This window comes from Chiloscyllium punctatum, chromosome 24 (genome assembly GCF_047496795.1).
Source record: "Chiloscyllium punctatum isolate Juve2018m chromosome 24, sChiPun1.3, whole genome shotgun sequence".
In the NCBI taxonomy this organism is placed as follows: Eukaryota; Metazoa; Chordata; class Chondrichthyes; order Orectolobiformes; family Hemiscylliidae; genus Chiloscyllium; species Chiloscyllium punctatum.
This window is the reverse complement of record NC_092762.1, coordinates 42,460,640-42,532,478: the sequence shown is the minus strand read 5'-3', so window position 1 is coordinate 42,532,478 and position 71,839 is coordinate 42,460,640. Positions and strand designations below refer to the sequence as shown.

The window sequence follows — 71,839 nt, the reverse complement described above, 5'->3', positions numbered from 1 at the left end:
AGGACTGTGTTTTCATTTGTTTTGTTTTCAGTGCTGGGATATTCCATCCAATTTCTTTTTGAGACTTCCTTCTGACTGATACAACTGCATGGCTTAATAACCCAGTTCAGTGGGCAAGTTGAGTCAACCACATTTGAATCTGGAACCACATGTAGGCCAGACTACAACTATGGCAGATTTTCTGTCATGAAGGACATTAGTGTGTCAGAGGGCTTTTAAAACCATCATTAGGCACTTAACCTCTTGAATATAAAAATGCTCCTAACTGCCACGTCATTCTGACCCAGGTAAACTACTGCTAACCCAATTCCTCAGCTCACATTGACAGAAACAGAAATTGCTGGAAAAGCTCAGCAGCTCTGTGGAGAGAAATGAGAGTTAACATTACAGGTCGAACAGCCCTCCCTCATGTCTACATTCTACTCCAACTGCCTGTCACTCCTGCCGCCGGTTTGTTTCTGCGCCATTTTCCTCAGGCCCTGAGCCTCAGGTGGGGCCCACAATGACGGAGTGAGGTCAGCACCGGCGAATACACCCTTTTCTCCCAGGTCGGTGTGGGGGCAGCCCTACCCACACAGTTCGCGGGCCGGCACGGCGTATACGCGCTGACCGCCCACTCCAGGGGTCCGCCCGGTGCGGGGCATACTCTGCGCCTGCGCGGTGACCACCCGGTGCGGGGCATGCTCTGCGCCTGCGCGCTGACCGCCCGGTCCAGGGGTCCACCCGGTGCGGGGCATGCTCTGCGCCTGCGCGCTGACCGCCCAGTCCAGGTGTCCGCCCAACACATGCGGACTGTCCTCCCGGTGCGGGGCCTGCTCTGCGCCTGCGCGCTGGCCGCCCGGTGCCGGGCCTGCTCTGCGCCTGCGCGCTGACCGCCCGGTGCGGGGCCTGCCCGGTGCTTTCGTAGCGGCGTTGAGGCTCATGTAGAGTCGGTCTCGGTCTCTCCTATGTGAGCGCGGTCACCGCTACGCAGCATGTCGGTGCTGAGCCCGGTGCAGATTAAAGAGGCGAACGCACACTTGGCGGCCGTGCACCGCCGAGTGACGGAGCTGGAGCGGCGGCTCGAGGCAGCTGAGCGGACCGTGCGGGAACAGGCCGAGCGGCTCATGAGCAAAGACCGCGAGCTGCAGGCCGCCATCCGGGAGCTCACCCTGCGCAAGGACCGGTCAGCGGGCACAGTCACTGCGGGGACGCGCCAGGGCAATGGGGACGCGCACCAGTTCCCCAGGCCGCGCCGTGGCGGGTGGTCTAAAAGAGGCGCAAGTCACAGTGTCGGAGAGGCTTTATAGCGAGGAGAGAGCCCACTGTGTCACCGCTCATCAAACATCCAGCTGTTTAGTTTCGTATTAAGGCATTTTTAAGGTGTCTCCCGCTTCCCTGATGTAGATTTTCACGGAAGTAGCAGCTCCCACTTCACGTTTTTTACTCACTCAGGATATGGAAGTCGCTGGCATTCATTGCCCATCCCTAGCTGCCCTTGTAGGTGATGGTGATCTGCCTTCTTAAACTGCTGCAGGTACACCCACAATGCCCCTAAGGAAGGAATTACAGGATTTTGACCCAGCATCAGTGAAGGAATATAGTGACTCTGCCACATCTGCTCCCAGGATGAGGGCTTCCACTGCAGACCATCCCAGATGACCTACTTTAAAGACTATAATTTCACTTCCCGTGATTAATAACACACTCAACCACATCTCCTTTTTTTCCTGGACCTCAGCCCTCAAACCCTCCATCTCAATCTCAATCAATATAAAGGCCCCCTGGTCCTCTCATAGCACCCCACCAAACTCAAAACCCAACACAGCATCCTTTGCCATTTTCGCCACCTGCAGTCAGATCACCAAACAGATATTTCCTTCCCACCCTGTCTGCTTTCCACAGGGAACCATTTACTCTGCGGCTTCCTGAGTTGTTCCACACTCCCCTCCAACCCATCCTCCACACCTAGCACCTTTCCCTGCAACTGCAGGAAATGCAATACTCTCCCCTACACCTTCCCTCTCTCTTCCATCCAAGGCCCCAAACAATCATTCCAAACCTGGCAGAGATTCACATGCACATCCTCCATTCTGGTCCACTGTATCCGTTGCTCCCAATGTGGTATCTTCTACATGGAGAGACAAAGCACAGACTCTGGGACTAGGTCACGAAGCATCTGCACTCTGTACACTCCAATCAATACCATCTTCTGGTTGCCAGTCACTTAAACTCTTCCTCCCACTCCCTTGGCGACATGTCCATCCTCCTCCAATGCCAAAATAAGGCCACATACAAACTGGAGGGACAACACCTCAAATTCTGCCTTGGGAGCTTACAGCCCAATGACCTTAACATGGAGTTCACCAGGTTCAAAATCTCCCCACCCCCATCCTCATCCCATGTCCAGTCTGTCCTTTCCTCCCTGCTTTCTTGACCGGACTTAAACCTGTTCATCCTCTCCTCACTTATCCACTCCACACTTCCCACTCAACAATCACAATAACCCCCTACCTGCATCCACCCCACCTACCTTTCCTCCAACCCCCTCCATCTCTTTATTTCTCAGCTCCCTTCTCCCTCCACAGTCCAAATCAAGGATCCTGACCCGAAACATCGACTGTCCTGCTTCTCTGATGCTGCCTAACCTGCTCTGCCTTTCCAGCTCACCTAACCTGCTCTGGCAGCTGCTATGGTTGTATGGCTAGTCCAGTTCTGTTTCTGGTCAGTGATAACCCTAGGATATTGATTAGTGGGGAGTTCGGTGACAGTAAAATGAGGGACGACGAGATTCTCTCTTATTGGAGATGGTCATTACGTGGCATTAGTATAGTGTGAATGTTACTTGTGATTTATCAGCCCAAGCCTGAATGTAATCCAAGTGCATTTGAACATCAACTGCTTCAGTGTCTGAGGAGTTGTAAATGGTGCTCAACATTAAGCAATCGTCAACGACCCCACTCGGACCTTGTGATGGAGGGAAGGTGATTGAAGTAGCTAAAGATGATTGGGCTTGGGACACTACCCTGAGGAACTAAAATGGACAATAGTAGTGTCCCTGCCTCTGAGCCAGGAGGCTTGGGTTGAAGTACTACATGCACCAGAAGTATATTATAACATCTCTAAGCAAAGAGATCAAAAATATTCTGAAGAACTGCTGCAGAGTTGATCTGGATTTGAGATGAATGTGGGCAGTACAGTAGCTCAGTGGTTAACACTGCTGCCTCAGTGCTGTTCCACCCTTGTGACTGTCTGTGTGGGGTTTGCACATTCTCCCTGTGTCTGTGTAGGTTTCTACCAGGTAGTCCCAGTTTCCTCCCACATTCCAAATATATCCAGGTCCAGTAGTTCGGTCATGTTAAATTGCCCGTAGTGTCCAGGGCTGTACAAGCTGGGTGGATTAGTCATGGGAAATGGAATGTTACAGAGATAAAGTAGGTGGTTGGGTCTACATGGGATATTCTTTTGGAGAGTCGGTGTGGACTTGATGGGCGAAATGGCCTGCTTCCACAATTGTAGGGACTCCATAATTCTATAACTGCCAATAATCACAACTATCTTCCTGTGTGCCAGGAGAAAGTTTTTCCGCTCAATCACTTTGTTCTAGTTTTGCTCAGGATCCTTGATGCCACACTCAGTCAAATGCAGACTTGATGTCAAGGCCATTCATTCTCCCCTCCCTTCTGTTTGAGTTAAGGCTGTAATGAAGTCAGGAGTTGCGTGACTCTGGCAAACCCAATCTGGGTGTCATTCAGTAGGTTACTAAACAAGTGCTGCATGGTAGCATCTTAAATCATGTTACTGTTACTGATAGGACTTTAATTGGGGTCAGGTTAGATTTGTTCTGTTTTTGTGTACAACTGGGCAAGTTTCCACATTGCTGGGTAGATGCCAGTGTTGTAGCTGTACTGGAACAACTTGGCTATGGAACTTAGTCTTGCTGGAATGTTGTCAGTGTCCATGGCCTTTTCGGTATGCAGTGTCTCCAACCGATTTCTGATATCCTAAAGAGTGAATTGAATTTGCTGAAGGCTGGGGACCTTTGGAAGAGGTCAGGATTAATTATCCACTTGGCACTTTTGCCAAATGTTTCAGCCTTGTCTTATGCACTGATGTACTGGGCTCCTACGTCATTGAAGATTGGGATGTTTGTGGAACCTCCTGCTCCAGTGAGTTGTTCACCACCATCACGACTGGATGTGGCAAGACTACAGAGCTTAGATCTGACCCATTGGATGTGGGATTGCTTAATCCTGTCTAATTTGCTGCTGTTTGACATGCAAGAGTCCTGCCAATTGTTAGCTTCCCCAGGTTGACATCTCATTTTTAGGTATGCCTGATGCTGCTTCTGGCATGCCCTCCAGCATGCTTTATTGAACTAGGCTTAATTGCCTATATTGATAGTGGGGGATGTGCTAGCCATGAAGTTGCAGATTGTTTTTAAGTACTGTTCTGCTGCAGCTGATGCCCATTGTGCCTCAAGTGTTGCGTTTTTAGATCTGTTTGAAATCTGTCTCATGTGGCACAGAAATAATGTTGCACAATATGATGGAGGGTGTTATCAGTTTGAAGATGGGAACTCATCTCCACAAGGACTATATGGTGGTCATTCCTAACAATTCCATCATGGCCAGATGCACATGTGGCAGGAAGGTTGATAAGGAAGAGGTAAAGTATGTTTATGCTCTGGTTCTCTCACCATCTTCTGCAGATCCAATCTAGCAGCAGTATCCTTTTAGGACTTAACCAACTCACTAAGTAGTTTTGTACCAAGCCATTCATAGTGGTGGACATTGAAATCCTCCACCCAGAGAACATTCTGCACTCATACCACCCTCCATGTTTCCTCCAAGTGTTGTTTAACATGGAGGAGTACTGATTTATTAGCTGAAGGAAGACAGCACATGGTAATCAGCAGATGAATTTCTTACCTGTGTTTGACCTAATGACGTGAGACATCAGTGTTGAGGATTCCCAGGGCAATTCCTTTCTGACTGTTTACCATTGAGCTGCTACCTCTGCTGGGCCTGTCATGCTGGTGAGAAGGACATATCCATGGATGGCAGTGGTGGTGATTGAGATTTTGTAATGTATGATTCCATGAATATGATTATATCAGGCTTTTGCTTCGCGAGTGTGAGACAGCTCTTCCAATTTTGGTCCCCAAGTGTTAGAAAAGAGGAAAGCAGGGTTGTTTTTGCCATTGTCATTTCCACTTCCAGAGTCAATGCTAGGTGGTCAGTCTGTTTCCATTCATATTTTCCTTTCAAGCAGTTGATATAACTGAATGGCATGCTGGGCCATTTCACAGGACAGGTAAGAATCAACTATACCATTTGATGTCTGGAGTCACATGCAGGTCAAACCAATTTCTTTCCCTCAAGGATATTAGTGAACCTTAACTAGATTCTTGTCTTATTAAAATTGGCCTTTCCCCAGTTCTGAACCTTTAGAACAGCAGGTCTATCTTTGTTCTTATTCATAATTTCCTTAAATCTTAGTAAATTATATCCACTATCACTGAAGTGCTCCCCAGTGCCACATCCACCACTTGCTCAGCTTCATCCCGTAAAATTAGGTCCAGCACACCCTTTCTGTTGTTGGACTTTCTACTTACTGGTTTCATAAGCTCTCCTGGACACATTAAGAATTTCACCCCCTCTAAACCTTTCAAGAGGGCAAGGACAGTGGGATTTGTGTGGAAAGAATGGGTGAGGGCAAATGGATTAGGGAATGAAGCAGGAAGGAATGAGTATGGGATGAGCAAGGGAAAGGAGTAAGGTTTAGGGGAGAGAAGAGGGGGAGAATTGGGGACCATGAGAAGTGGCCTTGAGGAAGGGAAGGAAAGGGTGAATGAAGGAAGAAAGGGGGAATGCGAAAGGGACTGTGTGTGTGACTGGTAGCTGAACTGAAATGTCTCTATTGCTGTTCCTCTGCAGGGAGATGGTGAACGTGCAGGAGAAATTGCAGGATTGCGAGGGCACCGTACAGAGGCTGCAGACAGTGATGAAGGAGAAGGACAATGTGATCGCCCAGCTCAGACACCGCAGTCAGCTGCTGGATAAAATCACCCGCAGCCGGCCCCTGCTCGACAACTTGCTGTCATACATGGCTGAGGCTGAGCGTTCACAGAGTGACCACCTCCCAAACCTTGACACTCAGCCTGGCTTTCTTGATGACCATGCACACTCCCTCCTCTCAGGAATCAATGGGTTAATGAACATAAGTCCCAGTGACCAACACTTCTCGGTTAGTGAGGATGATATGGAGGAACCAGGTCAAGATGATGCAATCTTTGGGACCACAGTTTAAAGCTGTGCATTCAGAGGTTTGACCCTCCTGTTGAGAGATGTTAGGAAGAATCCACAAGTGCCTGTTGTTTCTGCAGAAATGAACATCCCCATACCAACACCTCTGAACATCAAACCTTCCATTCACTGTAAGAAGTGAAAACCAGAGCATTTCTAAAGTGTGCAGTCCGATTTCTGGACGTCCTAACACTGTATTCCAAAGATTCTGGAATTTTTCATCCTCTAACTTTCCTCTGAATGTAAAAGAACAGTGTGAAATGCTTAATGATGATAGCGTGTTATCAACAATGGTGATGGGGTATCTTTGGGTTTACCTAAATGATTTTTTTTGTCTAAATATTTGAGAGAAGGCGGCAGGAGTAAGCAAGTACTGACCTTGTAAGTTCAACACGAAGAGGTACCTTAAGCCGCCTCTTTTTCTCAGTTCCTCCCAACCTCTAGAGTTAACGAAAAATCATGTCATCATTGTAATGAAATTTGAGGTTGTTCCCAAAGCTTTTTGACTTCAGACAGGTGTATTGAGTGCCTAGAAGGGTAGAAGTTATATTTGTTACAGATATTTTTATGTTTTACAGCCTGGCCATTTAAAAGGTACACAAGTCTGTTACTGCTAATGAAGGGAGTTTAGCTGCTGGAGTGGTTATGGTGTGATGTCTTATCTGTGGGGTCTGACTTTAAATGCAGCCTGGAATGGAGAAGCACTTGCTCTATGGGGTATTAGCAGCGATGTTGCTTAAATATTATCCTTGAGCCTGGTAAACAGAACATACCCACTTAAAGAGCTGTCCGAATTGTTATAGTTTTTGTGTGCACAAAAAGTCTGTGTATTCCTACTAGTTACCTAGCCTGACATTACAACCTGAGTCTGTCAATGTATGAGCCAGGACCTGCAAATGTAGACTCTGGTATCATCACGGGGATGTATTTTCAGGGTTCTTCACCTGAGTTTCTGAATTCTGCCCTCACCCTCATAATAGTCTCAGCAACGCTGGCTGTAATGGATTCAATCCCTGACTGAACCCGTCCGTTGATTGGATGCTGAACCCACTTTCAAAACTTAAAACTTCTGTGTTCTTTGTCCAGCGGTAACTGTTAAGATTATATTTTATTGTCACATGTACCTGAGTCCAGTAAAAGTGTAGAGTTGCCACACTCCAACGCCATTTCAGAATACAGTAGTTAGAATTAAAACTATAGAATTTAAAACCAAGAGCTGAAATTAAAGAGACAGAAACAAAAGGAAAAGAAAATGGCCAGATCACCCTCAGCACCATGAGTCCTGAGTCAGGTTCATCAGTGCTGCCTACCTTTTTGCTTGAGGTGCACCTGATGCTGATGTTTGGAAGTTTGAACAGAGCTACCCACAGAACTGTGAGGAGCAGGGGAAGTGATTTCTAGCCAGTGAGCTGGCTCTACACTAACAATCTGGTCTGAGAACTGGGGACACTGCATACATTCAAAGAATATTCCCTTTGATCTGTCCGAAACAGATGTGATGTCTTGTGCACCACATGATAATAACAGGGTGAGGAAATTTTGTTATAAAGTTCCTACAGTGTTGTACCCTGCTTCAACTATATCCATAACCCAGAATAATGTCCAATATTTGGATAGTCCAATTGTTTTTTTTTCTACATTGGTTTTTTTGGTCATACTGGCTGTCCCTGGCCATTGCAAGCACACTATCTGCACATAAACTAAAAGCTAAATACCCCAAAGAGTATAACCAGTGAACCGTCCAGGGGATGAGACACGGTCAGTGGAAAAAAAATGGGTCTGCCCTGGGAGCCTTGTTCTGCATGAGGAGGGCACTTGGAAAAAAATCTGCCCTGGAAACATAGTGATTTGGAACCACCGTCCTGGAAGCAGGGTGATTGGGAACAAGCCTACTTTGAGAATAGATCATTTGGCAGTGAATGAGTGAACCTGTCCTGGAAGTGCAGTAGTGGATGATCTAATATTCAGTCTACAGAATATTCATAATTTAGTGATGTTTTTCAACATCTTTTACCCAGTTATGGTGACATTAGTATTTCTGGAAAGCTGTGTATTGGCCGTCACAGTTCCTGTGTTAGAACAGTAATTATATTTTAAAAAGTACTACTTTAGTTTTATAGCATATTGATACATTCTGAAGATGTCAGAGATACTATGGAAACACAAGTTACTGGGAGACTTGGGTCAGGAACCTGGTGGTCTGGCAACTATATTCCTCCTCTGATTGTGGACTGCCCAAAATGCCTTTTGCTCACACTGAGTAATTGCAAATTAAGTTTCCCAACAGTATATTTTGCACTTTATTCCACTGGGATTGCACAGCAGTAACCTGAAGTCTGGCCGGACTTGCAGTTACCTTCCTTTATAGGGCATTTAGTGACTCATAGTGAGTTATTGAGGTTGAGTTAAAAATTATAAATCGTTGGTGCAAGTTTTGGAGTTTAATTGTCATTGGGTCCAGAGCTATGCAATTGCTTAGCTGAGAGCACTTTCAGTTCATTGCATCCATCTATCCCTATCTGGTGTACTTTGGGTCTCAACATGGCTCTCAGTTGAAACTTTATCGATTTGTGTTAGCACTTCATGTGTAAACATAAATGTCAAACTAATACAATTGTATCTTTAAGTGAAATTAATGTGTTAATAGCAGCCTTACTCAGGAAAGAGTCTGCTGTGTGTGCACACATAATCTGTCACTAAGCTGATTTTTAAAATTCTATTCAGTTTGAACAGTTGCCGTCTGATCAACTCATAAATCCCAAATCCCAACAGTGAGGAAGACTCCTGTATGTCCTTGGAGAAAGATGGGGGTTTGCAGGCCAGGCCACGCCACACTCAACATCCAATGCTTTTGATGGTGTCTAATTTCTGATAAAGTAGAGCTGACATCAGACACCGGTTGATGAGTCCTATCAGAGCCGCAATGTTGAAGGGAAGAGGAGGATCTTAATCTTTTCTACCAGTCACAATCTTCTGTTGTGCTGTGCAAACCCCCTGAACAAACTTGTAATTATTCCCTGTATTTTTATTTTTAAAAATCCATTGCTATATCATTTCATTTGCAATTGAGTCACTCTTGCATAACCACATTGCCTTATCTAATCATTTTCTGATCTCCATCTTTAAGTGTAGCTACTTGCTAATATTCATTATTCTGTGTAATTCCCTCTGATATATTCATTATTGTCTGTATAAGTCACTTATTGTCTGTATAAGTCATTATACATTATAAATCCCACTTCATTATTCTGTGTGGATCACTGATATTCATTATTCTCTAAAAGCTAGTATGATATTCATTATTCTGTGTAGATTGCTGATATTTATTATTTTCTCTAAATCACTGGTATTCATTACTCTGATATTACTGTGTAAAACACTATTCATTATTCTCCATACAAATCCCTCAGATATTCATTATTCTCTTATGTAAATTACTGTGATAACCTCTATGGAATCACCTACTTTGTGAGAGGTCCTCTGGATGGCAATTATTTTCTAACATCTATAAGGATTATCAATAGTCACTGTGTACGCCAATCTCAATATAATCACTCAAGCTAATATTCATCTCGACACTTCTAAGCCATTATTTTCCATTAGTTTCTAATTTTTCATATAATTTGTGAAAAGCCTATGTCCATTATGCTGAAATTACAATTATTATGTTGAATCTGCTGGAAATCTGTTCATCAGTTTTAGTTTTTTTTAATTTGTTACAAAATACATGGATATTTGTTGCAAAATACATGGATGGAAGTTACGAGGCAATTGATCACCTTGACTCGGGTTTAAGCAACAGTGAGCGTTCAGAAAAAGTTAATTTGGAATTGATGTGGTAAATTTGTTGAACTCTGAGGTTGGGTGACTGATCTCACTGTGGGGAGATTGTTACAATGCATCGTTGCCCTTTTTACGTTCAATGTTTCTGATTTAGTTTTATAATTGCAATATATATTACCTGACAGCAACAACACACTAAATAACATGAGTTAGAACATGTAGAAAACCAGTCAGCATAAATAGAAAATAACACTTGGCTTTGAGGAGAAAGCAGTCTTGAGGATGCTTGTAGATTACAGGTATATGCTCAGTACTAGCTTGTTCATGTTCCCTTACAATGTAATCTTTTGTTTCAAGGGTTTTGGGGCTTTGGTGTGATGTTCCTTGTTTGAAAGTTACTGGGTGAATGTATCACAACTTGCTCAGGGCTAATGTTTCACATATGTGCAGTTTCTGATCAACATTTGTAGACACCAATCTGATAAACTGGTGCCTTTTATAAAACAGTGCAATAACTTCAGAAGTAGTTTGTGTTTAATCTGTTTACTATACAAGGGAAACATTTTTGTTGCTGGCTCAAGTAATGATTATAGCTGGCAATTCAAAGTGGGAACTTTGGAGCCTGAGGCTGAGCCTGCCACCACCTGACTTTGTGTGCGGAATTTCTCAAGATCCAGTGAATGTTCAATCTTCCATCTTGAAATCATGCACTCTGAAGCCAAATATTCCAAACAAACCAAGAACAATTAAAAGCAACGAATTATTCTAACCTGTTGTAAAGCATGTGTCTGCCAGACATCACTGCTAGTGAGTGAGGAACTGAAGGAAACTTTTCATGTAATGGCAGGAGGTAACAGCAACAGCAATGTCACAGGCATGGATGGATTGTTTGGTTGCCTGCCAATTCTTTGGAGAAGCCATTCTAACAGTCCTACTGGTATTTCTGCATTGCCCAAAAAACTTATTTTTCTAGTATCTATCCAATTCCCTTTTAAAAATTATTGAGTCTGTGCTCACCACCCTCCCAAGCTGTGAATTTCTGCTCCTAATATCTCTAGTTGTTTTCAAGTTTATTTTGCTGCCAGAAAAGTAGTCCCAATTTCTCAATATAACTAAAGCCCCACTTCCCTGATATCAATCTCATAAATCTCCCCTGCAGTGTCTCCATGGTCAAGGTCTCTTTCTCTTCATGAATCTTTGAAGTTGAAATGATTTCAAGCCTCTGATAGGCTAGTGGTTATATTTGGAGTCTGGTGCCACATTTGAATCAGAAAGTAGCAGGTTCAACCCCCTTTCTGATGCCTGAGTAGACAGTCCAACATTAAAGTTTAAATCAGTGGTTCTCAACCAGCGATAGGAAGGTCATCTATGTGGGACCTCAAGAACTGCCATACTTGTCAGTGAAATGTAGCCATAGGCTTCCTACTAATGATAAATCATAATTTTGTATTTCATTTTATAATTTACTAATAAAACTTATTCTCAGCAGAACCAATACAATACTCAATGCACGCAAATATACTCTTTGGAAAAGGTGGGGTCTTGTTTTCAGTGTGGTGAGACCAAGTTTTGTTTTGACAAAATGTGAAATAACTGCACAGGCTGATAACCCAAGACCAAGTCACCCTTTATTTACTTGTGCACAGTCAGTCGCCTGAACTGAGGAGATTCTGATCTCCTGGTTATTTTTGTTATTTATAGTTACACAAAATACAATATAACAATAAACAGGAGAAATAGGAACACAACTATAAGGTGCCCAAAATTTCACAAAACAAACTGCATAAAACACATGCAGAATTTTCACAGAAGTCACTGTCCTCTCAAAGGTGCCACAATGACAGAAATCCAGAAAGAGTCCATTTCAGCCCCTAAGGATAAAGTTTACAGCAGGCTGAAGCCACAATGTACAATTGCAAACACTTTACACATCATCTGTACCAGGCACAAAGGAAGCAGTCTACAAAACACATCTAGCTAAAAGCAATATTCATAAATAAAACCACTTATTACATAATTCAACTCCTACTGACACCTTCCTATCCCTGGGTACTTACACATCTAACACCGGTCCATGCTGCGTACTGATCAGACTGTCCTTGGCTCACCTTTCTGCAGGACAGTCTTCGGCCTTCCAGTCTTTGGATGCCCTGCATACTGACTGACCCTCCCCAGGCCTGCTTTCCTCCAAGCTGCTTGTCGACCACCCAGTTCCCAGCCACCCCATCCAGGTCGCTTTCTTCCGAACAGGTTGTCAGCCTTCTGGTCTTCAGCCGCCCTGAATACTGACTGACCCTCTCCGGGCCTGCTTATCTCCTCGCTTTATGTATATATATTTTTCTTTGTTCTTTGTGTGCAGGTGTAGGACACAGTGAAGAACAATGAGTGCATAAAACTTCATTTATATTCCACCACCAGGAAGAAAGAAAACACTCGAATGGCCAGTGACAAGCAGTGCCCTTCTCAACATAAGGCACTGCTGAGTGATCACAAAAGTGAAAGGGAGGGCTGGGATTAAATCAAAATAGAATTGGAGGAGGAAATAAATCACTCCAAGCTCTGTGGTACTCATCTCTCCCTGAAAACCTTGAGGGTGTTGGTTGACATGGCATGCTCCTTCTCCAGGGACACCCGGGCACGGGCGTAACCACAAATCAGCCATAACGACCCCTTCCATGACCTGCTGCCTGGACCTGTTTATAGCCAGTTTGGCCAAGCCCAGGAGCAGATCCACGAGGAGATCCTATGACCTACCCTCCCCAATCTGCACCGGATGCCCAAAGATCAGAAGCGTGGGGCTGAAGTGTAACCAAAAAAAAAAGGCTCTTGGGGAAAACGAAAAGGGAGTGCAGACACCCACACCCCATATATACATGGTCCAAAGTCTGCACAGCACCACAAAACAAGCAGTCAGGCTGGGAGTCCAAGAACCACTGCAATCTGTGGTTGGAGGGAACTCCAGCATGCAACACCCTCCACCCCAGATTCCTGAGAGATAGGGAGAGGACTCCCACGTAGAGAGCCCTCCACTGGGGATCCCAGGGCCCGCTGGCAAATCGGTACGCCAAGGTGTGTCCGGCGGTGGATAAGGGAGAAGAGGCGGACGGTGTGCAGCAATCGAAACAGGGCCTTCTGTTTTACATTCTCTAAAGGGGACAAATCTAAAATTCCGGTGGTGGCTCAGGTTGTGGGGCACAGGCTCCCGTGGGAGATACGGGATCTTGGGGCCAATGTGAAACTCAGGGTTAGGCACGGGGAGGGATTCCACTGCACACCTGAGCATCCTCCAACTGGTGCACTATGTTAGGTCCAAGCAACGCTGTTTTAAGGTGTCAAATGGTGATCGCGAACCAGATGTCTACCGCTGCCCTGCTTACCAAATCCTGCAGCACCATCCAGTCCAGGCCACTAGTGCCCAGCATGTCCCCAACCCTGGTCACCCTCACTGCCACAGCCCCCCTCCAACAGCCACTCGAACTTGTGTGTATGGAGATGCAGATTCCTGAGCAACGGCTCCCTGATAACAGCCATTAGTCCAGCTGGAGGGTAGGCATGGTGCGAATGGACAATGTTCTATGTCCTGAGGTCTGTGTCGTAGTTGAGATTGCACACCAGGTGGAAAAAATACATCGCCAGGGCACACCACCTAGGAGGAGGCTGCAAGGTATCAATGCAAGACCTGAAGGCAGGAAGTCGCCACCTAAATGTGAACGCACACAAGTGACTGACCACCCTCCTCAACAGGGAGACTCAGGATCTGCGCAGCGACCCAGTGCATCTTTTTGTCCCAAAAGAAGTGAACCAATGTTCTCTGGATGTCAGTGACAAAACCAGGAGGAGGGACCAAAGGGACTAGCCGGTAGCACAGCATGGCAGCCACCAGCTGGTTTATGACCAGCACTCGACTCCTGTAAGATAGCACTCGGAGCAGTCCTGTCCAGCGGACTAGGCGAGCTGAGACTTTGACCTCCAGCTCCTGCCAGTTTGCTCGCCAGGATTCCTCAGCCAGGCTGAGGTAGACCCCCAGGTAGAGGAGACGGGTGGTGGTCCAACTGAACCCTCCCTGTAACTCCTCCTGCAGAGAGTCCACCCGCCACGGACCAACCAGTATCTGGAACACTTGGCCCAGTGGATCCTCGTGGAAGACACCGAGTACACCGCCTGGCACTTGCACATCCTCTCCAGGTCAGTGAAAATGAGGAGCACATGGTCAGCATAAGCCAAGAGGACCACCCCTGTGTCTGTGCTACACAGAACCAGCCCTGATAACCTCCTCCACAAGAGGCACAGGAAAGGCTCCACACATGGGGAATACAGCTGGCCAGACAGGGGGCAGCCTTGATGCTCTCCTCTCCCAAAGTGAAAGGGCACCGTCAGGGACCCGTTAACTTTAACCAGGCACTCTGCGGCGGTGTAGGAAAGTCAGATCCAGGTAACAAACTGCATCCCGAACCCGAATGCCTAGAGTCCCGAACAGATACTCATGATCGACCCTGTCTAACACCTTCTCCTGATCAAGGAACAGGAAGGCGCTTGGCAGACCAGCCCGTTGACAGAAATGGATCAGGTCCTGAACCAGATGAACTTTGTCGTGAATTCTCCAGCCTGGGACCATGTAGGTCTGGTCAGGGTGGATCATGTGAGCCAGTACAGAAGGCAGGCAAGAAGCCAACGTCCTGGCAAAGATTTTGTAATCCATGCTGAGGAGGGAGACTGGGTGCCAGTTCCACGAGGAACAAAGGTCCCCTTTCTTTGGCAGCAGGACAATGGCTGCCCTGCACCAAGAAAGGGGCAGCTCTCTCGCAATAAGATACTTCCACAGGACGTGCACATAGTTAACAACCCCAATCAATGATCTTATAATCAATGAGGTCAACCTGGTTCCAATCACCACAAAATGGTTGGTGGCACAAAGATGCAAAAGGTAATTTTGTGTTTTTCACTGTGTCTCACACCTGCACACGCACAACATGGGAAAAAAAAGCACTACCGCAGTTAGGCGGTAGTGTGGGGGTAAAAAAAACAGGAGTATCAGACATCCTGTTCACTCTGAGAGCTGGCTCTGTGGGAGCTGGACCAGTTTAAAAAAAAAGATGCACAAGGTTGCTGTTTTAGAGTGTTACTAGGACAGTACTTTTTGATAAGGAGTGAGTGTTCCTAATGTTTCAGCCATTCCATGAATCTAAAAAAAAGAGATTTCTGGTATTCTAGTCAACATACCTTGCTCCATTGCCATTCATAGGTGGTTCATTAATCATTCATTTCATTGCAGTTCAAAGTCTGGTCAATCACTGGTATCCATTGGAGTCTGTGACTCCGTTTTTTCCTTCTCGAACTGAGGGAAATCAACTTCCATATCTATTCTAGGGTAGTGGAAATTCCCATATGTTCCCTGTATCTTAAGTATAAAGATTCATTTCATCTCTTAGATGGTGGATTACGTTAAATACAGGAAGTCATGAAACTCTGCAGTGGTCTATTCAAGGAACATAGATAGACCACTGCAAAGTTCCATGACTTCCTGTAATCGTTCCCTAACCAGTTACCTCTCCTCTGTAGGTTGATGTTGCTCAAGTTTATCATGTCTGTGTCTGTTTTTTTTAAATGCCCATCCCATCGCCTACAAAGCATTGTAGGTGATGGGATAGTCAATAAGCAGGAAAATCAACATTACAATATGAATATCACTGGAAAGAGATGTTGAACTAGTACCCATTCATTGTGGGTAGATTTTTGGCCGCAGCTGGGGTGGGTTCACATCTGAGCACTATAATATAAGGAAGGTTTGGACTTTATGCAGAAGAGGTTTCCTAAAATGGTTCCAAGGTTGTGGGATACACTGGACAAGCTTGCTTTCCTTTGGACAGAGATGACTGAGAGATTTGATAGAGGTGTTTAACTCATGAAGTGATTCGATCAAATAAAGAGAAACGTTCTATCTAGTGGATGATGGATCAGTGACCAACGGCCACAGATTTAAATTGATTATCAAAAAACCTAAAGTGATAGAAGAAAAAAAAATTATTCAAGTGTACAAAAAGCCAACTGCATCCAGTATTCTCACCCAATACCAACCTGGCCTGACTTCACAGTGCAGATGAGATTGGGCATTTTTTAAAACAATTGGATTTACTCAACATTAAACATCTGATCACTCCTTTGCACCAGCCAGCTGTCCCATTACCAGCTTTTAGCCACAGAATTTAAAATCATTACTAAAGATATCAACAACAATGAACACATCAGGTGAAAGTGAGGACTGCAGATACTGGAGCTTAGAGTCAAGACTGTGGTGCTGGAAAAGCACAGCAGATTAGACAGCATCTGAGGAGCAGGGAAATCGACATTTCAGGCAAAAGCCTCTCATCAGGAAACTCCTGATGAAGGGCTTTTGCCCGAAACATCGATTTTCCTCCTCCTTGGATGTTGCCTGATCTGCTATGCTTTTTCAGCACCACACTCTTGACAGTATTACAGATTAATACTTTCATCAGCTTCAGATATTAAAATTCAGAAAACTTAATGTCTGTCATGGGCAGTGTTAGAATTGATCTTGTAAAAGATTGCAACTGCACATTTAGAAAAACCAAAGGGAAATCATGTTTAACCTATTTTAGAGTGCTTTGAAGGAGTCATGTGTAGATAAAGGAGAACTTGTGAACGTGCTGTATTTTGGATTTCTAGAAGGCATTTGATTAGTTAGTATATGAAAGATTGCAAAAAATAAAAGGCACAAAGGGTAACACGTTAGCACAGATAGAAACGTGGCTGGCTAGCAGAAAAGACGAATGCATAAACCAATCTTTGGAAGGATATGATTGAATAGGTGTTCTGCAGGTGTCTGTATTGGTGTCTCAACATTTTACAATTTACTTCGATGAGGAGAATGAAGACATGGTGGTTAAACTTATGGATAACACCCAGATAGCTAGAATAGTTTTTTGTGAAAAAGACAAGGAAGTTGCACATGGATATACATAGGTTGTGAGTGGACAAGAAACTGGCAGATGGAGTATAACGTAGAAAAATATGAAGGTTGCTTTCACAGGAGAATAAGTGTTCCATGCTTCCAGTCACAAAAACCCCTTTGACCATCACCCTTTATTTCTTGCCACTCAGCCAATTTTGTATCTGATTTGCCAAATTTCTTTGGATCCCATGGCCCTTTGTTATCAGTCTCCCAATCAGGGTCTTATCAAAAGCCTTGCTGAAGTTGAAGTAAACTGTCAAATGCATTGCCCTCATGTGGCACCGTTTTGAAAATTAAATCAACACGATCACTTCTCAATAAAATCTCTGCCTCTCCAATTGCAGATGAATTCTGTCCCACAGAATTGTTTCCAGTAGTTTTCCCACCGCTGGGGGGTTAGACCGACTGGCCTACAATTTTCTGGTTTATCCTTTGCTTCCTTCTTGGATAACGGTACTGCACTGGTTGTGCTCCAATCATCTGAAATCTCTCCTAGAATCATAGAATCCCTAGAGTGCATAAGCAGTCCATTCAACCCATCGAGTCCACACCAACCCTCTGAAAAGCATCCCACCCAGACCCACCCTGCATCGTAGGCCTGTAACACTACATCTCCCATGGCTAATCCAATTAGCCTGCAGATCCCTGAACACTATAGGCAATTTAGTGTGGCCAATCCACTTAGCCTTTATATCTTTAGACTGTGGGAGGAAACCAGAGGAAATCCATGCAGATATGGAATTGAACCTGGGTCCCCGGTGCTGTGAGGCAGCAGTGCTAACCACTGAACTATTGTGCCACCCTCCCCTGTCACCAGAGAGGAACTGAAAATTAATGCCAACACCCTTGCAAGTTCCTCCCTTGCCTCACTCTACTTTTAAGCCTGCCATACCCTTCAGAACGTCCTTTCTTTAGCTCATTTCTTTCTTCCTGATTTTGATAGACACATCTTTCTCCTCACTTGTGAACACCCACACAAAGTATTTATTAAAAACCCTACCAACATCCTCTGGCTCCGTGCACAAATTACCACTGTAGTCCTTAATTGGACCTATTCTTTTCCTAGTTATGCATTTACCATTAACGTACTTGTAAAATAATTTAGGGTTGTCCTTTACCTGCCATTAGTCTTTCATATCTCCCTCCTTGGTCTATTAATTTCCTTTTGAAGTTTCCATTTGCACATTCTGTACTAGACCATAAGACATAGATGCAGAAATTAGGCCATTCAATCATGGCTAATAAGTTTCTTAACCCCATTCTCCTGCTTTCTCCCCATAACCCTTGATACTCAAGAACCTATCTATCTCAGTCTTAAATATATTCAATGGCCTGGCCTCCATAGCCTTCTGTGGCAATGATTTCCATAGATTCACCACTCTCTGATGAAGTTCCTTCATATCTCCATTCTAAAAGGTTTCCCCTTTACTCTAAGTCTATGCCCTTGGGTCCTATCTTCCCAACATCTACTCTGTCCAGGCCATTCAGTATATTCTGTATGTTTCAATTAGATCACCCCTCATTCCTCTAAACTCCAATGAGTACAGACCCAAAGTCCTCAAACTGTCCTCTTATGTTAAGTTTTTCATTCCTGGGACCATTCTTGTGAACCTCTTCTGAACACGCTCCAGGGCCATTACATCCTTCCTGAGATATGGGGCCCAAAACTGTGTACAATACTCCAAATATGGTCTGACCAGAGCCTTATAGAGCCTCAGAAGTACACCCCTGCTTTTATATTCAAGTCCTCTCAAAATAAATGCCATCATTGCACTTGCTGTCCTAACTTCTGACTCAACCTGCAAGTTTACCTTGAGAGAATCCTGGACTAGAACTCCCAAGTCTCTTTCCATGTCATCTTCTGAATTTTCTTCCCATTTAGAAAATAGACCATGCCTCAATTCTTCCTACCAAAGTGTATGACCTCACACTTTCCCATGTTGTATTCCATCTGCCACTTCTCTGCCCATTGTATAAATCCTTCTCAGCCTCCCTGCCTCCTTAATGCTACCTGTCCCCCATCTATCTTTGTATCGTCTGCAAACTTACCCATAATGTCCTCAGTACCTTCATCTAGATTGTTAATGTATAAAGTGCAAAGTTGTGGTTCCAACACTGAGCCTTGCGGAACACCACTTAGATTACATTACATTACATTACATTACAGTGTGGAAACAGGCCCTTCGGCCCAACAAGTCCACACCGCCCCGCCGAAGCGCAACCCACCCATTCCCCTACATTTACCCCTTACCTAACACTACGGGCAATTTAGCATGGTCAATTCACCCTGACCTGCACATCTTTGGACTGTGGGAGGAAACTGGAGCACCCAGAGGAAACCCACGCAGACACGGGGAGAATGTGCAAACTCCACACAGTCAGTCACCTGAGTCGGGAATTGAACCCAGGTCCCTGGCGCTGTGAGGCAGCAGTGCTAACCACTGTGCCACCGTGCCGCTCCCTCCTGAGAAGACCCTTTTATGGAAGAAAGTGAGGGCTGCAGATGCTAGAGATCAGAGTTGGGGCTGTGGTGCTGGAAAAGCACAGCAGGTCAGGCAGCATCCGAGGAGCAGGAAAATCAACATGTTGGGCATAAGGCCTTCATCAGGAGTCCTTTTCCACACCACACTCTCAACAAGGATCCTTTTATCCCTACTGTCTGCCACACAGTCAACCTTCTATCCATGCTACCATTTTACCTCTAACACGATTATCCCTCATCTTACTCAGTAGCCTCCTGTGCAGCACCTTGTCAAGGGTCTTCTTGAAGTCCAGGTAGATAACATCTATTGACTCTCTTTGGTCTAACCTGCTCGTTATTTCTTCAAAGAATTCCAGCAGATTTGTCAGGCTTGACCTCCCCTTGGTGAAACCATGCTGATTTTGCTCTATTTTACCCTGCACTTCCAAGTACTCAGAAACCTCATCCTTCACAATGGATTCCAGGATCTTATCGACAATTAGTGTTATTTTCCATCCTTTGCCTTACTCACTTCTTAAACAGGTGTGTCACGTTAGCAATTTTCCCAGTCCTCTGGGACCCTCCCTCCCTCACTCTAGTAATTCCTGAAAGATCACCATTAACACCTCCATTATCTCTTCAGCTAGCTCCCTTAGAATGCTGGGTTGTAGTCCATCTGGTCCAGGTGATTTATCCACCTTCAGGCCATTCAGTTTTTCTAGCACCTTCTCCTTGGTGATGGCCACCATACTCAGCTCTGCCCCCACACTCTCTTGAAATTTTGGGATATTACTCGTTTCTTCTACCATGAAGATTGACGTGAAGTAATTATTCAGTTCCTCGGCCATTTTCTTATTCCCCACTACTATCTCAACAGTATCATTTTCCAGTGGCCCAATGTCCACTTTTGCCTATTTTGCGCTTTATATATCTAAAGAAACTCTTTTACTGGCTCCCATATTTAATCTCCACCCTTATTTCTTTTTTTGTCGCCCTCTGTTGGTCTTTGTAAGTTTCCCAATTCTCTGGTTTCCCACTGCCCTTCACCACTTTACATTCTTTCTCTTTTGCTTTTATGCTATCCCTGACTTTCTTAGTCAGCCACAGTTACCTCATTCTCCCTGTACCATACTGCTTTTTTCTCAGGGTGGACCCCTGCAGTGTCTCCTGAATTACTCCCAGAAACTCCTGCCATTGCTGTTCCACTGTCTTTCCTGCTAGGCTCCTCTCCCAGTCAATTCTACCCAGATCCTCCCTCATGTCTCTGTAGTTATCTTTATTCAGCTGTAATACTATTACCCCGGATTCTATCTTCTCCCTCTCAAGCTGCAGAGTAAATTCAATCGTACTATGATACTGTCCCCAAGGGTTCCTTCACTTTAAGCTCCCTTATCAAGTCTGCCACATAGCACAACACTAAATCCAGAATTGCCTGTTCCTTGTGGGCTCCACCACAAGCTGCTCCAAAAAGCCATCTCACAGACACTCCACAAATTATTTTTCTTGCAATCCATTCCCAACTTTATTTTCCCAGCCCATCTGTACATTGAAATCTTCCATGATTACTGTAACTTTGCCTTTCCTATGCATCTTTTCTATCTCCTGACTACTGTTTACAGGCCTCTACATCACTCCAACTATGTTTTTTTTTTACCTTTGTGGTTCCTCAACTCTACCCACACAGATTCTACACCATCTGACCCTACTTCATTTCTGACTATTGATATAATTTAATTTCTTACTAAGAAGGCAACTTCACCCCCTCTGCCCACCCCCATATCTTTTCGATAGGATGCATATCCTTGAATATTCAGCTCCCATTCCTGATCCCCTTGCAGTCACGTCTCCATGATGCACACCACATCATACCTGCGAATTTCGATCTGCGCCCCAAGCTCATTTACCTTATTCCTTATACTCCTCTACAGCTTCTCTGTTTTGAGCCCTCAATGTTTGTCACAAGCCTCCCTATTTTTGTCTAGTCACTCCTTTTTATCCTTTGACCTGCAGAGTTCACAATATTTGTTGATCCCACCCTTTACTCTTTATTGGAATGTGTTGGCCCTGTACACTCCATATTTCTTCCTTGAAATTGTCTGACACAGGTTTACCTGAACATATAAGCTCCCAGTCAACTCTGGCCAAATCATATCTGATCTTATTAAAATCAGCCTTCCCATAGTTTAGAACTTTGATTTCAGACCCATCCTTTTTTCCTTTTCCGTGGCAATTTTAACAGTTCTGATCACTGTCTGCAAAATGCTCCCCAACTGATTCTTCAATCACTTAACCAGCAGAAGGACCTATTAGAGACCAAGATGGCAATTTGTGCCAGAAGCTGGAGGACATTGGGAGATTGTTAAATGAATACTTCACATCAGTGTTTACTCAGAAGGAAGATGCAAGTACAGAATTTGAGAACATGGAATGCGAAGTTCTTGAGCAGACTTAGAATCATACTGTCATAGAGATGTACAGCATGGAAACAGACCCTTTGGTCCAACCTGTCCATGCCGACCAGATATCCCAACCCAATCTAGTCCCACCTGCCAGCACCCGGCCCATTCCCCTCCAAACCCTTCCTATTCATATACCCATCCAAATGCCTCTTAAATGTTGCAATTGTATCAGCTTCCACCACATCCTCTGGCAGCTCATTCCATACACGTACCACCCTCTGTGTGAAAAAGTTGGCCCGTAGGTCTCTTTTATATCTTTCCCTTTTCACCCTAAACCTATGCCCTCTAGTTCTGGACTCCCCCACCCAAGGGAAAAGACTTTGCCTATTTAGCCTATCTATGCCCCTCATAATTTTGTAAACCTCTATCACCCCTCAGTTTTCGACGCTGCAGGGAAAACAGCCCCAGCCTATTCAGCTTCTCCCTATAGCTCAAATCCTCCAACCCTGGCAACATCCTTGTGAATCTTTTCTGAACCCTTTCAAGTTTCACAACATCTTTCCTTATGTAAGAAGTTAGGAGGTATTCCAGGTTTTGGCCGATTTAAAAGTGGATAAATCCCCAGGTCCATGAGAGTTGTATCCCAGGCTGCAGTGGGAGACAAGGTAGGAAATTGCAGGAGCCCTGACCCAAATTTCTGAATAATCTCTGGCCACAGGGGAGATGCCGGAGGACAAAAGTTATAGATGAGGTGAATGGCATTCATTAGAATGGGGGATTTCAAGACTAGGGGGTATATTTTAAGGTGAGGTGAGAGGAAAAAGATTTTTAAAAGACATGGGGGCAACATTTTTATACAGTGAGTGGTTCATGTGGAATGAACTTCTAGAGAAAGTGTTGGATGCGGTTATAGTTACAACTTTTAAAAGACATTTGGATAAGTACATGAATAAGAAATGTTTGGAGGGATATGGGCTAAGTGCAGGCAAGTGGACTAGTTTAGTTGGGATTTTTTTTTAAGATTAGATTACTTACAGTGTGGAAACAGGCCCTTCGGCCCAACAAGTCCACATCGCCCCACCGAAGCGCAACCCACCCATACCCCTAACCTAACACTACGGGCAATTTAGCATGGCCAATTTCACCTGACCTGCACATCTTTGGACTGTGGGAGGAAACCGGAGCACCCGGAGGAAACCCACGCAGACACGGGGAGAATGTGCAAACTCCACACAGTCAACCAATGTAGTGTACAAAGTCCCATGCAAGGACTGCACAAAACACTACATAGGACAAACAGGAAGACAGCTAACGATCCGCATCCATGAACACCAACTAGCCACGAAACGACACGACCAGCTATCCTTAGTAGCCACACACGCAGATGACAAGCAACATGAATTTGACTGGGACAACACTACTATTATAGGACAAGCCAAACAGAGAACAGCCAGGGAATTCCTAGAGGCATGGCACTCATCCACAGATTCAATCAATAGGCACATCGATCTGGACCCAATATACCGGCCACTGCAACGGACAGCTGGAACTGACAACCAGAAGCGACAGATTCAAACCACTACAAATGCCGGAGAAAAGACCACAGAAGCGCTTCACAGGAGGATCCCAAGCACCGAGGATGTCATCTAGACAGGGGACGAAACGTCTGCAACACAAATTCCCAGCTCGGCGAACAGAACCACAACAACGAGCACCCGAGCTACAAATCTTCTCACAAAATGTGAAGAGGCTCTTGGGGTTCATTTTGTTATGTATGTAGTTGTATTTATCAGACATACTCATGGTATCACAGGATGTGACCTGAGTATAAAGGTCTCAGACTCCATCTTAACTGGGATGATTTGAAACATGAAATGATTATGGAAACATGTTACTGTTTGTAAACAAACAGCTTAATGCTCGTTTAGACAGATTAGGTACAAATACCCTGCTGGAGGCAATAACCCATAACATGATGGCAGATCAGACTGAAGAAAGAGTTTGTATCTATTCAGAGCTTCTCAGGATGGATCAGATGGGAGATTTGTGAATGTACCTGCACTGAAACTCCTGGGGTTTAGTTGGACCTTGTGCTAGAAAGTGGTTTGCATTTCACAAGCTGGTGCTCAGTGACATGAAGTTCACATTGAGATACACTTACAGGCTGTTGGTTTCAAGGGAGATGAAAGTGCGTTGAAAGTATTTGAGGCGCCCAGTACACAGGGTCGCCAGTCACCCCACTGAATTAACTTTTTCCCCACTACGAATGACATCAGTGTGATCCCCTTCCTCATACCTCTGGGGATGGTACCCACTCCAACAACTGATCCAGGTTTTGACCCACTCCAGGGAGAAACTTTCACCACCATTCCCAGGTATTCCCAAGGGTAAAGGTGTCCCATTCCCTGACAGCAGTTATTTCCCAAACCAGATATTCCCCAGTCACTGATGTTCTTGCAAATCCCTGTCAATGACACCCCCAACTCGATATCCCCCAGTCACTGAGTCACCCCTGATATAACCTGAATGATAATCCCCAAGTTCTATCCATCATCACTGATGGACCCCCAATAATCCCCATCATTTATACCCCCCAATATCCCCCAGACACTGACCCCTCCCTCTGATATCCCCCAGACACTGACCCTTCCCTCTGATATCCCCCAGACACTGACCCCTCCCTCTGATATCCCCCAGACACTGACCCATTCCTCAGATAGCCCCCAGACACTGACTCCTTCCCCCGATATACTCCAGTTACTAACTCCCCCCGACTGATATCCATGAGTCACTGACTCACTCCCACTGATATCTCCCAGACACTGGCCTCACCCCCGACACCCCCAGTTACTAACCCCACCCCCCACAACACCAGTTACTAACCCCCGTCACTAATGCTCACCCAGTTACTGCCACTTATACCCTCTCCCCAGTCACTGACTCCTCCCCCGATATCCCCCAGACACTGACCCCCCCCCATAGGCCCCAGACACTGACTCCCCCCATAGTCCCCAGACACTGACCCTCCCCATAGTCCCCAGACACTGACCCCCCCCCATAGTCCCCAGACACTGACCCCCCCATAGTACCCAGACACTGACTCCCCCCATAGTCCCCAGACACTGACTCCCCCCATAGTCCCCAGACACTGACTCCTTCCCCGATATCCCCCAGACACTGACCCCCCCCATAGTCCCCAGACACTGACTCCCCCCATAGTCCCCAGACACTGACCCTCCCCATAGTCCCCAGACACTGACCCCCCCCCATAGTCCCCAGACACTGACCCCCCCCATAGTACCCAGACACTGACTCCCCCCATAGTCCCCAGACACTGACTCCCCCCATAGTCCCCAGTCACTGACTCCTTCCCCGATATCCCCCAGACACTGACCCCCCCCATAGTCCCCAGACACTGACTCCCCCCATAGTCCCCAGACACTGACCCCCCCCATAGTACCCAGACACTGACTCCCCCCATAGTCCCCAGACACTGACTCCCCCCATAGTCCCCAGTCACTGACTCCTTCCCCGATATCCCCCAGACACTGACCCCCCCCATAGTCCCCAGACACTGACTCCCCCCATAGTCCCCAGACACTGACCCCCCCCATAGTCCCCAGACACTGACCCCCCCCATAGTACCCAGACACTGACTCCCCCCCCATAGTACCCAGACACTGACTCCCCCCCATAGTCCCCAGACACTGACTCCCCCCCATAGTCCCCAGACACTGACCCCCCCATAGTCCCCAGACACTGACACCCCCCCATGGTCCCCAGACACTGACTCCCCCCCATAGTCCCCAGACACTGACTCCCCCCCATAGTCCCCCAGACACTGACCCCCCCATAGTCCCCAGACACTGACCCCCCCCCAGAGTCCCCAGACACTGACCCCCCCCATAGTCCCCAGACACTGACCCCCCCCATATCCCCCAGACACTGACCCCCCCCATATCCCCCAGACACTGACCCTCCCCCCATATCCCCCAGACACTGACCCCCCCCCCATATCCCCCAGACACTGACCCCCCCCCATATCCCCCAGACACTGACCCCCCCCATATCCCCCAGACACTGACCCCCCCCATATCCCCCAGACACTGACCCTCCCCCCATATCCCCCAGACACTGACCCTCCCCCCATATCCCCCAGACACTGACCCCCCCATATCCCCCAGACACTGACCCCCCCCATATCCCCCAGACACTGACCCTCCCCCCATATCCCCCAGACACTGACCCCCCCATAGTCCCCAGACACTGACACCCCAATAGTCCCCAGACACTGACCCCCACCCATATCCCCCAGACACTGACCCCCCCCATATCCCCCAGACACTGACCCCCCCCCATATCCCCCAGACACTGCCCCCCCCATATCCCCCAGACACTGCCCCCCCCATATCCCCCAGACACTGCCCCCCCCATATCCCCCAGACACTGCCCCCCCCATATCCCCCAGACACTGACCCCCCCCATATCCCCCAGACACTGACCCCCCCCCATATCCCCCAGACACTGACCCCCCCATAGTCCCCAGACACTGACCCCTCTCCTCAGTATTGATTCCCCTCCAATATCCCGCAAACACTGCACCTTGACCCCAGTCGTTGACCTCCTGAGACACTGACCCCTGACCCTAATGAAGATGCAGTGACCCGGATGTGGGTCCTACACACAGCGCCAGGTGCATTCTGGGAGCATGATGGCGGCGCTCACGGTGAGACACATTCCCCGGGTCAGACACAGGCACCTTCACTCACACACACCGGGGGGGCGCGGACGGGGACAATATCTGAGCGAGGCGAGAGACATGTGGGGAGGAGAGACATCTGAGGGGAAGGGGAAAGAGATGGAGAGACCAGAAGTGAAGGGTCGGTGAAGGGTAGAGGGGAGGTCTGTGGGGCTAGTAGGGGAAGGGATGTCTGTGAGGGGCGGGGGAGGGGGGCGTGCTCTGTGAATAGAAGGGAGAGAATTGTGTGAGTGGCTGAGAGAGGAGACTATGAGGGAGAGTGAGTTCAGGGGTGGGGAGGGATATGTGAGGGGGGAGGTGGAAGTCTGGTATGTGAAGGGAGAGTAGTCTGTGAGGGGGGGAGGGGGGAGGGGGGAGTCTGAGACAGTGGTAAGTGGCCTACAAGGAGGAAGATGCAGAGCAAGGGGGTCTGTGAGAGGGAGGGAGGGAGGGAGGGAGGGAGTGGGATCTGACAGGGAAAGGTGATGAGTGAGGATGAGAGGGAAAGAGAGGAAGGGGCCTCTGAGGGGAGGCAGGGTGGACTGTTGGGGGGCGTCAGGTTAATGGAGTTGAGGTTGTAGAGAGCCCTGTGAGGGAGGTGTAGCTGTCAGTGAAGGGCTGTGGGGAGCGAGAGGGATCTGTGAGATGGAGGGAGTGGGATCTAAGAGGGGTTCAGATAGCAAAGGTAACCACCTTTGAGGGGGAGAGAGAGGAAAGGGCATATGAGGGGGAGGCAGGGGGAACTGGTGGGGAGGTAATGGGGTTGGGGAGGGAGAGAGCTCTGTGCGCGGGTGTAGGAGTCTGTGGGGAGGGAGAGGGGTCTGTGAGGGGAAAGGAAAGGATGTTGGGGATAGAGAGATGTCTGGTTTGTCAGGAGGGAGAAGAGAGATGGGGAGAAGAGGAGGGACAGAGGTTGTGAGGTGGAGGGGGTATGAGGGAAAGATGTGGTGGCTCGGAGGAGGGGGATGGAACGGGGTCGGGGAGGGAGAGGGGCCTGTGAGGTGGTAGAAAAGAGGGCTCTGTGAGGGGATAAGGAGTCTGTCAGAGAAATCTGGGGTCTCTAAGTGGAGGGGGAAGGGAGTGAGTTGAGGGGATGCAGTTTGTGTGGGATGGAGAGGATTGTGTAAGTTGGGAGAGTGGGTGAAGGAGAGGCGTTTGTGACAGGGGTCTCTGAGAAGGCAGGGAGGGAGAGTGGACTGAGAGGTTGTGGTCTTAGTAAGGGGGAGGAGAGGGTTCTGAGGGGGTGGATTTTGAGAGACAAAATGAAGGAGAAGGGTCTGTGAGGAGGGAGGATGGTCTCTGAGGTAGACTGGAATCTGGGGGTTGGGTGCTCTGTGAGGGGATAGGAGAGAGCTATGTTGGGGAAAGGTCTGTGAGCAGGTGATGTGCAGGAGGGAGTGCTCTGTGAGGGGCAGGAAAGGGCTGTGAAGGCAGGGGCAGAGGGTGGGAAAGGTACTTGTGATGGGGATACAATGGAGGGGTCTCGGGTAGGAAGAGGGGACAGAGAGAGAGAAAGGTCTATGTTGGGAGGGCGAGGGGCCTTTGAGGGAGAGGGGAATGGAAAGTCTTTGGGGAGGAAGACATACCTGTGAGGAGTGGGTTCTGTGAAGCAGAGGAAGAGTCGTCTATGAATGGTTGGGCTCTGCGAAGAAAAGGAAGAGGGGCCTATGAGGGAGATGTAGAGTGGTCTGTGTGTGGGAGGGGCTGGGATCTCTAAAGTGCAGGAGAGGGATTTGTGAGAGGGAAGGGAGGGATCTGTGAAAGCAGGATGGATGGAAGGTTGAAAGAGGAGCTGGTGAAAGGACGAGAGAGAAAGAGATCTATGGTGGCGAGGGATAGAGAGAGAAGGCTGTTAGACTGGGGAACGCGGGGCCCATCTAGAGGGAGAGAATGAGGGGGCCATGTGGAGAGGAGCAAGGGGTGGGTGCTGTTTTGGTGGGGCTGTGTGAGGGAGGAGCTTGTGGGGGGGGGGGGGGGGGGGGGGGGGGAGGAGGAGAGAGGGAGTGGGATTAAGTGGGAGGTGGCTGTGTGAGAGGGAAGAGTATGAGTGGGAGGGAGACGGAGAGGGACCTTTTGAGGGGTAAGGAGAAGCTGAGAGACCTGTGATGGTGCTGTGAGGAGGTGGGGTGGAAGAGGTGTCTGGGATGGGGATGGGGGTGGGTGAGGAGGAGGAGTCTGTGATAGAGTGGTATGTGAGGAGGGAGAATGAACTGAGGAGGATGGGAACGGCTGTGAGAGGGGCGCGGGGGAGGTATGGAGGGGCTGGATGGGAGAGTAAGGGAGCAAAATCTGTGAGGGAGAGCGTAGGTGTTGGAGGGGAAGAGAAGGGAGAAGGTTGTGTGAAGGCAAGGAGGGAGAGGGGCCTGTGAAAGGAAGGCAGTGGGATCTGAGACAGCAAGGGGAACAAGGGTGGTTTGTGAGGGGGAGAGACAGTGGACTTTGAGGCGGACAGGGAGGGTTGCGTGAAGGAAAGGGCTGTGAGACGGGGTTGCTGGAGAGGGGTCTTTAAGGGGCTCTGGGAGGGGGAGGGCTCTGAGTGGGATACTGAAGGGTCTGAGGTTGGGGGAGGGATCAATGTTTGTGAGGGAAGGGGAAAAGGAGATGTCTGAATAGGAGGTTCGGTGAGGGAGAGGTAGTGAGGACACTGGGGAGCAAGAGGGATGGAGTGGGCTGGAGATGGGTCTGTAAGGGGGTGAGAGAGGGTGACAGAGAGGTCTGTGAGGGGGAGGCCTCTGAAGGGAAGTGAGATTGAACTGTCAGGGGAAAGGGGAGGGAATGTAGTCTGTGATGGTGAGGGAGAGGTGTCTGTTGAGGAGGGTGTTGTCAGTATATGAGGGGGAAACAAGGGAGAGTTGTGTGAGAGAGGTCTGAGAAGGCGGGAGTGGACTCTGACAGGGAGGTGGAAGAGTCTACGAGAGGGGTGTAGAATGGTTTGTAAGTCGGCGAGGGGCTTGTGAGAGTGTCCAAGAGGGGAAGGGATCTGTGAGGGAGAGAGAATAATCTGTGTGGGAATGGGGAGGGGACTGTGAGTGGGAGTGGGAGGGCCTGACAGACAGGGAATAAGAGAGAGGGGCCTATAACAGGGAGAGAGAGGAGTCCGTGAGGGAGAAGGAATGAGTTTGTAAGGGAGTGGGAGATGGGTCTGGTAGGGTTGGGAGGGTGCCTCTGAGAGGTAGAGGCCTGTAAGAGATGGGGAGAAGGGTATTTGAGGGGGTTAAAGTGGGAGAGGGTCCTCTCAGGGAGTGGAAGCGGCTCGGTAAGGGAGAGGGGTCTTATGAGAGGAAGGGAGATAGAGAGGGACCTTTGAGAGGTACAAGGAGAGTGGTCTGTGAAGGAGCTCTGCCTAAGGGGGGAGGGAGGGGTTGTGAGCTGTGAAGGAGAAGGAGTGTATGACAGAGGTCTGTGAGGAGAATGGGAAGGGAGAGTGGTCTTGGAGGATGATAGAAAGGGCTGTGTGAGGTGCTCTGTGAGAGGGTCGGGAGAAGAATCTGTATTTTATAAGTCTTTATAAAAGACTTCTTTTCAGGAATCCTGAAGAAGGGCTTATGCCCAAAACGTCGATTCTCCTGCTCCTTGGATGCTGCCTGACCTGCTGCGCTTTTCCAGCAACACATTTTTCTGCTCTTATCTCCAGCATCTGCAGTCCTCACTTTCTCCTGAGAGCAAGAGCACCCTTCTTCAGAAAAGGAAACCAAAACTGCCCACAATATTCTAGGTGTGGCCTCACCAAGGCTCTGTGTAACTACAACAACACATCCAGGCTCCTGTACATACCATTTGCCTTCTTTACCGCCTGCTACACCTGGATACCAACCTCAGCGACTGGTGCATAAGGACACCCAGGTCCTGCTGCACACTCCCTTCTCCCAATGTACAACCATTCAGGTAGTAATCTGCCTTCCTATTGTTGCTTCCAAAGTGAATAACCTCATATTTATCCAAATTATACTGCATCTGCCATTGATTTGCCCACTCAACCAACCTGTCCAGATCACACTGAGGATTTGGATGAGCAGCACTGAAGGAACAGCGATACATTTCCAAGTCAGGATGGTGAGTGACTTGGAGGGGAGCTTGCAGATGGCGGTGTTCCCACGTGCCAGCTTCTCCCCCTTGTAAGCATGAAAGCTTTGCTTTACAATATTTGATTTACAAATAAATTGAAACAAATGTTCATAGACACTGCTTTCATAGAATCCCTACAGTGTGGAAACAGGCCATTCAGCCTCACAAATGCACACTGACCCTCCAAAGAGTAACCCACCCAGACCCATTCCCCCTACTCTATTACTCTGCATTTACCCCTAACTAATGCACCTACACTCTCTGGGCAATTTAGTGTGGATCTAGGTTTGCTCACTGAGCTGGAAGACATTTCGTCACCATACTAGGTAACATCTTGAGTGAACCTCTGGATGAAGCACTGGTGGTGTAGCCCACTTTCTATTTATTATGTTTGGGTTTCCTTGGGTTGGTGATGCCATTTCCTATGGTGATGTCATTTCCTGTTCATTTTCTCAGGGCTGGTAAGTGGGATCTAAGTCAATGTGTTTGTTGACAGAGTTCTGGTTGGAATGCCATGTTTCTAGGAATTCTCATGCATGTCTCTGTTTGGCTTGTCCTGGGATGGATGTCCTGTCCCATTCTCATTAGTATGCTTATATACAGATGAGAAAGGACACCACTTCGACTGGGAAATGACATCACCATAGGAAATCTTGTCACCACAGAAATGACATCACCAACCCAAGGAAACCCAGACATATAAATAGAAAGCGGGCAATACCACCAGTGCTTCATCTGGAGACTCACTGATGATGTTACCTAATATGGTGATGAAACGTCTGAAAACGAACTTCCAGCTCAGCGAGCAAACCTACATCCAGAACCTCAACCTGAGCTACAAATCTTCTCAAACCTCGCTAGCAATTTGGTATTTTAGCCTATCACTCAGTTGTGCGTTATCTGACCAGCTACAACTAAATTGAAGTGACAGTTCGTGAAAAATCCAAAAGAACATTTAATTGCTGAGCATCTGCCCTGCATATCCACATGTGAGAATGCAAAAAACGTGAAACTGAAGTTTGGAAGGAGTGGCAATCCATTGACCATCGATGATGTGTGTGTGTAAAACAGGCTGAATGGTAACAGAGACTGATGCTGAGACCACTGTTCTGTCTGGCTTGGCTGATCATATGATAAATTTGCTGAGTCATTTGGAGCTTTGCTGATATTTTAGCATCTTTCAATCCCTTACTAAACTAAATGTGGTCAGTTTTGGGGCTGCCATTCTTATGAGGTTTAGATTGAGTGACAACAGCACGTTGGAACAGGAGGAAATTGTAAACTTGACAGAGTGGATAACTAACGATCGCTGTTTTCCCCCTTTTGTTCACTTAGACAGGAAGTTCACAGCAGGAAGATTCCAGAGGATGTGAAGCTGAAAAGGAGACAACCATTATGACTGAGGTAATGACGCCGGAACAAGCACAGAAAATGGAGAACCGCAGCTGGACTGGCAGCATCTGTGGAGAGGGAAACAGAGTTAACATTTTGATCCTTCTTCAGAATGTGGATGCTGCCAGACTTGCTGAGTTTGTCCTGTATTGGTTGTTTCAGATTTCCAGCATTCACAGTATTTTGCTTCGAATTGAGTGTTTATTGCCATTTTTCAATTTTGCTCTTCTCTCCAATGCAATTTCCATTTTAATATTTTGGCTTATTTACCTACATTGCTTTCTGTCTCTTTCCTGGTGTTTAATAAAGTGTTTGCCAAAACTTGCTATCATGGAGGCACAATGGCTCACTAGTTAGCACTGCTGCCTCACAACGCCTGGGACCCAGGTTCGATGGGCTGAGAAGTGGCAGATGGAGTTTAATTCAGATAAATGCGAGGTGCTGCATTTTGGGAAAGCAAGGCTTAGCAGGACTTATACACTTAATGATAAGCTCCTAGGGAGTGTTGCTCAACAAAAAGACCTTGGAGTGCAGGTTTATAGCTCCTTGAAAGTGGAGTTGCAGGTAGATAGGATAGTGAAGAAGGCGTTTGGTATGCTTTCCTTTATTGATCAGAGTATTGAGTACAGGAGTTGGGAGGTCATGTTGCGGTTGTACAGGACATTGGTTAAGCCACTGTTGGAATATTGCTTGCAGTTCTGGTCTCCTTCCTATTGGAAAGATGTTGTGAAACGTGAAAGAGTTCAGAAAAGATTTACAAGGATGTTGCCAGGGTTGGAGGATTTGAGCTATAGGGTGAGGCTGAACAGGCAGGGGCTGTTTTCCCTGGAGCATCGGAGGCTGAGGGATGACCTTATAGAGGTTTACAAAATTATGAGGGTCATGGATAGGATAAATAGACAAAGTCTTTTCCCTGGGGTGGGGGAGTCCAGAACTAGAGGCATAGGTTTAGGGTGAGAGGGGAAAGATATAAAAGAGACCTAAGGGGCAACCTTTTCATGCAGAGGGTAGTACGTGTATGGAATGAACTGCCAGAGGATGTGATGGAGGCTGGTACAATTGCAACATTTAAGAGGCATCTGGATGGGTATATGAATAGGAAGGGTTTGGAGGGCTATGGGCTGCATGCCGGCAGGTGGGACTAGATTGGGTTGGGATATCTGGTCGGCATGGACGGGTTGGACCGAAGGGTCTGTTTCCATGCTTGTACATCTCTATGACTATGGGTGACTGTCTGAGGGTAGTTTGCACATTCTCCCGGTGTCTGCGTGAGTTTCCTCCAGGTGCCCTGGTTTCCTCTCTCAATCCAAAGATGTGCAGGTTGGGTGAATTGGCCATGTTAAGTTGCTTTTGGTGTTAAGGGATGTGTAGGTTAGGTGCATTGGTTAGGGGTAAATGCAGAGTAATAGATTGGGGAATGTGTCTGGGTTGGTATGGACTTGTTGGGCCGAAGGGATTCTGTAATTCTATACAAGTTCTGAAGGAGAATTATACTTGAAATGTTATCTCTGTTTCTCTCTTCACAGATACTACCAGACCTGCTAAATTTATCCAGCATCTTCTGTGTTTGTTTCAAATTTCCAACATCTGCAATATTTTGCTTCTAATAATGCGGGAATTTCCATTAGCACCAGCATTGAGTTTCCAGCTGAAATCCTTGATCTGGCCCACAGTTCCTCAAGTCCACTCTGGCAGATCTTGTAGGTTCGAATATCAGTTTGGATATTTGAATGCACAATTCATAGAAACATAGACACTAGGAGCAGGAGCAGACCATTTGACCCCTTCTTGCTCCACCATTTAATATGTTCATAGCTAATCCTCTGTCACCGGTATTCCCATTATCTCCCCATTCCCCTTGATGCCTTTAAAACCTAAAACCGTTATCTCTGTCTTTTGAACATGATCAGTGACCTGGCCTCTGCAACTTTTTGCTGTTGAGAATTCCACAGGTTCACTACACTTTGAAGGCGTTTTTACTCAACTCAGTCTTACACCATACTGTGTCTCCTAGTTCCAGACTTCTCAACGAAGGAAATCCACCTCCTTGCATTTACTCCATCCAGACATGTCAGAATTTTATACATTTCAATCAGATCACCTTATCCTTCAAAACTCTCGTGAATACAGGCTCAGTTGAATCAATCTCTCCTCATGAGATAGCCCTGCCACCCCCGGTATCAATCAAGTAAGTGAGCCTTTGCTGCACTAGCTCAATGGCAAGAGTATCCTTTTGGGAGACCAAACCTGCACGCAGTACTCTGGGTGTGGGTTCACCAAGGCACTGTGTAACTGCAGGAACACATCCCTACTTCCAAACTTTCATCCTCTTGCATAAAACATTTACCTTCCTAATTGTTTGCTGCACCTGACTGTACTTTCATTGAGTGGTGTACAAGGACACCCAGACACCTTTTTATGTGCACACTTCCCAATTGATCATCATTTTAGTAATAATCTGATTCAGTAAAGGGAGATTCTCTCTCAGTAATGACTTTTTGAACAGTGTGAGGGCTGTGCTATCAGAATTGGTACTGAGCATGCACCACTCTGTCAGACGGTTAGTGCTGTGGGAGTGCAGCCCTATCAGAAAATCAGTGCTATCAGAGGGGCAGTGCTGAGGGAGTGCCGCACTGTCGGAGGGTCAGTGCTGAGGGAGTGCCGCACTGTCGGAGGGTCAGTGCTGAGGGAGTGCCGCACTGTCGGAGGGTCAGTGCTGAGGGAGTGCCGCACTGTCGGAGGGTCAGTGCTGAGGGAGTGCCGCACTGTCGGAGGGTCAGTGCTGAGGGAGTGCCGCACTGTCGGAGGGTCAGTGCTGAGGGAGTGCCGCACTGTCGGAGGGTCAGTGCTGAGGGAGTGCCGCACTGTCGGAGGGTCAGTGCTGAGGGAGTGCCGCACTGTCGGAGGGTCAGTGCTGAGGGAGTGCCGCACTGTCGGAGGGTCAGTGCTGAGGGAGTGCCGCACTGTCGGAGGGTCAGTGCTGAGGGAGTGCCGCGCTGTCGGAGGGTCAGTGCTGAGGGAGTGCCGCGCTGTCGGAGGGTCAGTGCTGAGGGAGTGCCGCGCTGTCGGAGGGTCAGTGCTGAGGGAGTGCCGCGCTGTCGGAGGGTCAGTGCTGAGGGAGTGCCGCGCTGTCGGAGGGTCAGTGCTGAGGGAGTGCCGCGCTGTCGGAGGGTCAGTGCTGAGGGAGTGCCGCGCTGTCGGAGGGTCAGTGCTGAGGGAGTGCCGCGCTGTCGGAGGGTCAGTGCTGAGGGAGTGCCGCGCTGTCGGAGGGTCAGTGCTGAGGGAGTGCCGCGCTGTCGGAGGGTCAGTGCTGAGGGAGTGCCGCGCTGTCGGAGGGTCAGTGCTGAGGGAGTGCCGCGCTGTCGGAGGGTCAGTGCTGAGGGAGTGCCGCGCTGTCGGAGGGTCAGTGCTGAGGGAGTGCCGCGCTGTCGGAGGGTCAGTGCTGAGGGAGTGCCGCGCTGTCGGAGGGTCAGTGCTGAGGGAGTGCCGCGCTGTCGGAGGGTCAGTGCTGAGGGAGTGCCGCGCTGTCGGAGTGCCGCGCTGAGGGAGTGCCGCACTGTCGGAGGGTCAGTGCTGAGGGAGTGCCGCACTGTCGGAGGGTGTCATAAAAGTGGCTGTGGCCCAACCCCGTGGAAGAGCTGGAGAGGTCTCTGCGTTGTGTTCTGGCCAACATAATATTCACCCACCATTTTCATGGAAAATATTGTTTGCCAATTGGTTACCTTCTTGTGCAGGATTTCCTGCATTATTGACAGTGAGTATATTTCAACAATATTTCATTGGCTGTGAAACTCTTTGGGATATCCTGAGGTTGTGTAGGGTGCAATGTAAATGCCAGTTTTGTTTGATTTGATGTATTGTCACGTGTGTCTAAGTACAGTGAAAAGTTTTGTTTGTGGGGAGTGCAGGCGGATCGTAGTAAGCAAGGACATACAAATCGTGGGGTGGAAAAAAAACTTGGACAGAGTAAGGCATACAGGTCACAACCGCACAGGATGTGCGCAAGGCAAAATCAGCATTAACAAGGTCAGCAGGATTTGAAGTTAGAGAGTCCATTCATTAGTCTAATAATGGCAGTGAAGAAGCTGTTCTTGAACTTACTGGTGTGTGTGTTAAAGCTTCTGTATCTCGTGCCTTGCAGAACAGATTGTATGAGAGTATTACCAGGTTGGGAGGGGTCTTTGATGATGTTGGCAGCCTTTTCCTGAGAGCGAGACACTTAAATGGAGTCCATGGATGGGAGGTTGGCTCCGTGATGGTCTGGACTGTGCACAGCACCATCTGTAGTTCCTTACAGTCCTGGGCAGAGCAGTTGCTACACCAGGCCATTGTGATTTTTATGGTTTAACCTTTCACATTGCATCTAACTCCTGGATTATTGTCACAGTGTAATCCTTTGGGTTACTATTTTATTTACACCACAGGCCCATTGTTAGGAAGCAAATGCAGAACCATTGTTTTGGGTGGTAATGGTCAAGAGGGAATGTTTGCCAGGATATTGGAGGAAGTCAGCCAGGCAGAAATTACAGCAACAGGCCCAACGAATCTGTGGCAGTGGGTAGCTTCCATATAGCCAAACATTCCCAATGTCTGTCTGATTCATTTCTATATCATAGGGTCTTAGAATATCATAGTACGGGAGGAGGCCATTCAGTACACCATGTCAGTACCGGCTGCTGAAAGAGCTATCCAACCCGCCCCATTCTCCAGCCCTATCACTGTAGCCCTCTAAATTCTAACTTTGAAAAGGATATCCAGTTCTCGTTTGAAACCTCCTATGGAATCTGCCTCCATCACACTCTCAGGCAGTGCATTCTAAGTTTCTCCTCATCTCAGTCCTAGTTCTCTTGCTGGCAATATTCTATCCTTTCCACTTTGTCTCCTTCGTCCATCTGTCCAATCTAATCTTCAATATGAATTTAATTTCTTTCTCCGTCACTAATCTTGGCATGAATTCTGCAACCTCAGATATTTCCCTGCTGTGTGTTAAAGCCCTTCTGATTACTTTCCCATGTTGGCCCCTTGTTCTTCATCCATCAGCTCCTGGATGTTTCCTATGCTGTCCTAAATGAGATCTCGGATTATTGATTCTTCTAAAAGTGTTGCATTCCTTCCATACCTCTTGGAGCGTCACCCTGGATTATATGTTCAAATTACTGGAAAGGGGCTTGAATCCATGGATTTTTGCATGGGAGAGATTAAATCTCTTGCTGAAATGTGTGGGTGTTGCTTTAGTTTGTCGAGCTCAGTGATGTCAATTGTGGCAATTGTTCCATTTTTATTATTCAAATAACTCTGAGCTCAGATCCAGGATAGTTGAAGACGCAGAGTAAAAATCAAACTGCTGTATCTGAAGACCCTTCACACTGACCATTAAACAAGTCCAAACCAGATACAAGTATGATTTGATTTAGAATAAATCGCAAGTGATTTGGAGAGGAGAGTTTGGGTATTTTTATGCAGGTAAAAACAATGACTGCAGATGCTGGAAACCAGATTCTGGATTAGTGGTGCTGGAAGAGCACAGCAGTTCAGGCAGTATCCAAATAGCTTCGAAATCGACGTTTCGGGCAAAAGCCCTTCATCAGGAATAAAGGCAGTGAGCCTATTTTTATGCAATCTTCCCACCACCCCCCTCCCAATCAGCACAACCACCAACACACCACCACCATTATTAGAGGCTTGGTAGGAAGTAGCTGAAGAGCAAGGACCGTTACAAATTAGTGACAGAGGAGAGTTCCTCTTCCTCGCCTGGATTGGCTAAACTCCGTGTAATGAAATGGCTCTGTACTGATTGTCCTTCCTGATGTCTCAGATTATCTACAGCCTTTACAGGAAACAATTAACTCACTGCGTGTTAACGACTCTCGGTTTTAAGTTTGGGATTGTATGAAGCCTTAGTGATCTGCTGCAGTTCACTGTACTCTTGGATCTAACCATTTGCTTCTGATAGGATCTTTCTGAAGACGAGGAGAAGGTGAAAGAGCCCAGGGTAAGAGAGACCCCAGAAGATGTCACCTTTGATGCTACTGTAAATACGATAGCTTTTCACCCAACGCGGGATGTCATTGCAGCTGGGGATGTGGATGGCGATGTCTATGTGTATGTATTTCTCTGCAGGCTTATGATACTATCATCAGAATAGTCCTGTCTTTGCCTTGGTCGCACCAAACTGAATAGGCTGTCCTAATCATGATGTCAGAGATTCAAGATACTATTCACAAATTATATAAATTCCTTGGCTGAAGGGACTGAAGGTATGGTTACTAAATTTGCTGGTGATATAAAGCTAGGTGGGAAAGTAAGTTGTGAAGAGGCTAAAAGAGCCTACACTGGATATAGAAAGCTTCAGTGAGTGGATGAAGAGCTGGTAATAGTGACATTGTGGGGAAACTGAGATGATTAGATTAGATTAGATTATTTACAGTGTGGAATCAGGCCCTTTGGCCCAACAAGTCCACGCCGACCCTCCGAAAAGCAATCCACCCAGACCCATTCCCCTACATTTACCCCTTCACTTAACACTACAGGCAATTTAGCATGGCCAATTCACCTAACCTGCACATTTTTTTCTTTAGCTGTGGGAGGAAACCGGAGTACCCAGAGGAAACCCATGCAGACACGGGGAGAATGTGCAAACTCCACATAGACAGTTGCCTGAGGCGGGAATTGAACCCGGGTCTCTGGCACTGTGAGGCAGCAGTGCTAACACCACTGTGCCACCATGCTGCCCAAATGTGAAAATGTCTTTATTGGCAGAAAGAATGAAAAAGTAGCAAATTGTTGAAATGGTGAAAAATCTGCAGCTCTGGCGTGGAAAGGATCTGGGTATCATTCAAATGGTTAGTATGCAGATACAGCATATAATTAGGAAAATTGTTATTTATCTCAAGTTGGATACAAAAGTAGGGAGGTTATATTTTTAGTTATATAGGACACTGGTGAATACACATCTATAGACAATGTATTGGTATTGGTTATTATTTAGGCAAGAGTGTGAATATGGTGAAAGCAAGTCAGAGAAGGTTTACAAGAGTAATACTTGGATTGGTGCTTTCTGTTATGTAGAACAATTGGACGAGGAGAAAGTGAGGACTGCAGATGTGGTGAGGGTGTAGTGCTGGAAAAGCATAGCAGGTCAGGCAGTATCCGAGGAGCAGGAAAATCAACGTTTTGGGCATAAGCCCTTCATCAGGGATCCAGTTGGGAACAGTTGGACCGTCCAGGCTTATATCCACTGGAGTTTGGAAGAGTAAAAGACTACTTGGTTGATATGTATAAGATCCTGAGGGTGGTGGTCTTGGATCTTCAAGGTGGATGTGGAGAGAATGGTTCCTTTTGTGGAAAAATCTAGAACTCGGATCACTGTTTAAGAATAAGGGACCACCCATTAAAGACAAGAGGTGAGAAACTTTCTGAGGGTTGAGGGTCTTTGGAACTCTGTTCCTGAAAATGTGATGGAAGCAGAATCTTTGAATATTTTTAAAGCAGAATTGGCAAGGTTCTTGATAAGCAAGTTGTGGAAGGTATCAGGGATATGTGGGCGTATGGAGTAATCAGATCAGCCATGATCTTATTAAATGGATAGTTCCACAGGCCAAATGGCCTACTCCTGGCTCCTAATTTTTATGTTCTCATGTACTAATTGTAGCCAGAAGATAGAAAGTTCAGTATCGTTGCTATAGGAAGGGTTCAGAGGGTTTGAGCTATCGGGAGAGGCTGAATTGGCTGAGTGTCTTTTCCCTGGAGCATCAGAGGCTGAGGGGGTGGGGGGTGACCTTATAGAAGTTTATAAAATCATGAGTGGCTTGGTTAGGGTGAATAGTCAAGGTCTTTCCCCCAGGCTAGGAGAGTCCAGAACTAGAGGGCATAGGTTTAAGATGAGAGGGGAAAGATTTAAAAGGGACCCAAGGAACAACCTTTTCATGCAGACAGTGATGTGTGTATGGAATGAGCTACCAGAGGAAGTGGTGGAGGCTGGTACAATTGCAACATTTAAAAGGCATCTGGATGGGTATATGAATAGGAAGGGTTTAGACCAAGTGCTGGCAATTGGGATTAGATTAATTTAGGATGTATGGTTGGCATGGATGAGTTGGACTGAAGGGTCTGTTTCTGTGCTGTACAACTCTGTGACTATGATTCACTGACTATGACTCTAACTGGTCTCCGAGGAACTGAATCGACCTATGCTGATGTTGCTCAACACTGTAGTTGCAACGTCTCCCTGGGTCAGTAAGAGCCCAATTGTTGTACACTCCTGGGTCAGTAATGAGGCTGGCCACTAACTCAGGCTATCGTATTTTTTAGATTCATTATTTGACATTGATGCTAATTAAGTTGATATTTGTTGTCTGGTCCCAGTTTCCCTGAGAAGGTGCTGTTGTCCATCTTCTTCCACCGTTTTTCTCGAACAGTTTAAGGCTCCAAGTGTACGGAGCAATTCAGAAAACAGATAAGAGCCGATCACACGGAAGTGCTACTCAACATTTGTGTACAGAGGCAAGACAGAATAAAGAGAGTAGGTTCCTTTCCCTAAAGGATATTAACAAAGTATTGATTTTAGGATTAATCAGCAGCTTTGAGGACATCAGTTCTATACCCAGTTTTATATTTGGAATTGAATTTATTGTAATGTGTACCGAGGCACAGTGAAAAGTTTTGTCTTGTGAGCAATACAGGCCAATCACAGAGTTAAGTAGCAGAGATAGTAAATAATAGGGAAACAGCGGCAAAACCAAAAACACAGGTACAGGCGAATGTTAAGAGTTTGAGAGTCCATTCAGTATTCTAACAACAGTAGGGTAGAAACTGTTTCAAAACCGGCTGGTGTGTGTGTTCAGGCTTCTGTACCTTCACCCCGATGGTAGAGGTTGTAGAAAAACATTGCCAGGATGGGATGGATCTTTGAGAATGCAGGCGGCCTTTCCCTGACAGCGGGCCTGGTAGATGGATTCTATAGGTGGGAGGTTGGCCTTTGTGTTCACCACTCTCTGTAAACGTCTCCGATCTTGAATGGTACAGTTGCCATACCAGGTAGTGATACATCCAGACAGCATGCTCTCAATGGCACACCTATAAAAGTTGGCAAGGGAAAAAGTGAGGACTACAGATGCTGGAGATCAGAGTCGAGAGTGTGGTGCTGGAAAAGCACAGCAGGTCAGGCAGCATCCGAGGAGCAGGAGAATCGGTGTTTCAGACATAAGCCCTTTGTCATGCTTTTCCTGATGAAGGTTTATGCCTGAAACATCGATTCACCTGCACCTCGGATGCTGCCTGACCTGCTGTGCTTTTCCAGCACCATACACTCGACCCCAGTTTTATATTTCCATATTTTTAAAACTGCGAAATTGGGAACACTGAGGAAGGGAGTGGTGAAGGTGGGGTGTGTTGCGGAGAGTGCTGGAGGGGCTAGCATTGAGCCACTAGGAGAAAGGCAAGCTGAATGGAACCTGACAGGTCCTCGCCCTTCCTAGACCGTCATACCCGTCTTTCCCCAGTTGGTTTTTGCCTCCTCTCCTGACTAATTTCAGGCATTTAGTGCATCCTTAATGCTTCAGATCACTGATCCTGTTTTGTAGCTGGTTCAGGCTTTTACATTCTTGCCTGTACGTGTGCGTTGTAATGTTTATGTAATTGAAAAATTGCTGCAAACTACAATCGGTACACTTCCGAATCTTAGTCTCAAGTGATTTTGAAAAGTTATTGAATAAATGCTATTATTTAATTAAAAGTTGCTCTCTCTTAGAATCTATGGACTTCTTTTGACAGAATGCAGATTGAAATGGATTTATTTCAGATAGACACTGTAATCTTGCAACACTTAGTTAAAATTATTGAGGTTGATTAGCACGTTATTTACTCATTTATTGACATGTTGCTTTTTTGACTTAATGAGAGAAGAGGCGGGTATCAGTTTGTCTGGTTAAGGCTAAGGTTTAAGCAGAGCTTAAATCAGTGGTAGCTTGGGTAGCAGTGAGCAAATTGTCAGTGGGAGGAAGAGGATATAAATCTCAAAGAAATGAGAAGAGAAATAAACTTTGCGCTAATTTTAATTTGCAGCATCTCCTATTCATGTGAGGAATCTGGAAATGAGGAACTGTGGTCATCAGGACATCACATGAAATCTTGTCGCCAGCTGGAATTTACCCAGAATGGGCAAGGTGAGGTCTCTATCTTCGACTTCCCATCAGCAAAACAGGGCAGTTAGGCTGACTGAAAGTTCCACTCACATCAGCGAAGCCACCAGCAGCACTGTAATACCCTTACCCTGCGGTAACACTGTCTGATACTCTCACTCTTCATAACATTGTCTGATAATTGTGCCCATCAGTAACGTCATCCAATCATCGTGCCTGTCAGTGACACCATCCAATAATTGCGCCCTTCAGTAATGCCATCGGATAATCTCACGCTTCAGTAACACCATCCAATACTCACGCCCTTCAGTAATACCATCTGATAAACTCACGCGCTTCAGTAACGCCATCCGATACTCGCGCCCTTCAGTAACACCATTTGATACTCACGCCCTTCAGTAACACCATTTGATACTCGCGCCCTTCAGTAACACCATTTGTTACTCGAGCCCTTCAGTAACGCCATTTGATACTCGCGCCCTTCAGTAACACCATTTGATACTCGCGCCCTTCAGTAACACCATTTGTTACTCGAGCCCTTCAGTAACGCCATTTGATACTCGCGCCCTTCAGTAACACCATCCGATACTCGCGCCCTTCAGTAACGACATCCGATACTCGCGCCCTTCAGTAACGACATCCGATACTCGCGCCCTTCAGTAACGACATCCGATACTCACACCCTTCAGTAACACCATCCGATACTCACGCCCTTCAGTAACACCGTTTGATACTCACGCCCTTCAGTAACGACATCCGATACTCACGTGCTTCAATAATGCTGTCAGACTCTCTGCCCTGGAGTGACACTGATGTTGAAATGTGAATATCTGTATGAATTTACTGGAATTTATCTTATCTTTTAATAGTATTATGAATATTTATTTATTTATTTTACATTTTTGATTTCAATGTTATTAATTCTTCTATTAAAATTAAGAACATTGGAATCCCTTAATATGTCAGTTGGTACAGCTGGAGCATCTTATGTTACAACCTTGTCAGAATTCACCGTTTCTCCTCTTCCAGAGCTTTTCACAGTTTCCAAGGATAAATCGATTCACATTCTCAATGTCGAGAGAGGCAAATTGGTTACAAGGATTCCAAAAGCTCACAGGTAAGTGATGTGGGTGATGAACAGCCTGGAGAAGGCAAACTGGAGTGGGGTGGTATTATTTAGGGGCATTGGGCCTTCTGTGAGCAGTGGGTGAAGAATGAGTATCAGAGGGAGGGTTGTTGAATGTGCGATTGAGAATAAGGTCAGGAAGCCTATCTCCATCTCAGGATGCTTTTCCACAGATCCCATCCCTGAGTTTCATTTCACTCTCTCACAGGTGGCTGTTTCTCAGTCTGTTTGGTCTATCTCTTTGTCAATGCCAAAGTTTTTGTTGTTAATCATCAATTTATTATCACCTTGTTTCAGGAACTGGCCAAATTAATTCCCAGCCTTTTTTTTCCTGTTAGTTAAGCTGTAACCTCTACTGACTCCTCTTGTTTGACCTGTGTCCTCTGCTCACTCCCTGTGACTGACCTATGACCTTTGACTCCTCCCCCTCCTGTGGCTGACATTTTGTCTCTGCCTCTGTTGGTGTTTTCCCTGTAGTGCCGCCATTAATAGCTTGAAGCTGATCGATGAAAATCTCTTTGCCACGGGTGACGACAATGGTTTATTGAAAGTGTGGGACTTACGAAAGGGAACCTCACTTATGGAGATGAAAAACCATGACGACTACATCAGTGACATCACGATTGACCAGAACAAGAAGATTCTGCTCACGACCAGGTACGGGAATTACTCAGGCTGGAGAACATGAGGCTATCTGGGCAGTGCACTGCATTATGGTTCAGTGCCAGTCCCCCTCTGTCAGCACCTCCCATTCTGTAGACCCAAGCACATAATCATGCCTGATCCTCAGTGCAATTCCCTCGTTATTGTGCTATCAGACTTGCAACTGAAATGTTAAATAGGATCTTATGGATGTAAAAGATCCCATTTGGAAGAGGAGCTTGAAGTTTTCCGGGAATAACTCAGTTGAGTCCTATGTTCTTCATTTCAGAATAACAATATCTGTAGTAATTTGCTTTTATTGGGTGTACAAAGCCTTTCCCATTGAAGATGGGAAAGCTAAGATGACATTTGATTGAGGGGTTCATAATTATGAGACGTTGGAACAGAGGCAGTGTTCACTGTGTTGGTGACGTTGGACAGCGGAAGACACCAGTTAAAAGTGACTAACAAAAGATACAATGCTGACATGGCAGTGGGGATGAACACTCTTTTCACCTCAAGTGGGATCTGGAATGCATTGTCAGATTCATCCAACCCCTTTAAAAACGAATTGGGCAATAATGAGAAGAAAAAAGATGAGTGATTCAGCCGCAATGTGGGGCAATTGCAGAGAGTTAGCACAGACATTGTGAATCAAATACTGTATCCAGTAGCAGGGAATTGTGGGCCCTCATGCAGGCCTCATATAACCTGTCTCCACCCCCTCTCTCCCCCCCCCCCCCCCACCCCCCCCACCCCTCCTTACTTACACACACACACACACACACACACACACACACACACACACACACACACACCAAAATCAGATGAAAGAATTAAATGTACTGGTCAAAAGGCTGGTGGGAAAAGGTGGGTTCAGATTTGTTGGGCACCACCATTGGGAAAATGAGGGATTTAATTTGCGAATAGATTGAGAAAGTCAGATGGATAAACATAGCCTTGATGAGGTTTTCGAGATAGTCGGTATAAACAGCACATCCTGGAGCCAGCCTGACAGCGACCTGGACTGGAGGTGGGTGTTGTGCAATGACAGAGGATTCATTTAACAACCTCACAATGAAGGCAGTCTGAGGTAGCAGTGATTGTCATAAGGTAGAATTTTACAACCGTTTTCAGGGAGATGAGTGGGTATGAAATTAATATTTTATAGTTAAATAAGGGCTGTCATTTGGGCATGAAATCAGCTGAGAGATACAGTGACAAATACTTAAGAGGGTACTTCAGATACATTTGAATGAGAGAGAAAAGTTCCAAGTGAATAAGTATGCTCAAGTCATCATTACGGAGGCATGGTTGCCGAATGACAGAGATTGGGAACTGAATATTGAAGGTGGCTCAATGGTTAGCACTGCTGCCTCACAGCACAGGGACCCAGATTCAATTCCTACCTCAGGCAACTGTCTGTGTGGAGTTTGCATATTCTCCCAGTGTCTGTGTGGGTTTCCTCCAGGTACTGCAGATTCCTCCCACCGTCCAAAGATGTGCAGGTTAGGTGAATTGGCCATGCTAAATTACCCATAGTGTTAGGTGTAGGGGAATGGGTCTGGGTGGGTTGCTGTTTAGAGGGTCGGTGTGGACCTGTTGGGCCGAAGGGTCTGTTTCCACACTGTAGGGAATCTAATCTAATCTAATCTAATTTGATCCATGACATTGAAGCAGGACAAAAAGGTAGGAAAGATGGAGGGGAGGACATATTACCTGAGGTTAACTAAAAAGAATGTTAACATAGAACAGTACAGGCCCTTTGGCCCATGATGCTGTGCCAAACATTTATCTTAATATTAGATCAACCTAACCCTTCAATTTACTGTCGTCCAGCAGTCCCTCAAAAAAAAGTCTATATTAAAGATAAAGCAGCATACAATTGCTGAAGGATAGAAGGCAGGGTTGGAAGATTGGACAATGTATAAAATAGCAGAGTATGACTGCAAGATTCAATAAAGTATCACACAGATCCAGTACTCCCCTTTGAGAAGGAATTCATCCACATCCCAGTCCTAAATGGATGACTGCTTATGATGAGATTGTGTCCTTGGGTCCTAGGCTGTCGACAAGAAGGAACAATCTCTGTGAATCTGCAGCACTGGGGAAGAATGGAGCTGTTCCAATGGGACTGGCTCCAGCTGAATCCTGCTGGAGCTGAGCGAGAGTCCTCATGAATTGCACAACCAAGCTCAACAGATAGAACTTCAAACTAAATCCTGGGGGTTTGGTTTCAGCTGCATGGAAAATTCTGGAAAAAGTTAAAGTGGGGGGAAGGCTCAGCCTACATTAAAGTTTCCACAACAGGTAATAGGACAGAAAGTATGGAAAGAATCAGGAATCTAACTTCAGGCAGAACAGATAAGGGGACAGCTATGAGAAGAGGGACAGTCGATGTGGGAATGAGGATGTTGCATGGAATATATGAAACCAGGTAAATGAACTTGTAGCACAGACTGAAATGGGCATGTACAATGATATGGGTATCACAGAGATGTGGTTGTAAGGGGATCAGCTGGGAGCTATTCAAGGACACGTGACCTACGAAAGACAGGCAGATGGAAAGGAAAAGAAAAAAAGACGCTGATAGAACTTGTGTACAAGTCTCCTAGCAGTGGTCAGGATGTGGGGAGTAAAATAAATCCGGAGAGGGAAAAGGCATGGAAGAAAGGCTGTATTACAATGATCATGGGGGAATAGAGGATTGGCTGACTGCCAAAAAGTGGAGAATCCGAATAAAGTGCTCTTTAGGATGGCAGCCAGTAACACGAGGTTCCACAGGGGTCAGTGTCGGCACCACAGCTATTCACATTATGCATTAACAATCTGAACAAAGGAACCGAGAACAGTGTTGCAGATAACACAAAGGTAGGTGGAGGGACAGGTAGGTCTAAGGGTGCAGGTACAAAATTCTTTGAAGTGTGTGTCACATATAGACAGGATGGTTAAAAAGGGGTTTGGCGCACTCCATTGGTCAGTCCTTTGAGTCTAGGAGTTGGGAAGTCGTGTTGAGGTTGGAAAGGACATTGGTGAGGCCTCTTGTGGAATATTGTGTCCAGTTCTGGTCGCCCAGTTATAGGGAGGATATTCCTAAACTGGAGAGGGTTCCGAAGAGATTTACCAGGATATTGCAGGTTGGAGTTAGAAAGAAAATCTGGATAGGCTAAGAGTGTTTTCACTGGAGCATAGGAAGTTGAGAGGTGACCTTATAAAATAATGAAGCGTATAGACAGAGTTAATGGTAGGTGTCTTTTTCTTCGGAGGGATTTCAAGACTAGGAGACATTTTTAAGGTGAGAGGAGGGAGATTTAAGGGGCAATTTATTTTACACAAAGGGTGGTGCGTATGTGTGGAATGAACATCCTGAGGAACTGGTGAATGTGGGTACAATTACAATGTTTGAAAGATATTTGGAGAAGTACATGGATAAGAAAGGTTTGGAGGGCCTGTAGCAGACAATTGAGACTAGTTTAGTTTGGGATTATGTTCGGCATGCACTTCTAAGTACACTGCAGTCTCATTCTTAAGAAGTGACTCCATGCTGTATCACTCTGATTCTAACTCGTTATCCACAATAAACATCAAACTGACAGCTCTGTACTCTTCCGTTTCTGGTGCCCATTATAGATAGAGTCACGGAGACCTACAGCAGTGAGACAGGCTCTTTGGCCCAAAACTGGTCCATGTCGACCAAAGTGTCCATCCACGCTAATCCCATTTCCCTGCACTTGGCCCATATCCTTCTAATCCTTTCCTACCCATGAATTTGTCCAACTGCCTTTTAAATGTTGTTAATGTACCTGTTTCAACCACTTCCACTGGCAGCTCATTCCATATGTGTACCACCCTCTGTGTAAAAAAAGTTGCCCCTCAGGTTCCGTTTTATTCTTTCCCCTCTAAACCTAAACTGATGCCCTCCAGTCCTCGAATCCCCAAGCCTGGGAAAAAGACTGAGTACGTTCACCCTAACCATTACCTTTTATGATCTTATACACTTCTAAAAGACTCCCCCCTCAGTCTCCTACACGCTAAAGAAAGAAGTCCTAGCTTGTCCAACCTCTCCCTATAACTCAGACCATTCAGTCCAGGCAACATCCTTGTAAATGTCTACTACACTCTTTCCAGTTTAATAACATCCTTCCTATAGCAAGGTGACCAAAACTGAACACAATACTCCCAATGTGGCCTCACCAGCATCCTTTATAACTGCAACATAACTTCCCAACTCAGTGCCCTGATCAATGAAGGCCAATGTTCCAAATATCTTCCTCACTGCCCTGTCTACCTGTGATTCCACTTTCAGAGAACTGTGAACCTGAACTCCAAGGTCCCTCTGTTCCACTACACTCCTTAAGGACCCACCATTCAGCATGAAACCCCTACGTTGTCTTGACTTTTCAAGATGCAAGACCTCATCTATATTAAACTCCATTTGCCATTTCTTGGCCCACTTCCCCAGCTGATCAAGGTCCTGCTGCAATTTCTGATAACCTTCCTCACTGTCCACGATACCACCTATTTTAGTGTCATCTGCAAACTTACTAAGGAAACCTTGTACATTCTCATCCAAATCATTGATATAGATAACAAATAGTAATGGGCCCAGCACTGACCCCTGAGGCACTCCACTAGTCACTCAACTGTTTGAGCTTTTCTGGAATTACCTTCATAAACCCCTTTGCTTTCCTTAAAACCTACCCTAACATCTCATGGCTCAATGTCATTTTTTTGTCTGATAAACCTACCTTGGGATGTTTTTTTGCCAGCAAGCAGCTGTACAACCACCAGCAGTCACTATTAACATTGCCCATTCTACCCATAATTCTCTTGTTGGTGTTATTATTTGGTTTCACACGAAACCTAGGAAAATAAATACAAGTCCTCCAGTTCCATTGTATTTGTGGGATCTTGCTTTGCATATGTGGTAGCTGCAATAGCCTGCTGAGTGAGGGCTTTGCAGTGAACAAGGGGAAGGAGGAAACAGTTTATTTAACATCAGGCTGGTCATCATTGCTCAAATCCACTTGCATTCTCGAAAGGAAGGCTCAGCCAGAGACTGTGCTGCAAGTCAACTCGGGAGCAGCTGGAGGCTGAGGGGCGACCTGATACAGGTCTACAAAATTATGTGATAGGATGGATAATCAGAGGCATTTTCCCAGGGGTGAAATGTCAACTCCACGAGGGCAAAGGGTCACAGTGAGAGGAGAGAAGTGCAGGGAGAATGTTTCTTATAAAGGCTGGTGGGTGCCTGGAATGCACTGCCAGTGGTGGTGGTGGAAGCAGTTACATCAGTAAGACGTATCTTGACAGACACATGGAGAGAGTGGAACAGAGGGATAGAAACTCCCCGCCGTGGGGGATAAGTGGTGGGTCTGTATTAGGATTAGGAATTGGTGCAGGCTTCCTGTTCCTGTGCTGTATTGTATTGTAATTCTTCTCGTAAATCACAGAATCCCTACGGTGTGGAAACAAGTCCACACCGACTCTCCCAAGAGTATCCCACCCACACCCATTCCCATACCCATACCCTATATTTACTCCTAACTAATGTACCGAGCCTACACATCCCTGAACACTATGGGGCAATTTAGCATGGCCAGTACACCTAAGCTGCACATCTTTGGACAGTGGGAGGAACCCACACAGACACGGGGACAATGTGCAAACTCCACACAGACAGTCGCCTGAGGCTGGAATCGAACCCAGGTCCCTGGTGCTGAAAGGCAGCAGTGCTAACCACTGAGCTAGTGTGCAGTGGTACGTTTAGCTCTTCTTCAAGGCCTCATTAGGCCGAGATGAGGGAGGAAGTTTCTAGATTTCTGAGCTGTTCGGGTTGACTGATTGCTCTGTCCTTCCCAACCACTATGCAAACCCGACAGGATGGCAGGCTGTGCACTGTTTGTAGTTTACATGTTCACCTCTCTCCCTCCCTCTTGTTTTCCTCCCTGACTGCTCTCCTATTCCTCTGTTTGAAACATTGTTCTGTCTGTTTGTCTTTGCAGCGGTGATGGTACGATGTGTGTTTTTAACATCAAGAGGCGCCGTTTTGACCTGCAGTCGGAATTTCAGGATGGTGACCTTACATCATTGGCTATAATGAAGGTAAATCCTTTTAAAACTGAAATGTATTCAATCTGAGGAGTTTGCGATCTCAACTAGGAAGGAAGAGAGCACCTCTCCCTCTCCAAGTAATGGCCAACAGGATCAGCACTCTCTGATTGGGCTCAGCTCCATCTTGTGCCGCTGCGGTGTCCAACCTACAGGGACTGGAGTCACCCACACCAGGGATAGGAGAACATCAGTGACCACTGGGGTTTATATCATGTTGATCATGCTCATTTTCCTGGTACCTGTCCAACAGATCAACATATTTACTCAGTAAACACGGAAAAAGTGCTGGAGAAGTTCAGGTCCGGCAGATTTGTGGAGTTAGAAACAGTTAATGTCCAATATATGCTGGTAATTCTTCGACTCAAAACATTAATTCTTGTGACATACCAGATCAGACATATTCACTCCCTCTTTCCCCCCCCCACCAAAAAGTATTTTAAGGAAATAGCCTTGACCTTAACTTTTATATTTATTTAAAGGCATTGTGTTCCACATGTGGTTTGATTAGTCCACCGCAAGGCGTTAATCAAACACACTTTATTCTACAACACAGTAAAAATATTTTTAGAAAGGCAGAACTCTATTGAAGAACTTAACAAGATAATATCTTACTGTTCCACTAAACCCTAACTGTTCCAATAGAGGGAGCATCCCATAAACATACCCTTTTGTAAAAATGAAGTTCAGTAAAACAGCTATGATTCAGTCTCTCTGTGGTCAAGAAGAAACAAACAATATAGCCCTTTTGATTTTGATAAGAAAGTCCTGCTATCTCGGACTCCACTTCAGTGGTTGGAAATCCAAGCTTTTAGCTCAGCAGCTAGCAGAAATCTTCTTCCATTTGAACGCAAAACTAAAAACTTGCCTGGGTCTGGATGAGCCCAGAGGCCACCCACACATGATCTTTAGTCTAAATTGAAAAACCCACCAAGGGAGAACTCCAAAGCTGTTTCCCAATTGCCTGTAGGAAGCAGACGTTCCACCACCACTGTGACAAACCCCCTCTGCAGCAGAGAACACATCTCTCTTAAAGGCACACTACTATGACATTCTATTTCTACTTCATCGGTGCAGCCAGACCTGCTGAGTTTCTCAAGCATTCTGTGTTTGCTTCAGATTTCCAACAGGTACAATTTTTTTTTTTGCATTTTATTTAGCATATTTGAAAAAGGTATGAAATACCTTTTGGCAGTTTGGAATTTCATCTCCTAACCTTTGAGTTGCTGGTCAAGCAGCTGTATGAGGAAGCAGAGCCAGAGACACCCTGTCACTGTGTGTGCGGGTGTGGTAGAGAGGCTCTGGGCTAACTGCATGGTCCAGGTTCACAAGCTGAACTGATATTGTAAAGTTCATCAGTGAGATCCTCATGGTCTGAGACTTCTTTGTTTGACTTTGGTGAAAAGTTCATGAGCTGTCTATTATGGTCACAGCAGCTCCCTGCCAGCACCCTGTTCATCCTCATCCTCCCTCACTGCTGTCCGTCTTTCTGTTTGTGATTAGCGAGGCAGTAAGGTGGTCTGCAGTTCGACTGCGGGAATGATCTACCTCTTCAACTGGGATGGGTTTGGAGCCACCAGCGATCGATTCCTGGTGCCAGGAGAATCCATTGACAGTATTGTTCCCGTCAGTGATACGATTCTGTGCACAGCCTCAATGGATGGAGTCATCAGGTGAGAGCACACAGCTTGGAAACTGTTCAATCACGGCACACATTGAGATCCCATCTGCCTCCCACCACCCCTTTGCTCCCAGGCCCCTTCCCTGCACTGCATCCCCACCCACCTGACACTTACCACCCCACCCCATCCCCACATGCGCGCGCACACACACACACCCCACCCCCACCCCCACAAACTGTGCAAGAGAGACCCTGGGACTGTGTATGTGCAAGAGAGGGTCTTTGTAAAACTGTGAGGGTATGTGATCCTGTGCAAGAGTGAAATGCAGACAACCTGTCACTGTGTGCGTGCACGGCTGAGAGAGAGAGAGAGAGAGAGAGAGAGCAATCACTGTATGTGAGGCACATAGGGATTTGGAGAGGGAGAGACCCTGTTACACTGTGTGTGTGTGTGTGTGTGTGTGTGTGTGTGTGTGTGTGTGTGTGTATGTGAGAGAGAGACCCCGTCACTGCGTGTGTGTGAGAGAGAGAGAGACCTCGTTACTATGTGTGTGTGGGGGGGCTGGGGGCGGGGGGGAGGTGACAGAGAGAGAGAGAGAGAGAGAGAGACCCCATCACTCTGTGTGAGGGAGGGAGAGAGAGAGATAGACCTCGTTACTGTGTGTGAGGGAGAGAGAGAGAAATTCTCATCACTGTGTGAGAGGGGGAGAGAGAGAGAGAGAGAGATCCCCATCACTGTGTGTGAGGGGGGGGAGAGAGAGAGAGAGAGAGACCCCCATCACTGTGTGTAAGGGAGAGAAAGAGAAAGAGACCTCGTTACTGTGTGTGAGGGAGAGAGAGAGAGAGATCACCATCACTGTGTGTGAGGGGGAGAGAGAGAGAGACAGATGCTGTCAATGTGTGAGTGGGGAGGGGAGAGAGATCCTGAAACTGCGTGGCAGAGATGCAGTCACTGTCTCTCCATCTTTTCCAGGGCTGTGAATATTTTTCCAAACCGAGTGATTGGGAGTGTGGGGCAGCACGTGGGAGAGCCCATTGAACAGATTGCCATATCCCACGAGGGCCGATTCCTGGCCAGCTGTGCCCATGACCAGAAGGTGAAATTTTGGGATATTTCTGACCTGCATAAGGTTGTTGTTGATGACTACAGGAGAAGGAAGAAACGTGGCAAGCTGGAATCCCTGAGCAGGAAGGCCTTTGGGTCCGGAAGTGACTTCTTTGCTGACCTTGTGGAAGGAGAAGAGGAGAAAGAGAGTGATAGTGATGTAGAGTAGGAGTGCTTTGTGGATGAATAGTTAGTGCACCCTCCTCACTGCTCAGCCTCAGGACTTGGGGAAACAAGGTGTTCCTCATCCCCTTCACCTGCACAGACTCCAACTCGTCTGAGCCACATCCTCAAAAAGCATTTCCTGTTTCAGTTGTATTTTCCCCTTAGTTGATGATGTGATACCTGTGTATGTTAGTTGGCAGATAAACTGTGTGGGGCTTCACAGATATCCCATCAGCCCCCCCTCCCCTGTTCCTTAGTTTCTGATCCTGGGCACCTGCCTTTATTTTTTTTCCTCATTATCCAGGTTGAATTTATAGCATGACCTCAGACTACATATCAGGCCATTTCAAAACTCCCCTTTCTTCTGGCAATCTCACAACAACCAGAGTGAGAGAATTTAAACCTTCAGAATTGGGGTTTATTGTCACACCTACTCAACTTCCGGGATACAGTAGTACAGTGAGAAGTGTACAAAGTGGCCTTTTCCGTCTGTGCTGCAGCTCCTCTGTCCAGTTTGGACTCCCGGTCCACCCAAGTTCCTGGTCTGCCCGGGTCTTGCTGAGCTGAGATAAAGTCCAGTTTTCCAGGTGCCAGTGTCAGCCCCTGAACCCACTCAGACTGTCTTGCGATTGATAGTGGAATGGTGGAGGGACTGGAGAGGTTGTGCAAGGACCCATCGCTCCTAGATTGAATGCAGGAGCTCATAACCAGGCTCAATGTTCACAAGATTTAATGATATTTGAAAAGCTGTTCTTGTCAGGTATTTGAGAACACAGAGCTTTTGCAAGGACACGGAGACTGAACTCTCATAGGCAGAAATGGCTGCTGGCTATAGTCTGCTTCATTTACTGCCGATTCAGAACTTTAATAATTATCAGAAGCTTCCATACTGTTGACCTACAACTTCAAGAAAGGATTGTATAGGGTGTAGGTTTGCTTGCTGAGCTGTAGGTTTGATATCCAGATGTTTCAGTACCTGGCTAGGTAACATCATCAGTGGCGACCTCCAAGTCAAGTGAAGCGAAGCTGTTGTCTCCTGCTTTCTATTTATATCTTTCTCCTGGATGGAGTTCCTGGGGTTTTGATGATGTCATTTCCTGTTCGTTTTCTGAGGGGTAGATAGATGGCATCTAGATCTGTGTGTTTGTTTATGGCGTTGTGGTTGGAGTGCCAGGCCTCTAGGAATTCTCTGGCATGTCTTTGCTTAGCCTGTCCCGGGATAGATGTGTTGTCCCAGTCGAAATGGTTTTATTTCATCCATGTGTAGGGCTACAAGGGAGAGAGGGTCATGTCTTTTTGTGGCTAGCTGGTGTTCGTGTATCCTGGTGGCTAACTTTCTTCCTGTTTGTGGCAGTCCTTGCATGGAATTTTGTAGATGACGTGGTTTTGTCCATGGGTTGTATTGGGTCTTTTAAGTTTGTTAGTTTTTGTTTGAGAGTGTTAGTGGGTTTGTGTGCTACTAGGATTCCGAGGGGTCTTAGTAGTCTGGCTGTCATTTCTGAAACTTCTTTGATGTATGGTAAGGTGGTTAGGGTTTCTGGCTGTGGTTGGTCTGCTTGTTGTGGTTTGTTCTTGAGGAATCCGCGGACTGTATTTTTTGAGTATCTATTCTTCTTGAATACGTTGTATAGGTGGTTCTCCTCTGTTTTCCGAAGTTTGTCTGTGCTGCAGTGTGAGGTAGCTCGTTGGAATAGTGTTCTGATACAACTTTGTTTGTGTGTATTGGGATGGTTGCTGGTGTAGTTAAGTATTTGGTCAGTGTGTGTCGGTTTTCTGTATATGCAGGTTTGTAGTTCTCCGTTGTCCTTACTTTCGACAGTGACGTCTAGGAATGTGAGTTTGTTGTCGGTTTCTTCCTCCTTGGTGAACTTTATGCCGGTAGGGGGTTGTTTTTTTAACCCCCTTCCCCCCAAAAAAACCCAAGTATAAATATTGATATACAGTTAAATCTTAGATTTTGGTTATCATTTATCAGACAAGAAAATAGAAATACCAAGAGGAAAAGAAAAAAGACAAAACTCAACTAACTACTCATTTAACTTACCTTATTCACTCTGGTTAGTTGTAAGAATTTTAATGATACAAGAGAAAAAAAAAATTTCAACAGATAACACAAATTGAGCAGTGATATAAATGCTCGGAATGTGTTAACATCAGATCACAACAAAACCTGTATTTATCCAAAACATCCCGAGTATAGAGCATATAAAATTCACAAAAAGTACATTCAGATCAATATAATAGAAAAAAAAATTTCTAAATAGTTAAAAAAGTATAAAACGTATTTAAATGGAGATCTTCCCCCTTATTCCCAGGGGGCATCACTTCCTTTCCAAAAAACCCATCATAACCTCTCCCAATCAGTGCTCCACCCTTGACCCAGGCATCCCACGATAGGATAAAGAAAATTCAAATATACTACTGAACTAGAACTAACAGTGAGTACCCTATCCCCCACCTTCCCCCACCCTCCCCCCACCCACACCAACACCTGGATATATTTGGTAATGTTAATACCATATATGATCATATGACTATAAAAATTACAGACTCAGCAAATAAAGATATTAGTACAAAATAACAGGGGAAAAACAACCCCGCTCCCAAGGACAAAGATAAAATAAGGTAGCCACCTCCCCCCCCCATCTACATTAACTAGACCCCCTGGTAAGGGATAAATAAATAAGCCTGTCTTCCCACCCCCCCGGAGATTATCTTACTGTATAATATTATGAAAGGAAAAAAAAAGGGGGTGGGGGTAGACCGGGGTTTGGGGGTAGACCGGGGTTTGGGGGTAGGGCAAAACAACATCAATTAACTCAGTTTGTCTAAAAGAGACCAAAAGTTCCTTGGCTTTCTCCAGTGATCTGAAGTTAAATACGGACCCCTCATGGTTAAGGCATAGTTTGGCTGGGTACCACAAGGAGTATTGAATGTTTAAATCCCTTAAAACACTTCTTTGCTTCATCAACTGCCTTCCTCTTTCGAAGCAAAGCTGGGGAAAAGTCCTGAAATAACAATCTTGGATCCTTTGAGTCATGGCTTGTGGATCTTTCCCAAGATTTCTGGAGGCTTCCAAAAGCATCTGCCTCACCTTATAGCTCTGCAGCTGGAACAGGACCGGGTGTGGGCGCTGGTTCGAGCCGGGCCCACGTATTGCGACCCGGTAGGCCCATTCTACCCTTACTTGGTCTGATCCAGCCTTCAAATTCAATAACTGCGGAAGCCACTGTTCAAGGAACGCTGTAAGCTGGCCTTCCTCTTCCCGTTCGGGAAGGCCCAGCAAACGAATATTTTTTCGACGACCTCTGTTCTCAAAGTCATCCGTGTGGTGCTGCTCGAGAGTCCGGATCCGATCCACAGCCGATTCTGCAATGGCCTCGGAGGTCGCGGCCTTTAGCTCCGCCCATCCGACTCTGCATTCAATTTCTTCGATGTCTTGGCCATGCTTTTGTAGCATGGCCGAGTGAATTCCACCGACTTCGGGACTCTATGAAAGCATTGATCTTAGTGTCGAGTTTGGAGATTATTTCCACGAGGCTCGCCACAGTAGATAAGTCCCCTGGGGCGGCTGTGGATGCCTTTGCTGCAGCTGGGGAGGGGCTTCTGCCTGCTGAGAGCTGCGGGCTCTTTTACCACTAATCATTTTTACAGGAGACTGAACTGTATAAATTTATTACTAAACCACTAATTACATGAAATAAAAACTATTTTTAGTTGATCTGGTGAGTGTGGTGTGGTGGGCCCACTTTGCCTAGGTCTTGGGAGGAGTACTATAGACTCAGACTTGCTGAGTTGCCGCCATCTTGGATCTCGTGAGGGTGTTGTTGACGATGTTAAATGTCTCTATCTTGTTTCATTTTATGATGACAAAAGTGTCATCTACATAGCGGACCCAGATTTTTGTTTTGATGCCATAAACAAACACATAGATCTAGCGGCCATCTATCAACCCCTCAGAAAACGAATAGGAAATGACATCACCACAAACCCCAGGAACCCCCTCCATGCGAAACATATAAATAGAAAGCAGGAGACAACAGCTTCACTTCACTTGGAGGTCACCACTGATGATGATGTTACCTAGCCAGGTAATGAAATGTCTGGATATCAAACCTACACCCTAAACCTCAACCTGACCTACAAACCTTGCAAAAAGAATTGTATACACCAAGACTATTTGTATAAAGAGACCATAGAAGAAACTCTCATTTGTACAGCATTTTAATGTTCTAAATAAATTATTTTTTGAATTATTGTAATGCAGAGAATGAGTCGATTTGTATATAGCTAGTTCCCAGAAACAGTAATGTGAAAAATGATCAGGCTATTTGCTTTGTGAAGGTGGTTGAAGGATGTATGTTGACCAGGACACCAAAATAACATAGGATCCTTCATCTCCACCTAAGAGCGGAGGCAGGGGCTTGGTTTAGTTTCATGACTGGAAGAAATCTCCTCCAACAGTGTGACACTCCCTCAGTACTGCACCAGAGAGTCACCCTGGCTATATGTGTGAAGTTCAGGAAGGAACTTGAATCCTCGCAAGGGCTTCCTATACAGGGTTTTCTACATTACCAATGGTTTGGGAGAAATCTGACCCAGAGAGTTGTTGGAAAGTAGATCTTACAAATGCAGAAACAAAGCTAAATAAATCATGAGGGAGAGGAGGATAAACCGAGACAATGATTGGAGTTTCCAGGTGGCAGAGTGGTTAGCACTGCTGCCTCTCAGCACCAGGGACCCGGGTTCGATTCCAGCCTCTCCTTCATCTCCACCTAAGAGCGGAGGCAGGGGCTTAGTTTAGTTTCATGACTGGAAGAAATCTCCTCCAACAGTGTGACACTCCCAGCACATTCTCCCCCTGTGTGTAGGTTTCCTCCAGGTGGTCTGCTTTCCTCCCACAGTCCAAAGGTGTGCAGGTTAGGTGTATTGGTCATGCTAAGTTACCCCAAGTGGTCAGGGATGTGAAGGTTAGGTGCATTAATCAGGGGTATAGGTGGAGTAAAGGGGATTGGGTTTGGGTGGAATATGCTGAGGGTCATTGCAGACTTGTTGGGGTGAAGGGCCTGTTTCCACACTGTAGGGATTCTAAGATTTTCTACGTCAATCACTCTTTCAGACAGGTTTCTCCTGTCTGGATGAAGGCTGAATTATATGGCCACCACCAGGTAGAACAATGAGCATCATCTACAGGAAGTCAATATTGCTGTCTGCATACCATGAGGCTGGAATGAATTCCAGAGTCTCTCCAGCACCATAAGAGTTCAGCAGGAGGGTGTACCTTCAGAATAATGCTGAGCAACTTCATTGCAGTCCCACATGAACTTTGTAGGTTTTCTTTGAAGAGCATCTATTTACAAAATCAGAACCCTCGCAATAGCCATAGTAACTTGTGTCGTTGAGTGTTAGAATATTTGAAGTGTTATTATTAATATCAGAACAGTGATGAGGTTTCTGACTGATGCAGAATCTATGGACTGAAAGGCTTTTTTCTGTGCTGTAGACTTCTGACTTTGTATATCTTCCTGGGAATTGGTCTCTATCATTAGTCTTTGTGACAAAAAGACAAATTGCTGGAGAAACCCAGCAGCCTTGGCAATATCTGTGGAGAGAAAGCAAAATTAACATTTCGAGTACACTTACCCTTTTTCAGAACTGAGTTTCCAGCATCTTCCATTTTGTTTTACACTTGTTCTTATGGGGCACGCTGGAATCAGGGCGGCGGGAAGTCAGGGCATGCTGGACTGTGTTATTGGACCAGTTGGATCTCTTACATTAATACACTGCCATTGGGCAGGAACGGAGGTGTTTGTGTGCGTGCGTGCTGTAAGAAAGAATGTTTCCTTACCTAGTTTCTAATTCTTTTGCTACTTACCTCAGTTTACCTTTACTCACTTTTTTTTGATCCCTCAAACGTGATTCCACAGCATGTCTGCTAAAAAGGATAAAACATCAGTTGAAGTCTTCGAAGTAGTTATAAGAATTTTAATGTTAAAAAAAAAATCACAATACCGGGTTATAGTCCAGAGTTTGGAAGCACTGGCTTTCGGAGCACTGCTCCTTCATCAGGTAACTGCTGGGACAGGATCATAAGACCCAGAATATATAAAATGATCAGTGTCATGCAACTGAAATGATATATTGAACAAACCTAGATGGCTGTCAAGTCTTTCATCTTTTAGAATGGGTTGCATGTTTCTGTTCATTAATATGTAAATCCCAGAACTACTTTTAATTCACATTCTCAAAATAACTCAAGGTTTTATTTTTTAAAAAAGTGACATCTCAGCTCAATGTATTAAAGGTGTGAGGTTAGAGTCTGTCTGTATCCCAATCTTGAATCAGACTGGTTCTAATTCCAAAGTGAGAATTTATAAAATGCTATATGAATAGACTGCTTGCAGGTGGTGTGCTTTTTGAGTGAAAATAGAATGTATGTGCAAAAGCAAATTCAGTGTGTGTGTGTATACACGCTCATGAGGAAGGGAACTTGTGTATGTGCAGGCTGGGTCTGTGTGACTGGGAGGGAGGGATCACCTGTAGTGTCACATGAACCCAAAGGTCAGTTGAGGCCATCCTCATGGGTGCTAAACTTGGTTATCAGCCTCTGCTCAGCCACTCTGCATTGTTGCTTACCCCAAAATCCACCTTGGAGGATGGTCACCTGAAGATCCGAAGAACCTCACTGTGTTGCACTTCTCCCCCCCAAAACATATTAAAACAACCATGCCCTACACTTAGAGCATGTGTTCAGGCAAGGAGGAACGTGAAAGACTCTTGAAGGTGAAGGGCACCCTCACAATTAGGATATGATACTCAACTCATCGCTCACCAGTTCCGGCGTGCCACAGTAAGAAACCATAATGACCACCTCAGGAGATAGACCCAAGATGCAACCAATAGGTTGCAACCATTGTCCAGTACTTCCCGGGGAGGAGAGAAACTATATTATGTTCATCGCAGCCTGCAACACCTCAATGAGAATGAGCGCCTCGCCAAGACCTTCCCTCTGCCTTCACTTCTCCTTAAAACCACCACCAGACCTCAAAACAGACCACTGTTCACAGCAAACTGCCCAGCCTTCAGGATAACATCAACCACCACCACCGCTTCAAGATGTGTCAGTGTTGACACAGATACCACCATTATGTGTGGGGACACCACCCAGCATGTATGCTGCAGGTACTCGGACTCAGCCAGTGTCGTCTGTCTCATACACGGCAGGATGCCATGAGGCACAGTACCTTGGTGAGACCAAGCACATACTACGACAACGGATGAATGGACAGCGCAAAACAATCACCAGGCAAAGTGTTTCCTCCCAGTCAGGGAACACATGCACACACTTTCTCAGACACAGACACAGACACACCCTCTCTCAGGTGAATACTGTCAAATTCATGCACATGCTCTACCAAGCATGCACAAACACACTCCTTCCTCCCAGGCACGTGCACACACACACCAACACACAAGTCTACGGGTGACTTTGCATTTGCAGAATTGTATTTGCTGTTACATTTTTATAAATTCCTACTTTGGAAATAGAACTAGTCTGACTCAAGATTGGGATACAGACAGACAGAGTCTAACCTCAGCTTTAATGGATTGTCTGAGCGGAGATGTCACTTTTTGCTATAAATTCTGTGTCCTATGATCCTGCCCCACTAGTTATCTGATGAAGGAGCAGCACTCTGAAAGCTAGTGCTTCCAATTAAACCTGTTGAATTATAACCTGCTGTTGTGTGATTTTTAAACTTTGTCCACCCCAGTCCAACACCAGCTCCTCCCAAATAATAGAATAATGTCAAAGGAAACTGTTAACATTTCAAGAAAGAGAATGTAGAGCATTTAATTTTTGGGAAAGTAATGATGTTCAGTACAAAGATCAGAATGATCTCCTCGATTTCCTTCTCAAAATTTTGTCAGGACTGTGGGACAGAAAACATTTGAAAATTGCTGCAGTGTGAAAAACTCATTTATCTTGTTTTCCACATTAATATTCATGCATATGATTTCTGACTTCATCCTAACCACCAGAAATTGGCCTGTGACCAAGAACTTCCAGCTTCTGAAGTAATGTGATGGTCATTTAACTATTAAAATGAGAGGTGAGTATGTTAATGCTGTAAGGAATATTCTGAAAGCAGTTGGGTTTATTGCTTGAAACCATATGGTCTGATTTACTGATGTCCGGATTGTACTATCTCAAGTTAGCTAAGGTTTTAATGCACAGTGGAGCAGACCAGAGGGGCTGAATGGTGTACCCTTACTCCTGATCAATATAGTTGTAGGAGTTGAGTGTGTCGGAGTTGGTTTGGAGCCAGAATAAAGCTGCCGTTACACTGCCCCAAATCGGCATTACCTAGACAGTTACAGCACTGGGTTAGATGCAAAGTAAAGCTGACTGTTCTCTGCTTAAACTGGAAGTAGGGCTACCTTGACACTGTCCTTGTCAAACTAACTTTCTCAAAGCGGGTTTAGATAGAGTAAAGACCTTTCTAAACTGTCCCCATCTAACATTCCCAGGGCGGTACAGAACAGGGTTAAATACAAAGTAAAGCCTGCTCTACTGCTTTAACCTAAAAAGCAAACAGAAAGTAAAGCTCCCTCACCTCTTTTAAACTGAAACTGAAGTTCCCTCAACATTGTCTGCATCACATACTCTCACCATAGGAACAGCATGGGTTAGTTACAGACTCTTAAAATAAAAGTAAAGGAACCTCGACACGATTCCCAGTAAACATTCCTAGGACACAGACACATGAGTTTATCTACAGAGTAAAGCTCCATCTTTACTATCCCCAGGACAGGGACAGCAGAGTTAGAGGCTGCTTAATTTACCAGTTGTGCATACACTTATTTCTGGACAGAATGAAGGAAAGGTGCAATGGGGTACTGACTCAGTAATCAGACACTGCTTGTTTCCTCATTGGTTTGAGGAGTAAGTGATGGACCCTGAGCCTTGCCACAGGCTTGATCACAGCCACTCCCTGTTAGTTAAACAAACAGATTAGAACAGGAATGCAGGCCAGGCTCTCAGCTACAGTCCATTCCTGTGGTTAGAGTAAACAGCATGGAAAACAGGCTCTTCGGCCCAAACTGCTCTATGCTGACCATGACGGCACTTAGCTCGTTCCAATTGCCCACATTTGGTCCATATCCCTCTAAACCCTTCCTATCCAAAATGTTTTTTTTAAATGTTGCTATTGTACCTGCCTCAATCACTTCCTCTGGCAGCCCCATCCCATATACCTACCACTCTATGTAAAGAAGTTGCCCCTCAGGTTCTTAAATCTTTCCCCCTCACCTGAAACCTGTACCCTCTATACTTCAAATGCAGCCTCACCAGCTTATACTACTGTGACATAATGTCCCAACTCCTATACTCAATACTTTACTAAATGCTGCCTTCACCACCCTGTCTACTTGTGACACCTACTTTCAAAGAACTATGTACTTGTCCTGAGGTCCCTCTGTTCCACAATACTCCTTAGGACCTTACCATTTACTGTACAAGTCCTACCTTGGTTTGCCTTTCCAAAGTGCAACATCTCACACTTAAATTGCATTAAATTGCATTTACCAGTCCTCAGCCCACTCCCCCCATTTTATCAAGATCCCTCTAATTTTTATTATTCCTTCCTTACTAATCAACAATACCTCCTAATTTTGTATCATTCACAAACCTACTAATTATGCCTTGTATGTTTACATCCAGAAATTAGCCCAATAAAGCAGAGATCACAAAACAGATCGAAATGAAATCAACAGTTAATTAACACAGCGCTATCATGGAAGAGAAATTAACTAGGCTGAAACAGCACAGACAGACAGTCTGTCCAGGTAGCTGAAACTCAAACCAGGTTTTATAGGAATCTCGTGCAATGCTGCTAATTAAAAATAGGGAAAATATAATGTATTTGATAATTAAGTAATCTAGTTACAATGGTGATAATCGCAAAGCAGTTATCAGAAGAATGTGCTGATTGTAGAGAACGTAGCATCGTGGTAGCATCATGAGATTTCAGCTCTCTTCGAGGGGAGGGGAGAAGGTCCCTTTTCCTGGCAGTAAGGTATTCCCATTGTTGCTCTCCTGTGAGCGAGGTATTCTGGTGCCTCTCCATCTGACCTGTCCTTTGTGGGGCCTTGGTATCACTGAGGTACGAGACTGCCCTTAGGGCTTTGGGACGGCTGTGTTGATTGGGTCCAGGAAGTTTATTGTCAGTTTGTCTTGGGAAGGGTATTCCCTGGTCTGCGAGTAACTATGGTCATGTCTGGTTTCTCTTATCAGCTTGTTTGGTCAATGCTGAGGCATTCTGAGTGTTTCTTGTATAGTTTGGACAGGCTTGATTTGTGTGTTCTATGTGGCCAAGTTGTGGGTAGGGAGGGTGGCAGATCTTTTCCCACTGTAAACAACAAATAAAAAAAGTCCCAGCACTAGCCCCCGTGGCACATCACTTGTCACAGGCCTCCAGTCTGAGAAACAAGTTTAAACCATCACCCTCTGTTCCTATCAAGCTAATTTTGAATCCAAATAGCTAGCTCTCCCTGGATCCCATGCGACCTAACCTTTATGACTAACCAGCCATGTGGGACCTTGTCAAAAGCCTTACTAAAGTCCATATAGACAATATCCACTGCCCTAACCTCACCTATCTCTTAGGGTTTTTCAAAAACATAACCAAAGAGATTTGTCAGACATGACTTCTCGCACAAATTTCTATGCTGACTGTCCCTCAGATTAGATTCACAATTCAGTTTTGCCTTCACTTGAATGCTTGATCATATTTTGAGCTGACACACTATGGCCAGAAGAGAGGTTTAGATGGATTAGTATCTATGAGTTCAGTAATATTCAATTGCCAAAGAACAAGCTGATCAGAAAGCGTCAGAGCAAGCCAACCCAGCATTTCGTCCAGAGCCCCAGAGTTATGGAATTTGAGGTCACTTTTCAAATGACCAAGAAACCATAACAGTGTACCTTCCCTTCCAAAATAAATAAATGGTCACATTGATTATGACAGGTGTAATGAGCATCCATAAGAAATTTAAGCCTTTGCTGAACTGCTCACAAAGCTGCTGTATAGAACTTCAGACAAGCACTATGGTATTGATCAGAATGCTGTTAGGCAATAGTGTGGGGATTTTATAGATAAAAATATAACCAGGAGATTAAAATCTCCTCTGTTTAAGGACTGACGGAGTTGGCTGGCCACAGCCAGTCTGTGGTCCTGTTATGAGGAGGGAAAGAAAGAAAAGAAAAAAGATCAGCAATGATCAACCACTCTGCCATAGAACTCAGGAGGATCTGCAATCTTCATGTCAGTCTTCACAAATGATCAGTTTTCAGAGTGGACTGTCATGGGCAGCATGCCTGCTTTTGGAAGCAGTTCAATCTGTTTATTCAGCCTGAACTCGCTAGCAGAGTCTGTAACCCCCACCCCATAGCATTCTTCTCAAACCACCATTTCAGAAACAGTGTTGTCTGTTAGTTAGGGACAGGGGAGGTCTTTGCGCCCTCCACACAGTTTGAGTTTTTTGATGAAATCATGGTCTGTACGTCATACAGAGGCCAGCACGGAGAAACAACTCAGGAGGATACCGGGAGAAGTCAACTCAGTCCCCATGTCTCAGAAGGGTATCGCAAAAGACCAAAGGAAGGAGGGTGAACAGCCAGAGCTTAGGGTTCATGTGGCAACCAACAATATGGGGAGCGATATAGCGGAGAAGTTGCAGGATAAGTTTCAGGAACTGGGGAGTGGGTTGAAACACAGGACCTCCAGGGCAGTAATCTCACAAATACTACCCGTGCTACAAGCTTGGTCACTTAGGTAAAAGTTAGATCAGAATGAAATGTATGGCTTGAAGGATGGTGTAGAAGGGAAGGGCATAGATTTTTGAGACATTAGGATTATTCCTGGGAAAGGAGAAAGCTGTTAAGAGGAGATGGATTTCACCTGAGCAGAAAAGAGATGAATATCCTGGCTGAGAGAGTAAATAGCATTGTGGCAGTAGATTCACATTTGTAAAATGGGTCTCGTTTGGAAAATACCAGAGAGGGCAAAAGAGAGAAGTGGGGGAAAGAAGAGAGGGAAGGGTACAGTGTGCAAAGAAATGAACACCTTCCAATGGGCAAGAAAGAGATAAGGGTAGGGTTAAATCATATGTATGTAAAGTCAGAGTATAGTGAACTAAAATCAGAAATTGCTCTGGGGGATATGACAGAGTAGCATTGACAGAAATGTGGTTCAATACTTAACGTCCTGAGTTGCAAAAGAACAAAACAGAAGTACAGCAAAGGAACAGGCCCTTCGGCCATCCAAGCCTGTGCCGATCATCATTCTCTACCCGAACTAAAAGAAACCATGATTTGGAGATGCCGGTGTTGGACTGGGGTGTACAAAGTTAAAAATCACACAACACCAGGTTATAGTCCAACAGATTTAATTGGAAGCACACTAGCTTTCGGAGGGATACTCCTTCATCAGGTGGTAATGGAGGGCTCAGTCCTAACAAATTCTGTGTTAGGATTGAGCCCTCCACTATCACCTGATGAAGGAGCGTCGCTCCGAAAGCTAGTGTGCTTCCAATTAAACCTGGAGGACTATAACCTGGTGTTGTGAGATTTTTAAACTTTTAAAAAAAACCAAGCCTTCTGCCCCTATTTGGTCCATATCCCTCTTTACCCTCCCTGATCATGTAACCATCCAGATGCCTCTTACATGTCACCAACATGCCTGCTTCCACCACCTCTTAGAGCACAGAAACAGACCCTTTGGTCTGCCTCATCCATGCCAGCCAGATATCCCAACCCAATCTAGTCCCAACTGCCAGCACTTGGCCCATATCCCTCCAAACCCTACCTATTCATATATCCATCCAGATACCTTTTAAATGTTGCAATTGTACCAGCCTCCACCATTGCCCCTGGCAGCTCATTCCATACACGTACCACCCTGTGTGAAAAGTTGCCCCTTAGGTCTCTTATATATCTTTCCTCTCTCACCCTAAACCAATGCCCTCTAGTTCTGGACTCCTCCACCGCAGGGAAAAGACTTTGTCTATTCATCCTATCTATGACCCTCATGATTTTATAAACCTCTATGAAAAGGTCACCCCTCACAGCCCTAGCCTATTCAACCTCTCCCTATAGCTCAAATCCTCCAACCTTGGCAATATCCTTGTAAATCTTTCCTGAACCCTTTCAGGTTGCACAACCTCCATCCGAGAGGAAGGAGACCAGAATTGGACGCAATAGTCCAACAGTGGCCTAACCAATGTCCTGTACAGCCGCAACATGATCTCCCAACTCCTGTACTCAATACTCTAACCAATAAAGGAAAGCATACCAAACGCCACCTTCACTATCCTATCTACCTGCAACTCCACTTTCAAGAAGCTATGAACCTGCACTCCAAGGTCTCTTTGTTCAGCAACACTCCCTAGGACCTTACCATTAAGTGTATAAGTCCTGCTAAGATTTGCTTTCCAAAAATGCAGCACCTCGCATTTATCTGAATTAAACTCCATCTGCCACTTCTCAGCCCATTGGCCCATCTGATCAAGATCCTGTTGTAATCTGAGGTAACCTCCTTTGCTGTCTACAACACCTCCAATTTTGGTGTCATTGGAAACTTACTAACTACACCTCTTATGCTCACATCCAAATCATTTATATAAATTTGACAATGCATTCTAGGCTCCTACCACACTGAAAAACTTTCCTCGCACGTCTCTCAAACTGTCCCCCTCTCTTCTCGAGCCTGTGTCCCCTTGTAATTGAAACTTCAACCCTGAGAGAAAGCCTCATGACCATCCACCCTATCTATGCCTCTCAATTGTGTAGCCCTCTATCAGGTCTCCTCTCAGCTGCTGTCTTTCCAGAAAAAAAAACAATCCTGGTCTTTTTAAAAACTTTTCCTTCTAGCCAATACCCTTGAGACCAGGCAACATCCTGGTGAACCTTCTCTGCACTCACTCTCCAAAAAGCTTCCGTACCCTTCTGGTAGTGTAGCAACCAAAACTGTACACTATACTCCAAAAGCGGCCTAACAAGGGTTTTATATAGCTGCAACATGGTTTGCTAACTCTTGTATTCCATGCCCCAGCCGATGAAGGCAAGCAGGTCATATACCTTCTTAATCACCTTGGCCACCTGTGTTCCCACTTTGAGGGAAGTGTGGACCTCATGCCCAGATCTGTCTGGATATTAATGTTATTAAGGGTTCTGCTGTTTACAGTATAGTTCACATCTACATTTGATCCTCCAAAATGTATCACCTCACACTTGTCTGGATTAAACTCCATCTGCCATTTCTGTGCCCAAGTCGCCAAACTATCTACATCCTGTTGTATCCTTTCACAATCGGCACTATCAGCAACTCCCGCAATCTTCATGTCATCTGCAAACTTACTAATCAGACCACCCACATTTTCCTCCAGATCATTTATATATACACTACAGACAACGGAAAACCTAAGACTGATCCCTGTGGAACACCACTAGTTACCGCTCTCCATCCTAAAACAAAAAAAACACCCTTCTCCTGCTACTGTCTTCTATGACCAAGCCAGTTATGTATCCATCTAGCCAGCCCACCCTGAATCCCATGTGATGTTAGCAGGTTGGTACAATAACTAAGTTGGTCTTTATTAAATGCCTTCCTAGAGTCCAGATAAACTACATCCAAATTATCTTTTTCACCGTTCCAAAAAATCCAGTCAGGTTGGTCAGACATGTCCTTCCCCACACAAAACCACACTGCCTATCACTAACTAGGCCATTTTCTTCCAGATGTGCATATATCTTGTCTCTCAATGTCTTCTCCAAAAGCTTCCCCACCTAGATGTCAGGCTAACCAGCCTATAATTTCCTGGTTTATCCCTGCTTCCTTTCTTAAACAAGGGAGCAACATCGGCTCATCCCCAGGCTTCAGAAACGTCACCTGTGAGTAATAAGGATGTGAAAAATATCTGCTAATGCTATTTTACCCTTGCCTCTCACAGTAACTAGCATAATATTCCTTTTGACTAAACTTACAATTTCCTTTGTCATCCATGGTTCCTGAATCCTGCCATTCCTATCCTGCAGTTTTGCAAGGATAGTCATTAGATTAGATTACTTAGTGTAGAATCAGGCCCTTCGACCTCCAAAGAGCAACCCACCCAGACCCATTCCCTTACATTTACCCCTTCACCTAACACTACAGGCAATTTAACATGGCCAATTTACCTAACCCACACATCTATGGATTGTGGGAGGAAACCAGAGCACCCAGAGAAAACCCACGCAGCCACAGGGAGAATGTGCAAACGCCACACAGACAGTTTGCCTGAGATAGGAATTGAACCTGGGTCTCTGGCGCTGTGAGGCAGCAGTGCTAACCACTGTGCCACCATGTCCTGCACTTTAATCAGCTGGTCTTTAAAATGCCTCCCACATGCCAGACATAGATTTACCCTCAAATAACTGCTCCCAATCCACATTCCCAGTTCCTGTCTAACTTGGATGTAACTGGCCCTTGCCCAATTCAACCCCCTCACCGGAGGTCACTCTTGCCCTTGTTCATGACTACTCAAAATCTAATGGAGTTATGGTCACTAAGCCCAAAATGCTCCCTTACTGAAACATCAATCACCTGTCCTGACTCATTCCCTGACACTAAGTCTAGTATGATCTCCTCTCTGGTTGGATTGTCAACATACTATCTCAAAAAGCCCTCCTGGACACATCTAACAAATTGCTCTCCATCCGAGCCCCTGGCTATAAGGGTGTCGCAGTCAGAAAAGTTGAAGTCACCCACCACAACTACCCTGCTTTTTTCCCCACACCTTTCCAGTATCTGACGACATGTATGCTTCCTTTTCTCCCATGGGCTGTTGGGAAGTCTATAGAAAACATAGAACGTTACAGCGCAGTACAGGCCCTTGATGTTGCGCCAACCTGTCATATCAATCTGAAGGCCATCTAACCTAGACTATTCCATGTACGTCCATATGCTTGTCCAATGATGACTTAAATGTACTTAAAGTTGGCGAATCTACTACCATTGCAGGCAAAGCATTCCATATCCTTAATACTGAGAAAAGACACTACCTCTGACATCTGTCCTATATCTATCACCCCTCAATTTAAAGCTATGCCCCCTCGTGCTCACCGTCACCATACTTGGAAAAACTTCCAACATTGTGATTTCTCCCTTCCTATTCCTGAGCTCCACCCATAATGCCTCACTGCAAGATCCCTCTGATGTGTCCTCCCTCACCACAGCTGTGACGTGATCCTTAATCAGCAATGCAACTCTCCACTGTTTTCCTTTCTGTCCCATCTAAAACAGAGATATCCTGGAATGTTAAGCTGCCAGTCCTGTCCTTCCTCTAACCGCGTCTCCGTAATGGCAATAACATCATAATTCTATGCAGTAATCCATGCTCTTAGTTCATCTGTTTTACCTTTTATGCTTCTTGCACTCTTGACCTCCAGTTCCTTTGAGCCCCTCTACTTCCCTCTGCCTGTTCTTACTCTGTGCTATGCAGATCTCAGTCTCACTTGTGTCCCCAGTCCCTACACTTATTCAGGTTCCCACCCTGCTGTCACATTAGTTTTAAACCCTCCTGAAGAGCTTGAGCAAACCTCCCACCCAGGATATTGGTGCTCCTCCAGTTCAGGTGCAACCTGTCCTTGTACAGATTCCATCTTCCCCAGAAGATGTTCCAATGATCCATATATCTAAAGCCCACCCTCCTACACCAGCACTGTAGCCATATGTTCAACTGTAAGCTCTCTCTATTCCTAGCCTCACTAGCCCAGGGCACTGGTACTAATCCTGGAGATTACTATCCTGGTAGTCCTGCTTTTTTGCTCCTTCCCAACTCCGAGAGTTATCTTTGCAGGACTTCTTCCTATGTCATTCGCACCAATGTGGACAATGACTTTCTCTATTTACCCTCCTGTTTCAGGATGTCCTGTGCCTGCTCAGAGACATCTAGGACCCTGGCACCAGGAAGGTAACGTACCATCCTTGAGCCTCGTTCACAGCCAAACAAGTGCCTCTCGTGCCCTTGTCTATTGAGTCAACTACTACTATCATTCTCCTGGACCTTGCCCCGCCCTGCTCTATCGCAGAACCAGTTGTAGTGCACAGGCCTAGCTGCTGCTTTCACTATCTCCTGAGAGGCTTTTGCCACCCCCATTCCCCCAACTGTATCCAAAACGGTATTCCTGTTTGAGAAGGGAATAGCCACAGGAAACTCCTGCCTCGCCTGGCGGTCACCCATCTGTTTGGAGCTGTAGTGTGACCACCTCCCTAGAGCTGGTAACAATCCCTCTCTGCTATTTGTATGCATATAGCTGCTTCTCCAACTGAACCACACAGTCTGTGAGCGGCTGCAGCTGATCTCGCTGCCTGTAGATGTGGTTGTCAGGGACACCAGACTGCTCCCTGATTTCCCACATCTGGGCAAAAGGATCATACCACTGCCCTAACTGCCATCTCTGCCCTGTGCACTTAAAAAAAGAAACTTAGCTTGCCATGTCTTTATATTTTGGTTAGAAGAGGTAGGACAGGGAGAAACACTACACTAATCTAGTGTTTTGGTTTAATCACCAGTTCCTCGGTGACATTCAGACCAGAGTGACTGCACTGCCATCTCCCAGAATTGCTCTCAGTGATGTCTCGGTTGCCCTCTGATTTATGAGGCTTTTTAATAGAAATAGGGTGGGTAAAAGAGGAGGTGGTGTAGCAGTCTTTCTCAAAGATGGTATCACTGCTCTGGAATGAGACCCAGTTCCTGAATTAGAATCTATCCGGTTAGAGTTGAAAAACAAGGAAGGAGCAGTGATCTTGTCAGGTTTTTATTATAGACCTTCAAATAATGGGGAGACAGTAGAAGAGAACATTTGTAGGCAGATTATGGAAAGCTGCAGGATGAGTAGGGTTGTAGTAGTTGATTTCAATTACCAAGGGTAGGCTGAGAAATAGGTAGAGTGCGGAGCATGGAAAGGGAGAAATTCCTGTGCAGGAGAACTTTCTAGAACAGTATTTCCTATCAAGGAGGGGGCTATGCTGAATATGGTCCTAGGAAATGAAACAAGCCAGGTGGATACCATCAGAGTTGAGGAGCATTTGGGAAATAGTGATCATAATACAATAAGGTTCAATATTAAGTTGGAAACAAAGGAATCAGTTGACGATTAAAAGGGTCTAAACATTGAAATGGACCATGTTGATTGGAAATACACTTTCATGGACAAAAGGTGAATGATAAATGGGATAATTTCAAAGGGGAGATGAATTGGGTGGAAGCTGGGTACACACCCATCAGAAATAAACATGGGATGTCTAAAGCTAGAGCACCCTGGATGACCAAGGGTATTGTTGAGAAGGTAAGGACGAGAAAGGAGGCATATGGTACATACTGGAATAATAACAGTAATAGAAATCAGGGAGAGTATCTCAAATACAGGAGAAGGGCTAAGGCTGGAATAAGGAAGTCAAAAGTCATAGATTTACAGCACAGAAACAGGTACTTTGGTCCAACTCGTCTATGCTGACCAAATTTGCTAAACTAAACTAGTCCCATTTGTCTGCATTTGGCCCATATCCCTCTAAACCTTCCTTATTCATGTATCTGTCCAAATGCCTTTTAAATTTTGTAACTGTACCTGCATCTATCACTTCCTCTGACAGTTCATTCCATGTACAAACCACCTCCGATGTGGAAAAGGTTGCCCTTCAGGTTCCGTTTAAGTCTTTCTCCTCTCACTTTAAAACCATGCTCTCAAGTTTTGAACTCCCCCCGCAGGGGGATAAAAAAAGACTTGCTATTCACC

The 71,839-nt window shown here is 45.9% G+C and overlaps 2 protein-coding genes across 5 annotated transcripts; both read left to right on the top strand.

Moving 5' to 3' along the window:
- Nucleotides 1-841: 841 nt before the first annotated feature.
- Nucleotides 842-10,593, top strand: LOC140494492 (vimentin-type intermediate filament-associated coiled-coil protein-like). The gene is made up of 2 exons (XM_072593732.1): nt 842-1,165; nt 5,919-10,593. Exons 1-2 carry the CDS (start codon nt 975-977, stop codon nt 6,289-6,291), a joined length of 564 nt encoding a protein of 187 aa, XP_072449833.1. The 5' UTR covers nt 842-974; the 3' UTR covers nt 6,292-10,593.
- Nucleotides 10,594-26,582: 15,989 nt separating this feature from the next.
- wdr55 (WD repeat domain 55) lies at nt 26,583-55,774 on the top strand. 4 transcript variants are annotated; one of them, XM_072593729.1, is made up of 9 exons: nt 26,583-26,626; nt 32,039-32,107; nt 38,049-38,197; nt 42,158-42,258; nt 43,264-43,351; nt 43,838-44,017; nt 50,008-50,107; nt 51,617-51,786; nt 52,708-55,774. In XM_072593729.1, the coding sequence occupies exons 1-9, from the start codon at nt 26,609-26,611 to the stop codon at nt 53,006-53,008; spliced, it is 1,176 nt and encodes a 391-aa protein (XP_072449830.1). In that variant the 5' UTR covers nt 26,583-26,608; the 3' UTR covers nt 53,009-55,774. The 4 variants fall into 4 exon arrangements, with proteins under 4 accessions (XP_072449830.1, XP_072449832.1, XP_072449831.1 ...); XM_072593731.1 differs by having other exon boundaries at nt 26,606-26,626; nt 32,043-32,107; XM_072593730.1 differs by lacking the exon at nt 26,583-26,626 and adding an exon at nt 30,253-30,523.
- The last annotated feature ends 16,065 nt before the right edge of the window (nt 55,775-71,839 follow it).

Excerpts from the sequence above, each read along its gene's own strand:
- LOC140494492 (XM_072593732.1), top strand. The coding sequence starts at position 975 with ATGTCGGTGCTGAGCCCGGTGCAGATTAAAGAGGCGAACGCACACTTG. Across the intron at positions 1,166-5,918 it reads CTCACCCTGCGCAAGGACCG|GGAGATGGTGAACGTGCAGG; the intron begins GTCAGCGGGCAC and ends GTTCCTCTGCAG.
- wdr55 (XM_072593728.1), top strand. The coding sequence starts at position 30,647 with ATGAGCAGCACTGAAGGAACAGCGATACATTTCCAAGTCAGGATG. Across the intron at positions 50,108-51,616 it reads CATCATTGGCTATAATGAAG|CGAGGCAGTAAGGTGGTCTG; the intron begins GTAAATCCTTTT and ends GTTTGTGATTAG. Across the intron at positions 51,787-52,707 it reads TCAATGGATGGAGTCATCAG|GGCTGTGAATATTTTTCCAA; the intron begins GTGAGAGCACAC and ends CATCTTTTCCAG.